Raw genomic sequence first — 72089 nt, 5'->3', positions numbered from 1 at the left:
AATATATGTGGATGTACTCAAGAAAGACGCATGAGAGCAAAGCACCAACAAGCTGTCCAGATGTGTGGAGAACCGGGATGACTGGATGCAACGATGGAGGCCTCGTCAGAGACAGAAACGCCCTGGAACTGCAGGAATTGTTTAACTTAATATTTTCAGTTTAACACATTTTATCTCCAAACCAATGGCACGGCCATGAGGAAAAGGTCCCCCCCCCTCCTACGCAAATATTGATATGGCCCTGTGGGAAGACAGCCATAAATGTTTTTTAACTTATTATAGATTTTTGGATGACATGATCTTTGGTATTTGGGAACACACCAAAGATTATAGGCCAATGCCACTAATAGTTTGATAATATTTAGTTTCCTACATTTAGACATGGTTACAGCTCTGCTACTTATGTCTTGGGGCGAGCATTCTTATATTCGTGACAATGTGGAGAAAAAGATTTATTGGGTTGACCATGACGGTTCATCTGCCCAATGTAGCAGTCGCGTAACAAACAAAGTTATTTGCGAAAATGAAAAAAGGCCAGAAGAGGCCATTCCTAGGGGGAAATCATTCCACCAGAGCTGCAGGTACGTTATCTACAGTTCAACTTTGCCTGTCCTCTGTTGTCTGGAGGCCGAGCCGAGCCGCGTGTCTCTCTCCAAGGCTTTGTTACCGCTCAATTACCAGGAGGACGCAGTTTTAAAAAGTACACTTATAAATAGAGTCCAGCGTCTGAGGGACGAAGCAAGGACAGTTACTCCGACAGAGCAACACGCCGACAGACAGTCACACACAAAGCCAGCCAGGCTGCACGGGGACAGAAACAGAACAGAAGAAAACACAGACACACAAACAGCTCACACAGCACCCAACATGCACACAACGTAGACACACACACACTTTATGCAGCACGTGGCCCCTCAATGTGAACAGCAAATACACAGAGATACATGCAACCAATCAACAAGATCCGAGTGTCGGATGCTATATTTAGAGGATGTGAACTGCGACAAGGCCACTTCTCCTCAGCAGCTCCGCAATGATAATCAGTGGTGGAAAAAGTACTACATTTTTTTAAGTAAAAGCAGCGATACTGCAATATAGAAATACTCAAACGCAATACGCAAGAGTCCGGAATTAAACATTAATTTGCTTGAGTAAAAGGTATACAAAAGTATTGGTATAAAAATGTACTTAAAAGTACCAAAAGTAGAAAGTATTCATTATGCAGAACGCCCGGTTTCACAAGTTTTCAAATGTGTAAAATGTCTTCAAATTATATTTTGAAAATAGCAGACTACGAGGCATTGTGAGCTTGTAGATTGGCTATTTTCAAATGGCCAAATAGGGCTGAAGTGGTTACGTTTCGAAATTAAAACTGCAAAAGTAACTAGTAAATAGTGTTTTCAAATAAACCTAATTGAAGTGGAGTAAAAGTACAATATTTGTACAAGTACAATATTTGCCTCTGAGATGTAGTGGACTGGAACTATGGTATTGGCAATTGGAAACACTCAAGTAAAGTGCAAGTGCAAGTGCAAATACCTCACCTACCTAAAATTGTACTTAAGTACAGTACTGAAGCAAATGTAATTTACACCATTGGTTGGATGCTACAACGCCACTTCTCCCAGTATCTTGGAATCAGCGGCTCCACAACGTAACGTTCTGAAGTATCTGTATCTCTGTTTTGCAGAGAATGTAACTCTCTGTCTGCGTGTTCTCTTTCTCTCCCTCCTTCCTAACGGCGTCGTGAATGATATTCGTCAGGCTGTTAATCCGCCCTGGATATTAATTACACTCTCCATTAACATTTAATAAATACTTCCCAGGTGGGCCTGCTGCTGAGCGAACTGAGAGCCTTATCAAATATTAGGCCTTTAATTGGCCTTTCACTCCAACGAATGGCTTTTTAATTAGCGCACAGTTATCATCCCCCCCCCCCCACACACACACACCAACCACTGGGCTAGAGCCTGATCAGCACACGCTGATGTGCCAGCCTTGCTGACAGAGGCTGCCTTAATGACCCGAGGTACAGGCCATTGGCTGCATAGCGCTCCATGCTCGCGGGCGTGGGGGGAGCAGAACTAAGCAGGGCAGTCTGTGGACAGCAGCATAGACGGATAGCTATATACAGTACAAACTGATTGTCTGCCTAACAAACATCCACACACAACCAACATCTGGTCAGCAGGGTTAGAGAGGACGTACTGTGTTTCAATCAGACAGAGATGTGTGTTGTTGGCTCTCTTGTGTACAGTGCACACAATGCAGGATGAACACACAGTAGGCAAAACAACACATAAGAAGATACACAGACATACAGTATAGCCTAGGCATACTAGCCTATAGAGCGGCGCAGTCCCTCCCCCTTTCAGAACAACGAACGGCCCAGGAAATGAAATGCAATGCATTCTGACCATAGGATTTTTTTTTGTATTTATTTAAAGACGGTTACGCCGCGGACAAAGCCAACTCGGATCGTGACAAATCATGACAATGAACACAATATTTTCTGCCGATCAAATCATTAGAAAGAAGAAAATAAAGGCAGGAGACAACACTATTTGTTTTGTTTTTCTTCTTATAAATTATTTGATCGGCCCAAAACATTGTGTTCATTGTCATGATTTGTCACGATCCGAGTTGGCTTTGTCCGCGGCGTAACCGTCTTTAAATAAATACTTAAAGAAAATCCTATGGTCAGAATGCATTGCATTTCATTTCCTGGGCCGTTCGTTGTTCTGAAAGGGGGAGGGACTGCGTCGCTCTATAGGCCTGCGGCTGACCAGTGGTGGGTTTTTCGGAGGTTATACCATAATTATTCCCTCCCGTGCACATGTCATGTGCACAACATGCACACGTACAGACTACAGCATAGGGGCACGCGTCACCGAATTAAATAACTGCGTGGTCACCGAATTAAATAACTGTGTGGTCACCGAATGAAATTACATACTTTGAAACTCCCATGGCCAGCGGCCATTATCACCTCAGCCACACATAAGCCTTCACCTCGGACACCACATTATCACAAAGCTATTGAAGTCCACATGACTCCAGCCCTTCGACGCGTTGTGCGCTTGTATAACTAACTATACTTTTGAACATGTTAAAAACGTCTTTGGGGGAAACAACCACATTTGGAGGGTCACTAGCCCCACCTATGCCCAGCTTTGTGTGTTTGTGTGTACCCCATATTGATGGTTTGATTGGCTGAGCACAGAGGCCCCTTTTCCACCGGTTGGTTCCCAATGGGAACCGGTTCAGTTCTTTTTGGTTTTTAGTCCATGAGCCAGAGCTACAAAATTGAAACATTAATTATGAATTGAGTAGGCAAAACCATACCTATATTAGATTGTTATCACCTTGAAACTTCCCCAATTGAGTACTTACATGAAGACAATGATCTATTGTATTCAAAATTTTACATTTTTAAATATGCAAATGAGGCATTATGTAGGAAAATATGCAAAATAATCGAAAATATGAAAAAGCTACTTCTGTGGAAGGGTTATCATGTATTAATTTACTTGTATTGATCCTATAAACAATTTAATATAGGGTATACATGTCAAACTCAAGGCCCGGGGGCCAAATCAGGCCCGTGAATGAATTATCTTTGGCCCGCAGGATGATATTTAATTAGTATTAGAACCTGCCCTTTGGTATATTGCACGGACCACCATAATACTACAAGTCCCACAATGCACTGCGAGTGCATTGTCACGTATCGAGGGCCCGCAAGCGCAAGCATGCGTCTTCTCTTCACTATTGATCAGCAGTGAAAGTATATCACTTGTGGTCAACTTTCAGCTACCCCTCTACACAAAAATGGCCCGTGAAACACAGTCCGGCCCTCGACTTGTACCAATTTCTTTATTTTGGCCCACTGTGTATTTGAGTTTGACATCCCTGATATAGGGTATAGTTTGCCCACCAATTTTGGAGCTCTGGCTCATGGACTAAAAACCAAAAAGAACTGAACCAGTTCCCATTGGGAACCAACTGGTGGAAAAGGGGTCAGAGTGTGCAGTGTGCACCACGGAATTGAGGATAAAAAGTGAGGACAGAAAAGTGAGGACACCTCATCTACCATTGGGGTAGATGAGGACCTTGCCCTATACAGCAGTACGCCATCAGCAAGCTGAGTCATCGCCGAACAGTTGCAGCAACAACTGATCTCTACAAGATGCACACTCCCAGAAGAGAAGCACTACTACCTCAAGCTCACACCTCAGGTCGAATCACCTGGAGGGTACTACCAAGCCACGCCCTGGAAACCCCCAGGTCAAACACCAAATGCCTTGATAGGAGCTTTCTCCACTCTGCTATAAGGACATGGAACAGCCTTCCCCCTGCGGTTGTTGGAGACATTACATCTAGCAGTGTTCACGCCTTCAAGAAGAAGAACAAACACCTCCTCAGTATGTGACTGTAATCCCACAAAGCTCAAGGACTGTCATTCATCCAACATTCAGTTTAGACATACTGTATTTTTCCAGTTTTTCCATGTGTCTATGAGGTGACAGTATTTGATTAGATACCCTGGAGTCGTTTTTATGTGCAATGGTGTATTAACTTTGTATTTAGGGTTTCTTCCTGGAGGCTGAACCCTTGACAGTCAAACATGAAATAAACAGCAATATAGTGACATCACACTATCAGTCCCTCCCCTAACCCCTCCCCCTTTATCATACAACTACAGCTGTGGCTTCAGTTCAGGTGGATCAACACCCTTCACCACCCACCAGGCAAACCAGGCATACTTAATGAACTGGTGGGCGTGTCCACATAAAAGCATGATTTTAACAAATACTGTACACTTTTTGGAAAAAGTTCTTCCTCTATATAATATAATAATACCTGATGATCATGTTTTAGGGTGGAAAAAAATCGTGGCACTCCATCTTTAATAAAAATAACAAAAAATAAAAATTGTGATTGGCCTGAATGTGATGATGTATGATGATGTATGACAATAAGAGTGCCCCTCACTTCACACGAGGGTGATTTTTATTTGTTTGATTAACTGCTGCACCCCTAAATGCATTATACGTAAGCAGAAACTACATTGTAGATATTCAGGGACAATCAGTATAGACACAAACACAATAAGCCACCCATGAGGACAGGGGAGAACTTGTACGCATCCATGAACAGAGTGGTCCAACATTTAAGAATCACACTCTATGGTTCTGCTTATGCAGGAATGCCTACTGAGTGCCAAAAAATTACTTGCATTAAACGACGTTAAACAACATTAAACTCGATTTGCCACTCGATTTGCCATTCACTTTACGCATGTGCATACCTTCTATATTAAAGATAATCAGTATATGTCAAACCCACAGATGTTATAGTTCATTTCCAAAGTGATACAATTATTTTGTGCAATTAAATGGTCAGCAAGATAATGATAAAAAGGTGAGTAATGATTTGTGCATGCATTAGGAACAGTGTTATCTTTTTAATGAGTAAAATGTAATAAGTGACATATTTATTCTCTTGATATAGCATTCCTATTTCAACTAGTGTAAACTCTAAACTGTCACGATCGGCAGGAGATAGAACCCAAGCGCAGAGCCACAAGCAGAGAGTTCAGATTAACTTATTTATTAAATCCAAAACAAGGGTAAAGCTTACACAAAAAATACAAAAAGCAGCAAGCAGAAAACTCAAGGACGCAAAAGCTAAACTTGTTTAAACTCAAAACAGGTCTGCAAAACAGTTCAAAAAGCAAACCTTACATGAAGCCCAAGTTGTAATGTCCAAAATACCAAAATCTCTGAGACACACAAGGAAGACAGGACTGCACGGAACATCTCAGGAACAGAATGTATGTACTGGCAATGTTTGTGTGGAATGAGTCCAGTCTTATGGGGAGCAGGATGATTGGAGAAGTGTCCTCAGGTGTGAAAGGGGCATGGCACTGTGGGGATAATGAGGGAGTGTGAGCAGGTGTGTGGCAAGGACTGAGAGTTGGAATGTAATGTGGGAGTGGTTGACATGGAGACATGGTCTGTAGGGCGCCAGACCATGACAGTACCTCCCTCTTAAGGGACGGCTTCCAGACGTCCCACCACGCTGGCCTGGAGCACAGAGCAGGGCGGGTGGAGGGGGCCTGGAGGAGGGGAACCGAAGCTGAGCAGGTGACGTCAGGTGGACGGCCAGGACACTGATGACAGGCGTTAGGCGGGCGGCCTGGGGGCTGAGACAAAGCATCAGGCGGACGGCCTGAGGGCTGAGACGAAACCGAGATGTCATCTGGTGGGCGGCCTGGTGGCCGGGACGAGACCCTGATGTCATCTGGTGGGCGGCCTGGTGGCCGGGACGAGACCCTGATGTCATCTGGTGGGCGGGACGAGGCAGAGGACACACGGTCTGGAGGACGGTCGGGGAGCTGGGACCATGCGTAGGACCTTGGAGGAGACGCCGGGGATGCCTCAGACAGAGGCGAGGCCAGGGATGCTGCAGACGGAGACGAGGCCAGGGATGCTGCAGACGGAGACGAGGCCAGGGATGCTGCAGACGGAGACAAGGCCAGGGATGCTGCAGACGGAGACGCAGGCGGTGCTGCAGACGGAGCTGCAGACGGTGCTGCAGGCGGTGCTGCAGGCGGAGCTGCAAGCGGTGCTGCAGGCGGAGCTGCAGCGGTGCTGCAGGCGGAGCTGCACATCGAGGAGCTGGGGCTGCAGACGGGGCTGCAGGTCGAGGAGCCGGGGCTGCAGACGGGGCTGCAGGTCGAAGAGCTGGGGCTGTAGACGGGGCTGCAGGCCGAGGAGTGCTGGGCAGCTGGGACTCCTGGACGCTGGCCAGGCTGGGCAGCGGAAGGCCAGGCAGGCTGGGCGGCAGAGAGCCGGGCAGCGGAGAGCCAGGCAGGCTGGGCGGCGGAGAGCCGGGCAGCGGAGAGCCAGGCAGGCTGGGCGGCGGAGAGCCGGGCAGCGGAGAGCCAGGCAGGCTGGGCGCCGGAGAGCAGGGCAAGAGTTGGTGTTGTTGGAAGCCATGGCGTTGACGCCCCCTCGACCTGTTCGCACTGAAGATTGCCAAGCGAGACCAAAAATACGGGTCTAGGGCTGAAGCTCTGTCAGCGTAGGCTGGCTCAGGGAACAAACGTGAGGTCAACATAGCAGGGTGTTGGACCGACAGGCTGGAGGCCAACAAACCCAAGCCTGATTGACTGGAGATCAGGCTTGTGAGCAGGCTGGAAAACAGGCTGGAAAGCAGGCTGGGTGCAAGTGGGTTGACGAGGAGCAGACTTAGGAGGGCGGCCAACGTTATATTCCCATCTTGTCTTTGCCACCAGTCTGGCAAACTCAGGGTCCTTCTTCCAATAAATGGCTAGGGAATTAAGAAACACTGGGTCCTCGTAAAAATCTTCACTAGTGACTCCAAAATCCTCCCAAGAAAAAGGAAAGCAGGTATAATGTGCCATGGCTGGCCTCTCCAGTTTGCTTCAAACTCTCTCTCTCTCTCTCTAATGCAATTAAAATAAATGTTTAAGTTGTTTTAGAAGTAAAACGTATGTCACTCAAATGTATGTCACTCATTGGACTAAACAGGACCTATAACAAGGAACATTACTAACAGGGTACTTGGGTGATAGGAAAGGTCCCTGCTAATTAAACACAGTCTAGCGTTGTTTTCTCATCCCTTTTTTACTACCACCCTCTCTTCAATTGAATGTGTAAAGAAAAGGCTTCCTCCCAGTGGGAATGTGAGGAGCGTGATGGCACACACATAGCAGCAATCACACACACCAGAAGTGAGTGATTGCTGTCACAAACCCTTAACATCAACAGAGGTTGTTCACCAACACTGTGCAGCTTTGTTTGCCTGCACGCACGCGCACACACACACACACACACACACACACACACACACACACACACACACACACACACACACACACACACACACACACACACACACACACACACACACACACACACACACACACACACACACACACACACACACACACACACACACACACACACACACACACACACACACACACACACACACACACACACACACACACACACACTTTTGCCAACTCTAGGCATCATAATTAGCATTGTTTGCGGTGCAGAACAGAACAGAAGAATACGGTATGTCATAAAGCAGCAGACTCTATCTGACGGGCTTCTCTCATGCAGCTTATTGTTTGGCCAGCAGCACTGACGGGCAGTGGTGGGAAAGGTATACCAATATAAATAACGGTAATGGGTCACACACACCAAGACTGCATTTCAATAATATTGAAATGCAGTCTTGGTGTGTGCGACCCATTACCGTTATTTATATGATATGATTTGAACGGGTAACGCACCTTGCTAAAGTCTAAGGACGTCTGTGGATGTACAGTATATTTCTTTCTTTATGATCATGGCAGTGGAATCAACAGAGACAGACATGATTTTCTGTTTTATTTTTCTCCAGCGACCAGGGCTGTTTGGTATTGCATCGATCGGATCGATAAAGTTGATGGGCTTGTGGCAGACAGTTTGGGTGAACAACACACAGGTTATTTTAGGGCATCATTAAAATCAACGGCCTTGACTCGATGAAACAAGGAGGGGGAAATATGGCCGAACGCATTGTTAACGACTGGTTCCGTGATAATTCCCTTATATGCACTCTGTCTCCATCGCCACAAAGCCAAGGCCACTTTATGGGGATCTAAAAATGGGATACAGTGTATACACAGCGTAAATAGAGGCAGCGCTGCCTACAATTTCACCCGCTAAGACTTTCAGATAACATCCAAACTTTTTCATTAGTGCCCGAAATAACAAATCAACAAAATCCAAATCAACTGAATGTGGCATTCATTGTGTGTGTGTGTGTGTGTGTGTGTGTGTGTGTGTGTGTGTGACTGTGTGTGTGTGTGTGTGTGTGTGTGTGTGTGTGTGTGTGTGTGTGTGTGTGTGTGTGACTGTGTGACTGTGTGAGTGTGTGAGTGTGTGTGTGTGTGTGTGTGTGTGTGTGTGTGTGTGTGTGTGTGTGTGTGTGTGTGTGTGTGTGTGTGTGTGTGTGTGTGTGTGTGTAACAAAAGGGTGTTTGTGTGTTTGTATGCACACATGTACACGTTTGTGCATACACACACACACACGTATGTGTGTGTATATATCTTACATGTGTATGATGTGTGTGTGTACACACTAATGTACACCCTAATGTACCCTAATGTGTGCATGCGTGTGTGCGTCTCTGTGCGTATGTGTGAGCGTGTTTTTGGGAAGGGAGTTAGAATTAAGTTAGTCTTCAGTCTCTGCAGTCGTATTATCATTATTCATATGGCAAAACAAATAAGCACAGTATGCACACTATACTGTAAGTTTAAGGAACATCTGAGGATATGTTACATATAGGTATATAGGCTATAGCACGACCGTGTAGATTGGATTTGTAACTGGATAACTCACCCCTTTTCCAACGTTGATCAAAATAACAATTCTTATACATTCTCTAATTGTGTAGACTTCTTGCAAATGAACTTAAGTAATGCAGATGTTTAACAATAGGCCTAATTTAACTCTTGCGAGTGGAAAATGAAACCAAATGGACCCTTATTTTACACTCTCAAGAGTTAAAGATCTATTAAGGGTCCATTTGGTTACCAACTCTCCATTATTTAGAAGGGGGCCCACCTGGAACCCCCTCAACGACCACCTGGAACCCCCTCAAGGACAACTGCTGATCCCTGGACCACTGGTTGAGAACCACTACCTTAAACAGATCATATACTGCCATCAACATGGCAGTATAAATACATTATACATGGTACAGTGGTGAGTTATCCAGTATTCGATTGGATTGTGTAATGCAGTGGAGCCGGGCTGAACTTACACCAGACTTATGAATGAGAACAGCTCCCCCTTGAGGTCAACTCGCAGTACAGTACATAGAGCACTTGCACTCCATTCACCTGCACTGTAGCAGCTTGCTGCTTTGCCCCTCAGTTCACAAACAATCAAAATGTAAATTAAATCTATAGCCCGCCCTAAAGAAATATGTAATTTTTGTTTTCTAAAGAGCTGGAGAGACAGGGAGATCCCACTCTGACAATAACAAACTTTTTGGGCTCTATTTTCGTCCATGCTAAACCCCTTATCCCTAAACTCTTTGCAGTTTTTCACTATTTTGAAATAACATTTTTGAATAGTTGATCTACATCGACACATTGTGAGCTTGTAGATTGGCTATTAAAAAATGTTTTTCAAAATAGTAAAAAATGGCAAAGAAGTTTAGGGATAAGGGGTTTAGCATTGACTAAAATACAGCCCAAAGTATGTAACCCAAAAAATAACTCTTATGTTGCGTTCACGCAGACACAAAGACGCAGTCTAGCATTCATTGTCAGTGGAATAAAGCTATATGAAGCCAATCCGGCGCTACAACAACAAATACACTGTGTATAGGCAGCTTTGCATCTTTTACATCTACCAGTGTTACAGCACCATGGCTCTCTGACTCTCTTCTTTCAAACACAAAAAACAGTCAAAGAAAAATCTAAAATAGCTTAAAGGACAACTTTAGTTTTTTTCAACCAAGGTTCATGTTTTAGGTTGTTATTAGAGAAAGTAAAAGATAAGTGTTAATTATTTTTTTCATTTGCTGCTTTCTTTCGTTTTAGGGATTTTAGCTTTCAAAATTCAAACATGGGGCTAAATATGTATTTTTTGACAAAATGTTATAACAATTTCTTTTTTTATTATTTACTATAGTCCTACTAGACCCCAATAAAATACATCTGGCAACAAAAGATGACAGGATCTACTGAATGGATCAAACTGGCATATTGAGCCTATGGCACAGTGTGGCTATACCCATAGGCTACCTTCACATTCAGTAGATCCTGTGATCTTTTGTGGCCAGATGTCATTTCTTGGGGTCTAGTATAGGACTATAGTAAAAAATATAAAAAATTAATCGCTATAAAATTGTCCAAAAATACATATTTAGCACCATGTTCGAATGCCCCCGCCCCCTGTCAAAAACAGCTAAAATCCCTAAAACGAAAGAAAGCAGAAAATGAAAGAAAATGTACACTCATCCTTTACTTTCTCTAATAACAACCTTAAACATGAACCTTGGTTGAAAAAAACAAAAGTTGTCCAAGTAGACAAACTGCGACATGTTGTGAGCTTGTAGATCGGCTATTTCCAGTATTTGTCAAACGATGTCTATCCCGCGGCTTAAAGGTGGCATCGATCGATCGGTGAGTCGGTGACTTCATCAAGTCAGATGAAGTCACCACGCGACCCGCTGACACCATCAGCTGACACTCAGCCTTGTCCCGGGTGGGTCCGGTGACTTCAACGAGGACAAGCAGCGAGGGTCTGGTGATGTAACACGTTTAAGAGCACCATTTTGTACTGCCCCTCTGCGCCTTGTGACCTCCTGAACCCCCTGTTCATGACAGACGGAGCCCAGATAGGGGGGGAATCTCTGGGCTCTGTCTGTCATCCCACTAAAACAACACCCCAGCCCCGACCTTCACGCCCCTCCCCTCCCCCATCTCCTCCACTCATCTCCTTGTCTCCCTCACCCATGTCTCCACTATGTCTGTCAGAGTCTCTGTCTGTCTGTCCACGGGTCATGTCTGTGAATGCATTTGTCACTTTTCAGTTTATTCTCTGGGCAGGTGAACTGAGGATTGCATGCGCGCGCACACACGCACACACACACACACACACACACACACACACACACACACACACAATTTGTATTTAGGTCCACATAAACAGAAGTACAGAATGCCTTTCAGGACAAACGGTGCCAGTGCAGTCAGACAATATAGGAAAACAGTGGGTTACAAAGTGCCTATAAGGCAGTACATTACATTACATACAATACAGTTAAAGGCAGTACATTACATTACATACAATACAGTTACATATTGGTCAGACACAGCAGACATCGATCATGGATAAAGGGAACAACGCCTCCTCCAAATTCCAAATCGACCTTGATTTTGGACTTTGTAGCTGATCTACAAGATCTAAAAGATCTACAAGCTCACAATGAGACGCATTGTGGCTTAGATTGGCTATTTATAAATGGCCAATAGAGGGTATGTGCGTGACATCATCATCATACCCGGATGTTATGCGGGAACGCCTATTGAGTGGCACAAAACTATACTTTTCTGGCCTTGAAAGCCCATACATCCAAACAGAAAAGTCCTATCTGATTGCATTAAACAACATTAAACTCAAAAGAGTAGTGTCTAGTATATACAATGCCTTGGTTTCAGCTAGGGCCAACTCCACAGAGTACATTAAAACTAATTGGGGAGAGTTGGAAATTACCATCACATCGTAAATATGTGCAAAACACAAATGACGTCCACCAACTCAAGAATGTGGAGAGAATTCTGTTGGAAGAACCTAATGAGAGTTTTTATTACACCCAAAATGAAGTCAAGACAATTGAAAACAGAACAGCCATGCTGGAGACAGTGTGGCGGTGTGACAAGGGGGCGGGCCACGCTCATGTATTCTGGACAGAAATACTGGCAGGATATCCATTCCACCTTGGAGACCATTCTGTGTTTTAAGATACCTCTGACTTGTTCATTTCTATTGCTGGGAAATATCCCTGAAGAGTTTCTAATACATGATCAATATTTAATCAAGATCCTCTTAGCAACAAGTAAAAAAGCGATCACACGACGCTGGTACCAACAGCACCCACCAACGAAAGAACAATGGATGGAAAAACTAACATTCATACTTAGACTACAAGAGGATAAATTCTATAAAAAGTGGGAAAAGTGGGATCTCTTCTCTCAGCCTAGCGATAATGCAATAGGATTTCAATGAATGTATTTTGTAATATGAAAAAATGAAGCCTTGTCTTTTGCTTTTTGTTTTTGTCTTCTTTTCTTTTCGTATAGTCTTTTTTTGTTTGTCTTGTCTCTGTTTTTTCTTCAATAAAAATTAAGTGAAAAAAAACAAAAGAAAACATTAAACTCACTTTGTCAAGTGACTTTGCCACTCGATTTTCCATTCCCTTTATGCATTGTGCTTACCCTCTATATGAAGTGGTTACTGTACGTTTAGTAACAATAATACAAATCGGCAAAGTAACTAGTAACTAAAGTTTTCAAGAGTAAAGTAAATCTCTGCATCTCTGCAGCCTTACCTGCATGTGCTCTGTATACTCCGGCTAACCTTCACTGGAACAGTGTTGGTCAAAGGCCTTTTATGATGTTTGTTATTAGACAGCCTGAAGCTTTCTGTTAGTACAGTATATGTTCAGTCTACTGTGAATGGGTCCACTTTGTCCATGGCCGCACACGCGCATGCACACACGCACGCACACGCACACACGCACACACACACACACACACACACGTGAATTAGTATACCGGTAGATAGATTCATGGTTCCTATATTGCCCAGCACAGCTGCAGTCAGCTAAACTATGCTCATCCACAGCCAAACAAAACCTGCATAATAGTTAAAGAAGACTTCAGTTACAAGCATTTTTTATCTGTATCTTTTAAAATCGTGTTTATAAGATTTGTGACAGCTTGTCACACAAGGAGCCTTCTGGGAGGAACAAAGACGCCCGATTAAAGGTTTTATTACATCTTCAAAAATGTGTGCTGTTAAGGTGTGTGCGTGAGTGTGTGTGTGTGTGTGTGTGTGTGTGTGTGTGTGTGTGTGTGTGTGTGTGTGTGTGTGTGTGTGTGTGTGTGTGTGTGTGTGTGTGTGTGTGTGTGTTTGTTTGTGTGTGTGCATGTGTGTCTGTGAGAGAGAGAGAGGATAGGTGGTAAGAATAGTTGCATGGATGGTCTTTATATTATATATCTAATCATGAGATATTTAGATTTGTACATTAGATTCTAATCTAACCATGTTGCGTAGGCTACAGTATTCAACAAGCACGCTAACCTCCGTTACTGCACGGAAGGGATAATCTGTCGCTTGCTCTTTAACTGCATAAACAGGAACACACAGGAACAAAACACGGTTGATTCCATTTACACCAGCAGAAATACACATTCGTCCAATCGTCCATGCACACTCGTGACACGCACTCCTTATCAGCAATATCCCAATTTTCCATCTGCAGAGGTCTGTAAAACAGAGTCAGAGCCACTCAAAAGGAAACAGCAGTGTTTTCCATCAGAACTGTCAAGAGTCTGTGCTATTACACCATTTACCTCAAGCACACATGCATGCACACACAAATAGATCCCACCACTCAACGAGAGAGGTAAGGGGCTGGAACGTACAAGGCTAAGAGAGAGAGAGAGAGAGAGAGAGAGCATGGTTGTTCAGCCGTGAAGTAAGCGAGCCCTTTAATGTTCATTCATATCCATAGTTCCATACCAAGTATAATCTGCTTGCGTTGACAGTGACGTGCACACAATTTAAACATGATGTCAGCAAGAGCACGCAGCCACAACGGGGCACCAAATAAAATGAAGAAAAAAAACCCTCACCCGTGCGAACTACAGTATACTTTGTTGCCTTTGGAGTCGATCATAGTTGTTGACTTAAGCACGATGGTTGTAATAATGGCCCCTCCTTCCTGGCCTGTGTGTGTGTGTGTGTGTGTGTGTGTGTGTGTGTGTGTGTGTGTGTGTGTGTGTGTGTGTGTGTGTGTGTGTGTGTGTGGGGGGGGGGGGGGGGGGTCATGCTCAGCTGCAGGGGTCAATAGGTCATACTCGGACATCACAATAGACCCAGCCACATTGATTGACCATATGCAATAGAATCACAAACTCATAAATGACATTAGTGACCATCTCCCTGTTTTTGGGTTGTTCCAACAGCTTCTTAAAAAGGAAAATAATACCCAAACACACAGCCATAAGCTCAAAAGATATAGAACACCTGAATCCGTTGCTGCCCTAAAGGTTGACCTGAGCATGCAGACCTGGGATGAGGTATATGCTACTGATGACCCTGACCAGGCCTACGAGACCTTTCTGTCTACTGTGCTTAATCTGTATGACAAACATTTTCCATTAAGGAAATACAAATTTAAGTACAAAGCCAAACAAGATAAACCATGGATGACCAAGGGCCTTGGAAATGCATGTAAAAAGAAAAACATATTATATAAATTATACATGAAACATAGAACTAAAGAGACTGAAAGTAAAAATAAGCTAATGAGTATTCTAAGACTAAAAAAGAGTTAGGAGTAACATCCAAGGGACATGGAAGATATTAAATAGTATAATTTAAAAAGGCCAGGTAAGTAACAATTATCCAAATCATTGTATTAAAGATAACATAATTATAAACAAAACAAAGGAAATTGCTAATGAAATTAATAACTTCTTTGTAAATGTTGGGCCCACTTATAGAATAATCAGACAGAATCCAAATTAAATATTCATCAGGAATGTTCACGAAAATCAACAGACTGCACTGATAGGACACTATAAAGATATCATAGATTGTATATTCACACCATTCTCATACATCTGTAACCAATCATTTTTTCCCAAAATAGTATGAAGATTGCAAAAGTTGTTCCTATTTTAAGTGGAGATAAATATAACCTCTCTACTCTCACAATTCTCAAAAATCCTAGAAAAACTGTCTTGATAATTTCATAGAACAACATAATCTACTAAGCAGCCATCAGTATGGTTTCAGATCAAACAGGTCCACCTCTATGGCAGTCATGGAACTGGTAGAACATACTGTATATCTATGGCAATTGATAACAATGAATATTGACTTGAGCAAGGCATTTGACGCCATACATCATGGTCAACTCTTACAGAAAATGGAAAGGTACGGTATTAGAGCAGCAAACTCATGGAACAATATGTACATGTGAACAGTGCTGATTCTGACAAAACATCACGTATGGGATCCCACAAGGCTCTGTACTTGGGCCCAAATTATTTATAATTTACATTAATGACATATGTGACATATTAAATTATCTAAGTTGTGTCCTATTTGCAATGACACACGACTGTATTGCCCAGGGGGAGCCTCGACCGGCTCCTTGATACAGTAGAGAAGGAGCTTAGAATACTTAAAAAATGGTTTGATATTAATAAACTGTCTCTAAACTTAAGCAAAACTAAATTCATAATTTTTGGAGAATAGACAAACGGATCAAAATCAAGTTTGCCGATGTTGAAAGTGCTGAACACTACATTTCTAGGTGTTATAATTGACAATAAACTCAATTGAAACAAAAAAGGGATGAATCAGAGGGGTGAATCTGTGGAACGGCCTGGACAATGTACTAAAAAAGTGCATTAAGATATAGTAATGCAACAACTGTAGAATAACCTTTATTTTCATGTGCACTTGTGATTGCATTCAATGTTCATTCCATGACCAAAAATAAACTGAACTGAACTGATACACAAACTCAGAGAGCACATCTTTTGGGCAAAGAGGACAAATCCCAACAAGTTTCTCTTTGGTACAATTAGGTGTAAATGGCAAACAAAGGGAAAAGACCAAGGTATCCCTACTAAGATAAGAAAAGGAAATTGCACCTAGTGTGGCACAGCCTTCATCAAGGTGCTAATTCACATACAGTATGACTCAGAGTGTACACACTGTGTGGCTTTTCCTCCCACAAGTGCAAACATTCATCCAGGAATTAGAGATTGAGCTCCAATATTCCCACACCTGAAGCTGAGTAAACAACTGCGGAAATATCTACCAGCTCACAGGCACATTGTGAGCTTAGATCTGCTATTTTCGGTGCACAACACCAAAGCACAACCAAGTACAATCAGTAAAATGGTCAACTCATGTTACACATGTGCACTCAGTTAAATTAATACTCTGGATTTTACAGTCTATATGGATATTCAGATACAGCGGTTTGTTTATGTGCTCAAACTAAACGATCAATGATTCACTCCTGTGTTTACAGTCCTCTGCTTCCTGAAGCCTTAATTCCTCCACCATAAACCATAGCCCATTGCAGAGAGTCTGCATTTATGTTTGAACTTCTTGTTTTGAGGTTAAAGAGCCCTCTAGTAGTGACAGTTAGATAGAACTTAATCCTGTGTTTGCCTCCCTGCTGGCTCTCACAGTGAAACAGTCGATTGTGATGTTTGGAAAGAACTAAAAGAAACACGGCGTGACTGAAGTTATTTTCAGTTCTCAAAGTTTTACACTGGCTCAGTTAAAGAATTGATTTCAAAATACTACAGTTGGTTTATAAAGCATTGAATGGTTCAGGGCCAAAGTGCATTTCTCATCTTATAGGGGATTCACACTATGGTCCCGGGTGCGCACTCGGGACCACTTGGCAGATGTTGTGGTAGTGTGAATGATGCATACCGTTCCCGGGAGCGGATCGCCCAACCGTCCCCGGGACCGCATGGGGGGAGGGTCTCTGGACCGTTGAAGTGTATTCAGATACGGATCGTTCCAATGTGAATGCATGCAGTCGACGAGCCAAGCGTCAACAAAAAAAAACACAGCCTCTGCACAATGCGTAACACCAGCGCATTTCTCAACGCCGCCCTTCTCCTGTTGAATCTGCTTATACGCGCAGCACCGCGCTGATCTTATTCTGCGGACTACACGTGGCTCTTGGGCTTTGCTTGGCACAGTTTCCAAAGTAAAACAAAATAATAATAATGCTAAAGTAGAATCCATAGCAAACTAATACACTGGAGCACAGAACTGACTGACACACACAGTGAATAGCAGGCAGGCTGACAGTGAAGTAGTATAACGGCAAAAAGCCAAAGAGGCAATGCAATTCAGTGTGTCTGGATTTATTTGAGACAATGTCGCACAGTTGATGGTCAGTGTCCGTGCGCGCCAGCCATCAAGCACACCGTCATCAGGAGGATTAAAGTGTGTTATGCAAGTGTACCCGGGTGCGCTGTTGAATCTCGGGCAATGTGAATCATGGCCATCGGGGACCAGGCAACCGTATTCGGAAACGGTTCCAATGAAACGGATTCAGTCCGTCTCAGTGTGAATCCCCTATTATACTACCAGACCTCTCAGTTCGTCTGGGGCAGGTCTGCTTTCTAAACCCAGAATCAGAACTAAATGTGGAGACACAGCATTCAGTTTCTATGCACCACATATATTTTTATAATGTCTTCTGCACTGTAATTTTATTTTACTTATTTTGTTTTTTTATTGCAATCATAATGCTCTCTGTGTAATCCCACCTGTCACATTTGTGACCACTTTTTTGGTTTAGTTAAATTCAAAAGTAATAACACAGAGCCATCTAGACTAGATGAGACATAATAATGTCCATGACTTTACATGTAATATAATGTATGCAATAGGTTTTGCCACTAAGCTAGTCATGAATACCAATACAGCCATCACTCATAACCTTCAAGAACAGCCACAACAGATGCACTGTAGATGTAGATCCACATCATCATCATCTTCAATTCCATGTTAACGTGTTACAAGTCACTACCTTCAATGGCAGATACAACTCAACATGCACACAATAGATTCACATGCAGCCTTCAAGCCAGAAACAGTTACTGAACATCAGCCACCCAGTTCATTGGGTCCCAAAATAACAGCAATAGTACACCTTGAATCACATCAGTATACACACAGCTTACAACAAGCAGCAGCCGCAAAGAAAGAAAATAATTATATAAATCAAGGTTCCTACTTTGAGCCGTGTTCTACTTCATGTCATCAGTTGTGTAAGTGATGGCCAGCTGGGTCAAAGGTTGGAACCCATGGATAGAGAGAGAGCCCCCCTCTCTCTGGTTCATCCACGGACGAGCCCTCCAGCGGCATCTCCAGTTATCTCCATCGTCCATACATCTGGCAGATACTGTATCCTGTCAAAACATGCACACACAGTGTACACACACTTCACCTTGGGAGAATAAGGAGCTTCTTTAAAAATCTTAAAGACAATTTGATAAGGTAATTGACTGCCCCTCGTCCGTTACCTGAATAGAAGCACCTAATGTGACAAATCATGAGAACACACACACAATATTTTGGACCAAACAAATAATTACAAAGAAGAAAAACAACAAAAAATGTGTTGTAACCTGCTGTTTTTTTCTACTTTCTAATTCTTTGTTTGGCCCGAAATGTTTTGTTTGTTGTCATGATTTGTCACGACAAGAGTTGGCTTTGTCCGTGGTGTAAACGTCTTTAAATAAATACTTTCTGAAAAGTCTATGAGGAAAATGAACGGGGATTTCTTTTCCGGGTTTCTCAAGGGGGCGGGACTGCGACGCTCTATGGTGTAGGATGTGGAGGTCATGGTATTGAAACCTCCTCGCTATGGTGTAGGATGTGGAGGTCATGGTGTTAAAACCTCCTCACTATGGTGTAGGATGTGGAGGTCATGGTGTTAAAACCTCCTCACTATGGTGTAGGATGTGGAGGTCATGGTGTTAAAACCTCCTCACTATGGTGTAGGATGTGGAGGTCATGGTGTTAAAACCTCCTCACTATGGTGTAGGATGTGGAGGTCATGGTGTTAAAACCTCCTCACTATGGTGTAGGATGTGGAGGTCATGGTGTTAAAACCTCCTCACTATGGTGTAGGATGTGGAGGTCATGGTGTTAAAACCTCCTCACTATGGTGTAGGATGTGGAGGCCATGGTGTTAAAACCTCCTCACTATGGTGTAGGATGTGGAGGTCATGGTGTTAAAACCTCCTCACTATGGTGTAGGATGTGGAGGTCATGGTATTGAAACCTCCTCACTATGGTGTAGGATGTGGAGGTCATGGTGTTAAAACCTCCTCACTATGGTGTAGGATGTGGAGGTCATGTCTGTTAAAACCTCCTCACTATGGTGTAGGATGTGGAGGTCATGGTATTGAAACCTCCTCACTATGGTGTAGGATGTGGAGGTCATGGTGTTAAAACCTCCTCACTATGGTCTAGGATGTGGAGGTCATGGTGTTAAAACCTCCTCACTATGGTGTAGGATGTGGAGGTCATGGTATTGAAACCTCCTCACTATGGTGTAGGATGTGGAGGTCATGGTGTTAAAACCTCCTCACTATGGTGTAGGATGTGGAGGTCATGTCTGTTAAAACCTCCTCACTATGGTGTAGGATGTGGAGGTCATGGTGTTGAAAACTCCTCACTATGGTGTAGGATGTGGAGGTCATGTCTGGTAAAACCCCCTCACTATGGTGTAGGATGTGGAGGTCATGTCTGTTAAAACCCCCTCACTATGGTGTAGGATGTGGAGGTCATGGTGTTAAAACGCCCTCAGGTCACGTCTTCGCTTGCTTTCAAGAATAGAAGACGATTTTCCATTTTTAAAGCACTAGGAAATACAACTGCAACAGACACCTCTCTATGGCGTCACGCCTGCTCTCGCCAAGATCCCGCCCATAGCTGCCGCTGATTGGTTCGTCCCGGGCCGGGGCGATTCAACAGCCAATCCCTGTGCGATCCCAGAAGGAGGCTCGCTGTACCATGAACTTTTGAGTTAAATACCGCCCCCATCTGGTGGAGTCACGTTATAGGGCTAATGTGATTGGCCACAAAACTGGGTGTTTGTCTATGTCCCTCAATATGCCCAAATATGGAGATGACCGATGTCATAGTACTGATGTCAGAATTACTAGGGGAAAAATCAAAAGCTAACACATTTCAGCATAGTAGTTTTTGATTAAAGGGAGGTATAAAAGGAAAAGAAACATATACAGTGAGGGGAAAACGGGGTGGGCAGTGGTGGAGATTCAGATTTTACGGAGTCCAGTTTCGAATTGCAGCCGTCCGTAGGTACCCTTTGAGAGCGGTTTTGAAGGAGTCAAGGGATTCGCATGTTTTAATGACTGTTGGTAGGGCGCTCCACATTTAGGTGGCATAGGAGCGAAGATAATGTAGTCCCTTGTTTGTGCCGAATCTGGGTTGTACATGGTTCATTGCACTCCCTCTGGTGTTGTGGGTGTGGACTTCGTTAACATTAAGGAAGTATTTAGACAGGTACATGGGTATCTTGGTGGTGTATCGAATCGTGTGGACCAGACCCATTGCAAGATGCTGTACTCTGTCGTCGACCCTAAGCCATTCCAGCCTGTCAAAGTGGGCAGGGCCAAGTAGGAGCCTGACCTGTTTGTTTTGGGTCTGGAGTCTGGAGCCTAGTTTTAAGGGCCTTTGAGGTGCTGTGGTACCAGGAGGTGCATGGCAGCATAGTCAAAGAAACCTTGTACGAGGGCTCCTGTTAAGGTCTTCAAGGTGTTTTTGTTGACCAGTGAGGAGATCCTGTAAAGGAATCTTGTTGTGGTAAAGGCAGGGCCTTTTTCACCCAATGACTTAAAGCAGAAATATTTAATACATTTCCATACTTTTATAAATGAAATAGCATAGACCCAATGACTGTCCTACTTTCAACGTGTCTTGTGCACAGAATAGTCTGGTGGTTAAATTATCATTTCACCCTGTAAAGTCATGGAAAACGAGTCGCAATTCACAGAGAATTCCAATAGATGTCACTATAATGCCATGTTTTAGAAGCTGAAGTTAAGAGTCTGAGCCGGTGCAATTGAATCCGCCCCCCGATGGATGGCAGTATGCGTTGGAAAACAACAAGAGACCTAAACAACAGCGTCGTTGAAAAGAGAAAGAGAAAGTAACTTTCAAGGAAAAAAAAGGCGCCGCTAACAGCAAGGTTTGTAATAATATATGTATTGCTATACATGTGTCGTGATGAGCCATAATTTATAGTATTACATGAGTGACTTGCGTTCACTTACAAGCGAATTTCTATGCATAAATAGGGCAACATAAGGGGCTGAGAGAGAGAAACAAAGACTGCCGAAGCAGACACGTTGAGACAAACGGTAAAGTATAGCTCCAACCTCCAGGCTCAAAGATACTCAATTGAAAGAATGATTGATTTAAATATGTATTAACAGTTTGTTTGCAGAATTACAGTACATTTCAAGCACAACTCAATACAAAGACTGTTAACTGTGAGTGGACGACCATTACACTTGTTTACAAGAGGGTCCACCTTGTTCAATTCATCAAAACATTTAAAGACGTACAAATAGACACTTCTATAGCCAAAGAACAGAACAGGAATCATAAAGGAGGTAAAAAGTGAAAAGAAACATACAGTGAGGAGGAAAGGGGGTGGGTGGGGACATACTTGCTGAATAGTGTAATGTAATTGCCGTGTAGTAAAGGCATGTTATAAGTGCACTGCACACTTATAACATGCCTTTACTACACTGTGCAGTGGCAAATAATGTCTAGTAATTTAAACGAGTTGAAATGACTATTTAACGAGAATAATAATAATCCTACTACGACCAAGTGTAATGTTGTGTTTATTGTGTAAAACAAAACATAATAAACAGCCTTTATTAGAATTGGTAGGGTGAATACAAATTATAGCCTTATAGATACCGTAGATACGATACCTATATTAAATTAAATAATATGGATAAGCCCTGGAGATCTATGCATACTCCTTTATACATATTAATTTGTAAAATAGTTATCAGAAAACAAATTAGTCTCAGGGGTGCAGATGGTAATGCATTATGTAGAAGTACATGTATAATTGTGTGCTTATAGTTACTTTGTAATTTATTATTATTATTATTTAAAAGAATACACTACACTACACACTTCGGCCCAATATACATGTCTTACATTTGATAACTGATCTACAAGCTCAGAATGCATTGCATCGCAAAACACATTGTGAGCTTGTAGATCTGCCATTTTCAAAAGATGTTTCTGCACTACTTTATACTTTTGGTACTTTAATAACTGCATTTTGATACCAATACTTTTCTTTACTTTTATTCAAGTAGCCTACATTTGTAATACCAGACTTTTTAAATAGTTGTAGTTTATTTAAGCTTTTATTTAAGTAAGACATGCAAGTACTTTTTCCACCACTGGGTGCTTGCAGAAAGAACCCACAGGATATGAATATACTGTAGGCCTATTGCTGATGTCGCTGCCATCTATGACACCTGAATTTCCCTCAGGGGATCAATAAAGGTTTATTTGATCTTATCACCGTTCCGTTCTTCCAAGGAACACAAGAGCTCATCAAAGTGCTCGTGTTGCCTCAAAGCCTTGAAGGTGTCTTGAACAGCAAAAAAGCAAGTGTAATTGCAAGAAGCAGTGACAGTTTTATTGAGAGAGCATCACACATTAGCGGCTAAAAAGAGGCTCATAATGTGAAGCAAACACACATTGAAACCTTTATGGCACCTATTAAATTTGAACGTGTCGAGGGGATGCTGTCTTCGGTAAACATTTTTACACAGAGGCGCTTTAGTGAAGTTGAACATGATGTACACTTGAAAATGTATAATACTTAGTCCTATCTCCAGTATTATATCAGTAATTGGATAGTAAATTCAACTATGTGTACCAGAGATTAAGTTTAGAACGTTTTAAATGGTTCTAGAGTAGAGTAGCATTTCATTTTTCAGCATTAATTCTGTAGATACTCTTTGCATCAGTAAATTGTTTGCATTGATGTAATTAATGTGTATTCAGGGGCCCTCAAAGATGCCACACTGTAGACATTGTTTTGTAAATATTGTTTAAAGAGGATCTTCACACAAATTCATAGTGCAGTCTCCCCCCAAACAAATCACTGCATAATATATATATTATTATTTCAGATTCTGGTGTGATTGACATTTAGCCATGGCCCAGCAACCAGGAGAAGCTACGCAGCTACTGAAGGAGCTCAAGGCCACCCTGATAGACATCCTTTCTTTCGAACCCGACCATGTACGGCAATGGGCACACTCTCGCTCACTGCTGTCTGATATTTCCTACAATGCTGTGGGAGATCAGAAAACACGCAGAGAACAGGTGACACATCTACTGGACAATGTCATGGAAGCGGGAGATGAAAAAGCAAAGGGTCTACTGGAACTGCTGAAGGAAGATGACATGCAGACTACCTACCCCCGGCTGGCTTTTCTCAAAGAACAGCCACAGACATCTACAGGTATGCTATAGTATGAATGTCAGCCTATAATAATAAGAACAACAACACAGTAATTCCAGTGCCAACATGCTGACACTAAAATAACAAACAAAATAAATAAATCCCAATACCACATACTGTATTACATGACTATATATTTGGTTCTCGTCCACTCTTCTCACATCTGTCAATAACATACAGTATATTGAATAGAAATGTTTGTTTTTCTTTACACCGGGAAAAGGATCATCAAGAAACAATGCTCCCGGGGCAAAAGAGATTGTCCCACATAAAAGGAAGGCTGGTGAGTTCTTACACTATGAATGATTCCTAATTTCCGATCACAAGTAAAATCCTCAGCGTTAAAGGGTTAGTTCCGTTTTTTGGACTTAAAGCTGTAGGAAATGCGTGCCAAAATATAGTGGTTGATTGCCTGAGTCCTGTGGCGGGAGTTCTGGTCTTGTTTTAGTGAAAATTATAGTTCCGGTCAGTTGATGGGGGTCTGGGGGCCAAGCATTAACTCTTTGAGGGTTTAAAGTCAAATCCCATGTCAAATCCCCTTTTCTCAATGGGAGAAATGCGTTTTTGAATGATTTATTGAAAATTCTCTGTTGTGACTCTGCGACAATAAAAGACCTTCAGAGAAAGCTTGACAAGTTTGCTTCCAGGAAAAAAATGAATTGAGTTGATACAATGTTTAGTTTTTGTGTTGGAAGCCATTTAAAAAAGAATGCGCTTACACAATGTAGTGTTTTTAGCACATGAAAAAAAGATACAGGCGTTTTAAGGTTTATTTTGGTAACAACTTTTTTTCTACAGGGAGCACATACCTATGACATATCTCATTTTAAAGGGTGAGTTGTCTAGTTCAATAATAAAAAAATAAAAAGTTTCCCACATCTACCACTGTAGATATTTTGCCATCTATAAATAGCAAGGTCAGTCATGAGCAAACTGACCAACCCAGCTAAAACTGCCTACTGCCCCCTACTGGAACAAGATAGAAACTAAATGTTATTCTTTCCTGAAACTTGACATTTTAACGAAGATTTCGATATATAATATGTTTACATAGTCTTACCAGTACCCTAGTCTATTCATTCATGTATCTCAAAAACCTGTGAGATGAAGAAACACAGTTTTGATAAAAAACACATCCAATGACATAGTTTTCCGGACTTGGTGCCTATGATATGTATAGAAATGTAGACTTGAATGTACTGTATTATATTAAAAAAAAATTGGGTTCTTACCATCTACCGTTACAGAGTAAATCACAGTTGAAACTCGCTTAGTCAGAACATAAACCTCAGAATAGTGTAAAAATAGACATGAGATGTATCTCGGATTTGAAAAGTGCAAGTTTTATTTCTTTTTCTTACAAACATAATTATAATGCAATAGGACACCCACTGCCCCCCCTCCTCCCCCCCTGAACCACCGGAGATCTGCTCCAGTACATCTGTGATGAGACTAACCGCTATGCAGCGCAGTCCATCGCAAACGTGTGTATTGTGTATATTCCACACGGATGTGTCTGTGATCGAGCTGAAAAACTTCTTCGGCCTCTATTTCCTTACTGGCATCGTGAAGAAGCCAACCCTCGTGTCCTACTGGTCTAGGTGTAAGGCTAATGAGACACCGCAGTTCAGGAGAACCATGAAACTGGCCCGGTTTCTGCTGCTCAAGCGGTTTCTTCATTTCAGTAACCAGGAGACTCCAGGTGTACTTTGCTACTGTCTTTGGGAACCCATGTATGTGGGACCATGAGGAAGAACAGGGAGATGAAGCGGCTTAGCAAACCAAATGACATGAAGCCGGGCGAGACTCTCATGCGCCACAACATGACGGGGTGATGCTGTTGGCTTGGCGGGACAAGAAGGTGGCGAAGATGTGCACCACCATCCACCCACACACGATGGTCAAAGTCACTGAGAGCCAAGGCCTGACGCAAACTGACGCCAGGCCAGCCAGTCAGGGAGGACAAAATGAAGCCACATTGTGTTGACCAGTACACCACAAGTATATGAATGGTGTGGACAAACTAGATCAACACATCTCGTATTACCCGTTTGCCCGTAAGTCATACAAGTGGCCTGTAAAGTTCTACCTGTTTCAGATGGCAATGTACAATGCGTTCAATTGTCCGTTCAATTGTACAATGTACAATGCGTTCTTGTTGCACAAGCAGGACAAAAAATCTCCTGGACTATCTAATGTTGGTGGTGGAGAAGTCGACATCACTGCGGGCAGAGGAGGAGGAGGAGGAGACATCCGTCCATTTCTTCACTCTGGAGTGGGTCATGGATCTAGATAGATAGATAGACAGACAAGTTAGATTTATTTGCAGAAATTACAAGTGTTGATCCATTTCAGAGCCAACACATTGTAGCCAACACACATCAGTGTTGATCATCCATTTAATTATCACAACGAAATGTACGTCATTGTTCTTTACTTTGCCGCTGGTACTGTAATGCAGGCGGCTAAGCTAATTTATTATACTACTACATATATATAGTATTGCGCTTGCATGATGATCAAATGAACGTATTGTACCGTGGTTTATATGCTATATATTATGAGAAATGTTCCATTACTTCCCCTCCTCCCATATATATTCAGATCGCTATTTATGATCGCTGTTTTGTTTTTTTTAATTTGCCGAGGAGTTGCTAGCAGCTAGCATTACAGGCTGCGGCCTGTGCTCGAGGCTCGGCAAAAAAAAACAAAAAACTGCAATCATCATAGCGATCTGAATATATGGAAGGGGGGGAAGTAATGGAACATTTCTCATAATATATAGCATATAAACCACGGTACAATACGTTCATTTGATCATGTAAGCTCAATACAGATCTATTTGAAAGCCCCAGTGGTTGCTAGCAGCTATAGTAGCATGGATGGATGGAAGAATATCCATCCATTTATTATACATTAGCTCAGCGGCGCGGCAAACAGCGATCAGAAAGTTAAACTAATACACACTGAATAGATATAGCATATAATGTTTCAGACAATAAGATTCTTACCATAGAAAAATCTGGTCACCCGTCCAGATCGGAGTACGATGACATCGCTCGAGCCAGGCGGTCGGAAAGCCCGCAACAGCTGGCTTGCTCAGCATAAAGAGGTTACGCGGCCGGTCCTTCAGGACGAAGATCGTACAGAGGTGTTCCTCCATTGTCATCTGACGCACCAGACAGACAACAGACTACTAACTAATACATCTAAACTAAATATAATCGCTAAATATACTCAATCACTTTCGACACGCCACCAACTGAATCCCCATGCAGAACCGCAGGGGGCGGACACGTTTTTATAGCCAACGATGTGCGCACGTGTTACGTGACACGGGATTTCTGGGTATTGTAGTTGGAATTTCAACAAAGGGACTTCACACAGCGATGCGGAGGTTATTAATCTACCGATATTCATTAAAAAAAAAAAAAACGAAGAAATTCGTTTTTCCCCACACTCAGAACGTTATTGAATAACGCATTTATTAGTTATTGCCCTTCTAAGGGTTTTAAAAATAAATGAATCCACAAAACTAGCGTCATTTGAATTGTTGACCCATTTCTATATACCGCAACTTTCGTTCAACTTTGACCCCTCTGTCACATTTTTTGTGTCCAGTATCACTATGCCAGCAGCAGCACAAACCATTGTTCCGTGTGACAGGGGTTGAAGTTGAACCAAAGTTGCGCTATATGGTAGAAATAGGTTAATACAAATGACGCTAGTTAAATTCCTACAGCTTTAAGTAAAAAAATCTTAACAAAAACTTTTGTCCATTTTAGGTCCATTGTAGAAATGCGTTACCATAATTCCCTAACTTTCCCTCACACTTCCACAGACTCGAATATCATCACTGAGAAGCAGCTGATGGAGGTGGCTAAAAGAATTGGAAAACCGTGGAGGAAGATTGGCATATCACTGGGTATCACTGAGGTTAAACTGCAGCAGATTGAGGCAGAGAATCCACTGGACTTCGTGGACAGAAGTTATCAAATGCTGTACTCATGGAGAAAATGCCAGAGGAAAAATGCCACAGCTGCTTACTTATACTCCAAGCTTACAGAGTTAGACGAAGACCTGGTACCCGATGATATAGACTTCCTACTGAAAGAAGACTGAAGCCCTCATTGGATACCAGCTCATCGTGGATTTATATCACGGCTTTGTCGAATATGGCCGCAAAAGGGAAAGCGCAAGCGCTGAAATTATGTCAGTTCAGTGACATTTTAAACAAAACCTTTAGACATTCTATATAGCACAAAAACATGCATTCCGGAAAGACTTCCCGTCAGGGTGGAAACATATTTTTCTACCAGTGTTACTGTTTCCCTACAATGGGTGACCCATTTTAGTTCACGGACCATTTTAGGTTGCAAGTAATTATCCAGTTTTTAATTTTATTTTATGTCCTTTTTTATTTCTTTACTTTTTATTTTGTCCCAAAAATGATAATCCCATCTACAAACTCACATGGATTAAAGTTCTCTCAGTCACTACGACTGATTTCAGTCACTTCTTCTATGGAAGCATGTTATGCAGCCTGTAATGTGGAACAGCCTGCCAGTTAACCTGCGGCTCTCTGAATCCACGGACATTTTTAAAAGAAACCTTAAGACATACCTTTTTAACATTGCTTTTAATTAGCTCATATCATTATCCTTGTTTAGGTTTATCTATAATGTTTTTCTTTTTATATTTTCTTTATTTTTCCTTCTTTGTTTTCCATCTCCTTTGATGTTTTTTTTATATTTGTAAATAATTGTGAAGCACATTGAGTTGCACTTGCTGTATGAAATGTGCTATACAAATAAAGTTTAGATTGATTGATTGATTGATTGATTGATTGATTGATTGATTGATTGAAAATAGACGATCTACAAGCTCTCGATGCGTCAAGGCGTCATTTTCAAGGACAAGATGATCATCCAACTGTCCTACTTATGAGGGGGAAAAGTCTTTAACCAGAAATTCGTATGTTGTTTTTTTCACCTCACAAAATTGAACCTTGTGTGTATTAGGTTTTTCATAGGAATTCTGTTGCATCAATACATAGGGAAAAAAGCTTCTAGTTACACAGTCTAGTCCACTATGCAAACTTTATTGCCATCAGCTGTAACAAAAGTTGAGACCAAAATAAACAAACAAGCAAACTTGTCATGTACTGAAGAAAACGAAAAGAAATGCAAGTCAAAAGTCCAGGAAGCCGACTTTTGTAAAACAATGTTTTTGATATTACTCCTCCAGATGATGTCCAAAAATCCCGCAAATCGTTACACAGTAATGACAGTATCTCTATAGTCATGTGCTCAAGATGGATCTGTCCCATATTTCATATTCCATCCTAATTGGCTAACATTGGCTTTCAAAGTTTGTAGGATTGGCCCGTTTTGAGGCTGAGGAATGAATGACCTGACGAAGATGTGACTGCTACATCGAAACGTTGTCATTCTTTTACCTGCACCCTGTGAATTAACCCATTTTGGGCGGGAACCCCTTTTGGTGTAAGCATTATGTTATGCTTTAGTTATTGAAAAATAGCAGACCTACAATCTCGTAGTCAAAGAACGACGGACATAGAAACAGCTTTTTCAGAAAACTGTCAGGATGTAGAAGACATTTTTAGAATCTGATCTCAGGTCAAAATGGATTAAAAAGGGCTTGAACGGTCTGTGATGCTCCAGTGTCTTCCTTCCGAATATATGCCAGTGCCACCCTTTTCACATTGGCCTTTTACAACAGGTGGATTTTAGCAAAACACATTTTTGGAACAAAATGTCTCAAATCATCCACTTGCCATCAAAGGTGTAAGAAGAAATGGCACCCTTTTCACATTGGCCTATTATAGCACCACCAGGAGTCCACAACCTGACCTGGCCTGGTCCCCCGTTCTCAACACTGAGCCAAGTATACTTTTTCAACATGGAGACATGATTAGAATGCGTCCTAAATGGAAGTTATTTGCTACTGAACCCAACCCCTCCATTCAGCAGCAGGCCAAGTAGTGAGCCATCCTGTAACAAGTGAGGCGTAATTCTCACCAGTGCAGTGAGTCAGCCGTGATGCATCCAGGGTTCCTACACATTTGGAAATACAGAATTCCATACCTTTTCCAGAAAATAGCAGCCAGGAGAATTAGACTAGCAGGACACTGCCAAAGACATCAAGTACTGCCAGCCAGCAAACTGGTGCTCTGGGAACCAACACACAGGCATCGATCACGAGGACGTCCCAATTTAAAATGCTCCCCAGATCCTTAGCCCTAGTAAAAAAAAAAAAAAGAGTTCCGTTAGAGCTGAGCTGTATGAATCATCTTTCCCCGAACCCTGATATCATTGTATTGTATGGCTTGTACTGTTTATATGCATGTTTTGTGTTACTTGTGCTGAACTATTTACCTGAATTGTCTGTACCATGTTTCTTAAAAAATAAAACGGGTAGTGTTCAGTGTTACCATATGTCTGCTTATTGTAAGCTACTTTTGTCTTGTTTTTTCTGTAAAGTTGCTTGTAAATATTGGTAGTTGGGAATTTTTGGGGGGCTTGTTTCCATAAGTGTACTTGCTTGTTTGGGCTCGTTTCCTAATGATGTTTAAACCAGTGATTCTCACATGTTCATGTGGAGTACCTAGCCCTCCAAGCAGAACCCAATGCTACTGAAGTTTCTGACATTTGTTAGACCCAGTGCATTGGGTCCTGTTGCATCAGTATCCTGCCACCTGGTACGCGGACATTCATAAAACATAAACAACATGGATAACGCCTGTCTGCGCTCTTTGACGACATTTTTTCGTGTGAGGGTTTCTGAATCTGTGAAGTATAAGTACCCATACATGCCGCTGCGAATATCTCCTGTGGCACGGAAGCCGTTAAGTATTTTTAATCTTTGTTTGACCGATTTGGTCGCTTTGATTCTTCTCTTCCTTCCTTGTTTATTGACACCTCATTGTACCGCCTATCTGGCTAGCTAGTGGCGCTATAGCTATGACAGAGCAGATCAGAGGCAGGGACGTAGCCGCACAAGCCAACCGCACACCGGGAGGCGGTACAATAAACGGTAAACAAACAAGAAGAAATAAAGCGACCAAATCGGTCAAACAAAGGCTTAACGGCTTCCGCGCCACAGGAGATATTCGCAGCGGGATGTATAGGTACTTAAAGTTCCCGAATTCAGAATAACTCAAGCAAAAAAAGGCTGTCACACACCGCAGATAGGATCTTAGAGAGCATGTTTACTTCCGCGTTCCGGAATTCCCATACGAAAATATAGTCATGACCAGGGACCCAACATAAAACTCATCAAAATGTCAGAAAAGCTTTATGTAGGGTTCCGAGAGGGGCTACGTAGGCCCTACTGTGAATAAAAATGTCAATCAATCAATTCATGTCATGTATTTGTAAGGACCCTACATCTAAAAATAAATCTGCCAGTGTTATATATTTGGTCTTTGCTGCTTACCGTAGTGTGAAGTACAATGCATGAACTTATATACAAAAATGCCGTTCTTCTGACTGCTAAAAAGTTATTAAGTCGAAGGCACGCGCTGAAGGCGAGGGTAATGTGATTCAGCAGAGTGTGCTCAGTCCATTTGGTACGCCAAATTAGTTTTAAACTTAATTGAAATAATAGCAGCGACTGGCAGTCACAGCGCACACCCTCTAGCCTCTACTCAAAGTAAACGCGCTGATATGAAGATCCCATGCTCCCCTGCTGCATGCATTGCATGAGCGTCATCATTGCACTGGAATTGCACAGGGAAGACGTGAGTCACGTGACTGGACGCACCCCCGGCGTCCAGTCACGTGACTCACGTCTTCCCCGAGCCGTTGCTGCATCAAGAATGGTGCTTTTCAACCTTACGTCTCCGAGGTATCATTTATTGTAGACTTTGCAGTTTGCTCCCACGTGAGAACTGTACAGCTGGACAGGGCCGGGTGCAACAGGCTGCAACTTGGTGAATGGTGAGAAAGGTTGGGTGGTAGTACTAGTTGGCACTTGTTATGATACTGCCAGCCTGTTCCTTTTGTTAGATTGTGGTTGGATGGATTACTTTAAAGAAGTGAATATGGACAGTCAAGACAAAGAATCATGTGAGTGTTGCATAATTCGTAATATCTGCTGTGAAGCATAAAGTATTTAATTAAATGTTGATGTTCAGAAGCTTTTGTACGGGAGTGTAAGTGATAGACTATAGGCCTATTTTTGTTTAAATCGATGTTAATAGCTCTATATTCAGAATGTTCAGTAAAAATGTTCGCCTCTCCAGCTCTAAATACATTTTGAGGTTGTAAATGGGATACTAGTATCCAATCAAGAGGAAAATGGAAAGAATCAAAATAATTGAGCAGACAAACTGGATTCCAGTGCGTTCGGAAATGCGCACCGGGAGCGCACTCGCCTATTAGTTTGCATTGCACAGTGCGCTCAGTGCGCTATTTCCGAACGCGCCAACAATAACATTTCAAAAAACGAAACTGTGGAATACTTCCAAGCTAGTCTCTCTCAACAACAGTCAACAAACGACTGTGGTGATTAGACAATCAGCTAAATATGGTGAGCTAGCTTTGAAAGACATGTTAAATCACATGCAGGGGCCGAAACAGCGGTAAAATAGGAGTAGGCCTATGAATCGGCCCTAACGGTTGGGGCAAGTGGAGATTGCTTTCAGGTTTCAGTGCATTTTGTCTTCATTTACGGTCATATTGGCTATGAAGAACAATCAATGCTACCTTTTTAAATAGCCACTCTGCACTTATTGATTAGATTTAACATGAATGAGTTCTACAAGTGCAAATATTAGCTATCATTTTATAATGGCATTTTCAATTTTTCCCCAAAACAAAGAGTAGTTTGAGTTACAATTAATTAAAATGTAGACTATTTTAAAGTTTAACTAATAAAGCAATAATTAACTAAACAAAAATCACTCATCTTTAACCTTTCATAGCAGCAACAGGTGGACAGAACAGACCAGTTAATGTGGGAGAACATGACCTGAGCAAGCCTCTCATTGACCATTCAGAGGGCCAGCTCTTCTTGACGGAAGCTTTTAAAATCATTGTGGAGGAGTTGCTCTGCAAGGGCACGGACATCAAAGAAAAGGTCCCCCATCCAATCTAATAAGTCACACTAAAGCTTGCTATGACCTACAGTATACAAAATGTTGTTTCTGTACACAACTGGAATCCTTATTATCTTATATATATTATCCTATTGCAGGTGTGTGAGTGGCGGGAGCCAGAGGAGCTTGCTGCTCTCCTTGACCTGGAGCTGAGAGATGCAGGGGAACCCGAGGACAGGCTACTGCAGAGAGTACGAGATGTGGCCAAGTACAGTGTCAAGACAAGTAAGACTGGTGGTGAACTGAGGTCATGAAACTATAAGATACACACTTTGATTATTTCAAGTCACTGATTGGCCATTATCTGATAATAAATGTTTCCTGTTTATTTCAGGTCACCCACGCTTTGCAAATCAGCAATATGGTGGTGTGGACTACCATTCTTTGGCAGGTCGATTCCTTACTGAGACTCTCAATACCAACCTGTAAGGGACAATGGTAACGGTAGACAATCAAATTTTTAGAGCATCTACAACGTTGTATAACATAAAGCTGTTGTGTAGCAGGGCTGTGTTTTATTTTTATTTGTTCATTTATTCTGTATGTGCCAAATTCAGCTTCACCTATGAGGTAGCCCCTGCCCTCGTGCTGATGGAGAATGAGGTCCTGAGAATGATGCGTCTGCTGGTTGGCTGGACAGAGGGAGATGGTATTTTCTGCCCTGGTGGATCTCTCTCTAACATCTATGCCATGAACCTGGCACGATACCAAGCCTTTCCAGAGGTCAAATGCCAGGGGCTGAGAGGTGTCCCTCAGCTAGTTGTCTTCACATCTCAAGAGGTAGGGAAGACAGCAAAAATGGCAACTAAAAAAGACAGTAAATGGTGCATTTACAGTATATAGCGCCATTATCCAAGGCGCTTTACATAAATTGTGCATTACATTCACCCATTTATGCACACATTCATACACCGATGGCGGCGGAAACCATGCAGGGCACCAACCAGCACAACACAGGAGCAATTAGGGGTCCAATGCCATGCTCAAGGACACTGTGACACTGGCTCTGGAGAGGCCGGGTTCGAGCTGGCAAGCTTGCGGTTACCATCCGGCCACTCTATCCCTGAGCCACCACCGCCCCACGGTGAAGCAGCTTTCTGCTTCTACGGGCCGACCGCGTAGAACAAACTCCCACTAAACCTTCGACAGGCAGCCTCTGCTCTGTAGACATTTTTTAAAGCACAGCTCAAGACATACTTTTAAAATCCTTAGTTATTCATGTCCTCACTGTATTGCATTATTGCTATTATTTTAATGTTTTATGCCTTTGCTTTTCTTTTTTTCCCTCTATTGCTCTTTAAAGCACTTTGAGCTGCATGTCATGTCATGAAAGGTGCTATACAATTAAAGTTGTATTATTTATTATTACAAGACAATCATGGCTTTTAAAGGAGCATTTCTCATCTTTCTCCAGAGTCATTACTCTGTGAAAAAAGGGGCAGCATTTCTGGGAATTGGGATGGACAATGTCATCGTGGTTAAAGTGGACAACAGGTATTGCACTTTTTCCTTGGGTGTACACTATTCAAATTATCATTTTCCCTTTGTCTGCATCTTTCACCATCTATTCTACTGTCTTACAGAGGACGGATGATTCCAGAGGACCTGGATGAAAAGATTCAGCTGGCAAAATCTGAAGCAAGTTCACTGTTGTATAAGAAACATTCAAACATAATAAGGCACTATGGTTTTGGAATCTCTCATTTGATTACTTTATTTTAGCAATGCAATAATACACATTTATCTTCAAGGTTTATGCATTTTAACTTTCCAGCAACTCTGTGTTTCTCCCAGGGGAGTGTGCCACTTCTGGTCAACTGCATGGCTGGGACCACTGTACAGGGTGCATTTGACCCACTCGACCGCATTGCCGATGTCTGTGAAAAACACAAGATCTGGATGCACATAGATGTGTGTATCCTTTATGGTTTTACATCATTTTATAAACTTATGCACATACAGATTTTAACTTGTGTTTTTTGCATAGGCTTGCTGGGGAGGGAGTGTGCTATTCTCCAAACAACATAGACATCTCATGAAAGGGGTTGACAGGTACAATTAACTATTGTATTATTACGTAGGTAAGGATCTTAAATTATTCTAACTGCAGAAGGATGAAATGTAGATAGTCAAGGAAATACAGTATATTGTGTGTGTGTGTGTGTGTGTGTGTGTGTGTGTGTGTGTGTGTGTGTGTGTGTGTGTGTGTGTGTGTGTGTGTGTGTGTGTGTGTGTGTGTGTGTGTGTGTGTGTGTGTGTGTGTGTGTGTGTGTGTGTGTGTGTGTGTGTGTGTGTGTGTGTGTGTGTGTGTGCGTGCGTGCGTGCGTGCGTGTAATTAGAGCAAATTCAGTGGCTTGGAATCCACACAAGATGTTGGTGGCTGGGTTGCAGTGTTCTGCCTTTCTACTTAAGGATACCACAGTAAGACGTCCATTTTGGTGACTAGTACATAAAATATATATGCAAATTGTGACGTTAAGACATTATGCTGAGCTGATGATCACTTGTACTGTACCTCCACTTGTCCCCAGAACTTGATGAAGCACTGTCACAGTGCAGGTGCAACATATCTCTTCCAGCAAGACAAATTCTACGACATGAATCTGGACATAGGGGACAAGACACTGCAGTGCAGCCGCCATGTTGACTGTCTGAAGTTATGGCTGATGTGGAAAGCTGTGGGCTCTGATGGATTGGCAAAGCGTGTTGACAAAGCTTTCGTCCATGCAAGGTAAACAAGTCTGCTGATTTATAGCCAAGCATATGCATCCTATTCCTATACTGGGTATGTCATTATAGGTGAACATTCTGTGAAAAACAGCAGATCTACAAGCTTGCAACACGTTGCGAGCTTGCAGATTGGCTACAGAGTTCAGAACAGCTTGTTGTGAGCTTGTATATTAACATTTTGTAAAATATTGCCTACAATGACAGGCCCAAAACAGGGACACCATGTTGAAAGTGGTTCAAGACACGCAATATAATTATATAATCTTGAGTGGGAACAATTTGTGTGCGTCACTACTGCAGCTACTTTCATTTGTCTATACAATGTAAAGTTGTTTAACATTTTCCCTGCAGGTATGTGATGGAACAGTTGAAGAAAAGAGAAGGGTTCCGAATTGTGGAAGAGGCATGTTAACATATTTTTGTATCTCTCTCTCTCTATATATATATACTGTATATCCTGCTACCCTAATAGACAGGGGGTACATAAGCACATGGCCATTTATCCCTTCTCTTTCTCCGACCGAACCACACTTTTACCACACATCTCTCTATGCAAAATAATTTCTGTACGCTCCCAGAATACATATAGGCTACATTGCATTCACTCAAATGTCTTATTTACTTTACAAATATTACTTTTGTGAAACACGCTGTTGTTGCGCAAGCTCAACAGCCTACGTCAAAATCGTCATGTTGGGGCCAGACTGGCCAGTCCTTCACAGTGACACGCGTTACATGAACCACGTGACCGGGATGGTTTCTTACCCCTCAATGTCGTGAACGCGCCCTTCTAAGACAGCCTGCGCCACGCCTACTCTACACTGCTCCATAGCAGCACTAGCAGCACAGAGCCCAGCCATCCGAACGAAACCGTCGCGCAAACGAAACCGAAACAGATGCTTCTGACAACATTTGCCTGTGCGTGCTTCTTGCGTGCGCATTTCCCAACTCAGTGATTTATCCACAGTCCACACATCGCCCTGTGTGTGTGTGTGTGTGTGTGTGTGTGTGTGTGTGTGTGTGTGTGTGTGTGTGTGTGTGTGTGTGTGTGTGTGTGTGTGTGTGTGTGTGTGTCGCGTCGCGTCGCCCTCCAGCCGCAATTGCGAGTGTGCGCTGAACCCAGACTCACACACTATCCATTCCATGCACATATTAGTCCTATATTTACTACAGTACGCCTGACAGACAGTGTCGTCGTTAAGCAGCTCAACCCTAGCTGACAGGAGTGACTGTGCTGTGCTGTGAGTAAACTGACAACGCTTGGCTTTCTGACATCCCTTTCTCACAATCTACAACAATAGATTTGTTACTAACATTAGGTTGTGGCGAAGTAGAAACCTGGAGAGCAGATAGTGTGTTTTGGACAAACAGGCTAGCATTGGTGTTGATTTGGGTCAAATGGAGTCTATATGGCTAAAGATAAATGAACACATGACGTCGGTGGGAGGAGTTATTGTGTGTTTTGGACAAACAGCGTGGTGTTGTTTTGTGTCAGCTGAAGCTTCATGTGTTTGTGTTGGAGCGCCTCAGTGTGTGCAACCATGTGCAACCTCTTCCAGAGAGAGATGGAGACACTAAATCTCAGCTGGAGAAACATGTTTGCATGCATGCATCGCTGCCTTGCATGCTGTCTGCTACTGTTGAGTCTGTCACTCACTTTGACTGATTTATGGCATTGTCTTTCTGTTCAAATACAACTATGTTAATTTAAGAACTCTGGACATCTTAGGTCATTGTTTATTAACTGTGCACACGTGTAGCCTATTGTATGTCAGACTGTATGTCTGTCACCCCACAGTCACAATCCTTTAGTAATTAGGCTGTGGAAATATTCACACTACTTTTACAATGCATTGTCAACACGTGCTGAGTTGACAAAGATTGACAGATTTCGGAGAAGACTGATAGTTTATCCTTTAGTAATTAGGCTGTGGAAATATTCACACTACTTTTGGATTTGCAGGCCTGGCACCACGGGGGGCAAAGGGGGTATATAGTTACAGACAAAACAATGGTACATTTCCAGGCATTCAATTAAATTCCATTAATTGAAAGGAAGGAAGTAAGGATGCATCTTAATACAGGATGCAGCAGCATCTTAATGATCTCCCATCTAGAACTGGAAAAACAACATTCCTCACCTATAGGCCATCCTTGGGGTGGGGAGGGGTGCTAATGTCATTGTTGCAGTGGTCAGGGTGCTTAAGTGGGCAGCTTAGCTACTGTAACTAGCCTATTTATTTGTTTGTAAAAATGTCAATAATAAAATATATATATTTTTATATTTAGCAATTTTGGAATCCATGTAATAACAATCACAATAACAATACTACTAATAATAATCATAATAATAAAAATAAGCTTCTTTGTAAACTCACTCATTTACAAACAAGCTCACATCAGAACAATAATCCATGTAATAATAACAATAACAACAACAATAACAACAACACTAATTACAGTACAGAGGACAACATTACAGTACAGTGCAATACTAAGGAGTGCAGTACAGTACAATACTAAGGAGTGCAGTACAGTACATAGGGGTACAGTACAGCACTCACATCGCCCTCCCGCTATTGCCTTCTTCCCATTTGCCATGCATCGAGGATGCGCTAGGATGAGCGGGCCGCAGGCCCGCGAAATTCTAGTATATATATATATATATATGACATACCACAAACAAAGAAGACAAAAAACGAATACAGTCCCCAAACTTCACCAAGGGCCTAAACAATTTAGACGACACATGCATCCATAAATATGTATACATATTACATACACAAAACAAGTACTTTTAAAAAGATGTTCAAAGATGTGAACCAGTCATGTTTCAACTTTTACTTATGGAGACTGTATGTGTCCCATTGAACAGCCGGAGTTTGTCAATGTATGCTTCTGGTTCATTCCACCCAGCCTCAGGGGAAAAGAAGGAAATGCAGATTACCAGGACAGACTGGCAGCAGTAAGTTTATTATATTTTTCAGTGAGCCAGGAACAACTTTGACATAATCTGGTGTGCCCTAACCCTTTGCCTGTCTAAATGCAACATGCACCTGGGATTGCTAGCCTGGGTTCGGGCCTGCTTCGCTGCATTCCGTGAATCCAATTGTCACTCGCTACTCAACTATTCAGATTCACGGAACGCAGCGAAGCAGGCTATAGCATTGCTGCCTTTTAAAGGTAAAATGTTTGACTAACCACATGGAACCATTGCTTCATCTTGAAAAGTAATCATGACTTGAGAGAGCAACAAGTATCAAGTTGAGACGAACAGTCTTTTAAAATCCACACTAATTATCCATAATTATTAGGCTAGGCCTTTTCGGGGAGGGGTCAGAATAAATTATGGACTTAGACTGTTATTTGTCTCAACTGCCTCAGCATTACTCATTTTAGGCTTTGTGTACACTCCAATGTATATATATACACCAGTGCACAACGTGTGGCTAGTTTAGATCATTCTTTTTTGCAACGACACTATCATGATGCAGTATAAATTATGACTTACTCCTCAGTATACTGTACTTTTGATTCAAAGGTTGCCCCACTCATCAAGGAGAGAATGATGAAGCAAGGAACCATGATGATTGCTTATCAGCCTCTGGGAAACCGAGTCAACTTCTTCCGTCTAGTGGTGTTCTCGCCTGTACTTTCCCAAAAAGACATGGACTTCTTTCTTGATGAAATTGAAAGACTAGGAAAGGATTTGTGAGCAATATTACACATTACCAGGCCTTCATCCTGTTAATCTATCTCATTATTTACTGTTAGTGCACCCTGTATATCACATCTTTACAGTCTGCTTTCTATCTATAAAGGTATTCATTAGTGATTGTTTTGTGAATTAGAGAATTAGCAAATTGTTGTACTGTGATGATTGCATTTGAACATGACCATAGCACTTTCAGCATTATAATATGTAGTACCTTGTTGACTAGACTGAGCACAGTGTTCATTATGTTTTTATTCAGATTGACATAAAAATGCTATCATTTACTTGACCACAAATTCTAAGAATGTTATGTAGATGCTAGATTTGATGTTTATCTGGTATTCTAGTTGTAGCACTATTAACAGTTTTTCTTTGCACTCTACTTCCGTGACCATTACCTTTATTTACCGTGTAGTTATTGACTGACTAGGGTTCCTGCTATTACTCTGACCTTGCACTAAGTCGCTCTGGATAAGAACAGATCAGTTAATAGATAAATTGTATTTTCAGTCAAATCTACCTGTAAATGCACTATCAAAATAAAACTGATAATATGCAGTATATGAAACGTTTCTGTTGACACTGGCTGACATTCAGTCTGAATTCTCATTGTGCGTTTCACTATTCTGAATCAACAGAACATTTATTTTTTTGTGTGGCTAGCGATTCAGGGCTGGAGCCAGGTTAAGTTGTAGGATGTTCTGGAGACTTATAGATACATATACAGTCACTGGAGATTGTCTCTTTTTTTTCTCCAGGGGCAGAGTATATATTTCCTATCTTATCTACTCCTTTGCTTTACATTATTGGTTAAAGATGGGAATTGTGGACCACCTGGAGTCCTGGTGGTGTGTGTGTGGCAGCAGAATGATATATTATGCTGTTTTCACAAATTGAAGGGGTATGCCTACTTGGGGAAAAATGAAGAAAACAAACATTTGACTTTTTTTTAATAAAATATTCTCTTGTGGAGGTACCTCAGACCAAATGGCTCCCTCAGCTAAATAAATACAATTGGGGGGGTCCCTTGACTTAAATGTTTCCACTCGCTTCTCATGATGAGAAGCAAGTGGTTCTGAAATAGAAGCAAGTGGTTCTGAAACATTTATGTCAAGGGTCAAGAATGTCATCTGATTCTCTCATGATGCACTCCCATTTCCAACTCTCGAGTCTCAGCCATAGACTCTGTAAAGCAGCGGTTCTCCACATTCCACACCCCCGCAGCACCCCCCACCAACATTTAAAAAAATCCCTCACCAACATGGCGGAAAACGTGCGCCAGGGCCCTCGCATCACACCACTGACCAATCACGCTCTCCCCGGGGAGCACTTCCGGTAGCGTTTCCTGTCAGTGTTTGTAAACTGAGAGAAAAAAAATTGGAACTGCGACAAGAAATATTAATCTTCTGAACTCACGCGATCCAAAGGTAAACGGGCATTTTTTTTTCAGGGCAATCACTTGCGACGCTTTTCGGGGCGACGCGGCATTGTGAACCAGAACTGTTTGTTTTAGACTTTTAACCGCAACGTTGGTGTTTTTGTCGTCGGCGCTCAAACCCGCACGCCCTGCATGGCTGTTGTTGTGTTGTCTGGGCGGGGGGAGGTGGGGGTTCAGGACACTCAGGAGACTTTACCCCAAGCTCCACTAGCTTAGCTAGTAGCCCCGTTAGCTTTTTATCTTCAAAGTGCTCGTGACTTCTTGAATCACAACAAGAAGACCGATCCACCGAGAAGCCAAATCGCAACATCTCGCATAGCGCCGTAAACACAGCCGCTATGGTCGCTGTGCTCATAATGGCTCCGTTTTAGTCAATAAAGCCAACTCTTGCTCTGCTCAGAGATGCTAAGCTGTGCCAACAGGGCACAACCATTCAGCCACGTTTGTCATCTGTTGTAGTAGCTATAACGGTTAGGATGCAAATAATTATAAATTTCCAATGCTGGAACTTTGCTGATCGGATCAGTTTTTATTGTTTTCCTAAAAACATACATAACACTACGCAACTATATGCTTTGGTTTGCACGCGTTGTGCTGAATTCAGTTGTAAACACACGAACCGGTTCTCACATTCACAATACCCGCAGTGGTATTTTTGTAACAAGAGTATCAAATTGATACAATCTAGCGTAAAACATGCTTTTTATGCTATATGTTCCTATTTTCTACACAGTGTAGTCTTTGATTGATTGAATACTTTTTTAACAATTTGCAAAAACAAAAAAAGCACATGAAAGTACAGTTGAATACAAGGTCTGCTAAGAGGATTTAAAACCCAAGAAAGCCTATTGGCTTGTTTCCATTGGGGTCCTTTATAGTACTAATTTCATCGAAACAATGAATGACATACGAAAACAGTAGTACTATGCTAGGCCTGCTTTGACCATACATTTTAAGTGTTGTTTTCCTCGATTCCACTACCAAGAATCTTCCAGATCATCACCATACAGCTTTGAATATATTTTATTTAATTATAATACCTTTATTTATTTCTCCCAAGCCAATCAAAACGTGTTTTTCAAGTTCTCACTGTCATGGAACAACAACACAAATGGTCTCTTTGTTTATTATAAAGTTAGTTTGGTCTCTTGTTTAACCACCAAATGTTGTGCCCACGGTCACAGATGCCAGGGTTCTTGTGTTTAAGGGGGTGAGACTTGTATGTACACTCATCTAGACTGAGCTGCCCTGTCCTGAATCATAGGAACGACATGAGCATGTTTGTGTGTTTCTGGTTTGTAAAACCTAATAGATCACAACTAGGGTTGGGAATGGGATCCATCATCCAACAAGGAATCGGTTCCAGGTTTTTAGCACACTGCCAGAGCTGGTGACTTCTCATTTGCTATACAATTACAATACCAGTGGTTGTCAAACTTTAAGGACCACCATAACTCTGAGAGTGTATGGGTCCATTTGGTTCCATTTGTGGATTTTACAATCTCAGAGTTACAGACTTGTAAAGGTCCAATTGGAACCCCCTAAAGCCAGGAATCGTTAATGGAAACCGTTTAGGAATCGAATCGTTAAGGAACCGTTATTGCTAAAGGATCCCAACACTAATCACAAAGTGCATTTTTGTTTATGGTCCATATCCTCTCCATCTTCTTTATTTTGACAATTGTTAGCTTCTGTCAAACTATGGGAACAGTTGGCATTCACCAAACCATTGGGGCTCTGTACACGCCTGATAAACTGTAGTACAATCCCTAAATTTACCATTCTATTAAAATAATACAATTGATGACTGATTAGACCTAAACTAAATGGTCTGGCATCCCAGTAAGTGATGCCAACATGTAGAAATGATAGTCTCACATTGTCATACCTCTACTTTCAGGCTTTGGCCCCTGATGATTTGGTTGGGTGTCGTGACGTCTCTTGTGTCACTCCCTGATCCTGAGTGAAGCCCCCCCCCTGTTCCCCCAAACACACACGCATTCAAACCACGGCGATGACCCACCATTCCAACAGCAATGTTCGAGACCATATGAAATGGGTCAGTGGAACTATCTTCATCTCTAGATTAGAATCACCTTCATGTTTTTAGTTTTTGTGGTTTCAGTCCTGATCCAGATTTCCCTGACTCCCGTTTCACTGAGAGGAACCCCAAGGACAATCCCCATGCCCTATCCCGGGCCTGACCATGTCTGTGTTTCTGTGCTGTTAGGCTGGGTTGCTGGGCTGTGAAGCAGTGCTGTCCAGCATGGCACTGATGCAGGCCAACAGCATACCGGGCCAGAAGAAGATGATGTCATCTTTAGGCCAGGGGCAGAGGGACAGCCCTCAGAGCCACCAGTCTCACCCTCAACACAGCCACGGTCACCAGGGTCACCACAGCCATCAGCCCCATCACAGCCACATGAGCCACCCCCCAGCAGGGAGCTGTCCACCATTGGTGAGAGAGGCACACCACCTAGAGCACCATACTCTCATTCATGCCACAAGACTATGTTTATTCTGCATGTGGGAGATTTGGTCGTCTCCATCAATAACATGACATTTGATTTCACCTTCCTTTGTATTCATTAACACAAGTACAGACATAGTTGGCAAATTAAGGAAGCCTAACTTAAATTAAACAAAATTATTGCATAACTGAATAATGGGCTTACAAGCTTGTTTTTGCTTTGAAATTAATTGTGAAACAGACACATTGATATAAACACTAATGACTAAAATAGCCAACGTACATGCTTCACTAATCACAATGTGTTGCTTGTAAATCTGCTATTTGTGACACAAGTTGCCAGCGCACAACTAAAAGTATAGCTCAGACTGTCTGATACTGCTGAACTACTCTTTCACCTAACAGTTAATCCGAAAGGATGGCGATTACCACTCCTCAAGGCTGATGGATCAAAAGGACATGCAGGCCAACCAGAATATGCAACCCAAGAAAAAGCACAAGAAATCAGGGATCCCTATTAACAAGGTCAAAGAGAAGGTGGAGGTAAGAGCATTCGTAAATGCTAGGAAAAGGAAAACGTACATTTATTCACACAACAGTCTCACTGAAAATAACATTTTCAGCAGGCAACACAAGTTTAAACACCTGATTGATCTCCTGCATTCCTATAATGTGGAAAACTAAGCAAATGGCAAGTCCTTGTATAGGCCCCTGGGGAAGTCAGGACAATTAATTATATCGTTCAAGTGGTTAAATCAGGCTTCATTTTCTGCGGTTCTATGTTACCTCCTTCTACTAGCCACCCTACAACTTCTAACACTACGAATGCTTTTTAGCCAATGATTCCACACCCACAGATGGACATGGATGATGACAACTCGCTGAAAGTGCAGAAGAATTTCATCTGCGATCACTGCTACGTTGCCTTCCGGAGCAGCTATCACCTCAAGCGACATATACTCACCCATACAGGTGTATATTATTTTACTTTACCACCCTCTAGGCCTCTACTTAAAGTAGCTGCAATCCGTAAGATTTATGGCCTTCCCAGAATTTGACATTTCTACCACTACGAGCTTCAGGCTCATACCACTTGTCAACCAGTAGTGTTCCACTGTTCCTACCTGGACTTGAATACAGGGTCGAAATGTCTCAATAGAAGACCAGTGTTACAATTACAATTTAGGCATTTAGCAGAAGCTCTTAATACAGAGCAATTTATAGTAAGCAAGGAAAATAACAGATTTTCTAGCATAATCTAGGACCACATGTTAACCAAGCACACCTGTGTGAACCAAGTGGTGCAATTCCTCTCTCTCTCTCTCTCTCTCTCTTCTCTCTCCCCCCCCCCCCCCCCCCCCCCCCCCCACTGGTATTAATAAATGCACGCACGCAGCATTACCCCACACCATTGCTGGCCATTGCTGGTTTCACGCATGTGCACACCACTCGTGCTCATGACGGATACATGATACACACACCCGGACATTCCTGGTTGTAGGAGTGGTTGCACCACTCAAAAATCACATGTGAACCGAGAGGCGCAGTGATGGAAGTATTTATCATGTCTTACGTTGTCATAAATCCATAGACATTAAAAGTCCATAGATTTGACTGTCCTATTTAAAAAAGCCAAGCATTGGAGGCTAGTCCCTCAAATCAATAATCTTTACATTAAAACTATACACACTATAGGATGCCAGGTCTACAAATGACCTGGCATCTGTCTACATAACATGCTATCTAAATTACATTTTAGCCTTTGCTCAAACGGAGAGGTGTTCAGTTTTGTTTATTTGACAAGTATTAACATGCAGTTAAAAACCTAACGAGGATAACACTGAAAGAGCCCTTTCCCAGTAAACCTTTACATTTGAAGAGGCGCTTAACATTAGCAATACTAGCGCTTCTGTACTAGGGTTGGGTGACGATACGAATACATCGTCAATCGCGAGTATACGAATCCAATCGCCGAATATTTTTATTAGGCGATTTCTTGGGACGATTTAGCCCAATTAACATGTAAAGTGTGAGCAACATGTGAATCAATTTGGCCCAGCAAAGTAGTAACAGCGGCCGGGTGGAAATCACCTCCTCCCGTTTTAATGTATGCTCCCACAGTCCCCGCACTCAGCAGCATCGGGCACCGGGGCACGGCACTTACGGCAGCCGCCAGCCAGAGTAAAGGCTGGGAGCTGGGAGGATGTAGCCTACATGTTGTTTAAGCTCCGGAGTCCAGACCCATGCAGTTTAATAATATACAGTCACAACAGAATGCACACTGCTGTCTCGTGTCTCATCACAATCCCAATGCCTCACCCGTGAAGCAAAAACAGGCAGGACGCGATGCCTTGAGAGCTTGTAGATCAGCAGCAGCCAGGCCGCAGCAGCTTGTGGGCTCCGCTGCTCCGCTCCGAGCCTGGGCGGTTGAAATTATGTGTTCCTTACCTGTGTGATTTTAGTTTTTAAGCTAGGGACCTAAAAATAGCATTTTATTCACAAAAATAAATTATGTATTGCAGCTTTATTATTAGTGTGTTCTTTCTGTGACCTTTCTGAACATCAGGTATGTAAAGAAAATCCAGCTGACTTCCTTTTTTAACAATCCATTTTATTGTGATTGCCCCCAGGGGAGAAACCATTCGCTTGTGATGCGTGTGACATGCGGTTTATTCAGCGCTACCACCTGGACAGGCACAAGAGGGTTCACAGCGGAGAGAAGCCCTACCAGTGTGATCGCTGTCATCAAGTTAGTCACCTATTCTGCCTAGGCTATCTTACTAATGTACCTCATACTTTTAACTCAAAACCGGGGAGCTTTTTAGATTTTATACTTTGGCTATTCAAATAGCAGATCTACAAGCTCATGGCGTGTCACTTCGTGCCACGATACAAGCTTGTAGATCTGATATTATTGAAAACATGACAATTTGTGCAAAAGTTTGAATATTTATTTTATATCCTTTTAAAGCTACCGTTTGAACTAAAATCTTTGCTTCTGGGGGTCCCTGAAACAACATATTTTGAGATGGGGAGCGTCGGCGGGCCAAATACAAAATCATCTTGGAGGTTCTTGACATGAAAAAGTTTAGAGCACAACTGATTTTTTTTCAGCATGTTTTAAGATTAGAAGACACTTTTAGAGTCGTTGTCAGGTTTCAATAGGTTATAGATACAGAATTTCATAATTGTACAGTTACCAAAACAACAGGCTTCCTATCTAATCGGACTGTTCGTTATTCCCCTTCTATTTTCCAGAACTTCTCGCGGACCGACAGGCTGCTGAGGCACCGTCGGCTTTGCACGGTAGGCATGACCAAGGAGGAGAATCAGAACCAGCAGTCGTGCTGTGACAGTCGAGCGTCGGGGTACTCTCAGGACCCCCCAGCCCACACAGCCTCCTGGAGCCCCCTACAGCCTGCCAACAACCGCCTGACTGTCTGACCTTCCGTGCCCTGCCCTGCCCTGCCCTCTGCAGGGAAACCCCATAGACAGCCCACGGCGCAATAATGCCACATACTGGAGTTCAACAGTACTGCAGTGTCAGTGGAGCCCCGGCTCGAGACAAAACCAAACAAATTAGTTTGCTGTTCCTCTTTTTTTTTAATATATATATATATATACATATATATATATTTGTTTTTTTTTCTCGTTACATTCATTGTACAGGCAAGAAGTGGAGGGACCAATACAGGGTGGGTGGGACTTGGGGACAACGGATTGTGTTACTAACTATGGCAATAATTGCAACGACGATGCACACATCTAGTTTTCCGGACAAGTTGCAGGGAAGTAATTTTTACTACGGCTGTGGACATATCGCACAGCCAGTGTGTGTTTCCTTTTCACAATGCATACCATTGAATTTCTTTTGCCATTTCAAGCATTCTGAGGCAGATCACCACGTGGCGGCAGTACCCACGAGGCAAGCTGCACTCCCAACATCTCATGGAAAAGAACCCATCTGAAGGATATTGTTGAATGCACAGACCCAATATGGCCTTCCAGTGTTCAAGTCCTGCTCATTACGGTTTCCTCAACCCACTAATAGTGTGTACAAGCTAGTGCTGTTTAGTTAGTGAATGGCTGGGACGGACACGGTTTTGGGCCTATACTGCCTTGAGGGTAGCAGTCAACTCTTATATAGTAAGTCGTTTGTGCTTAATATATCTAAGATTATTATTTTTTAATATACTTTTAGATAACACTGGTGTAAACATGTTAGTGGGGACTATTACAGAATAAACTTTCCAGTCCGAAAGGAATCGCATTTTGCTATTATCGAGGCAAATCTAAAATCAAGTTATTATTATTTGTTTAATCTTAAATCTATTATTCTGCCTCACCTTAAATCACCAAGTGATCATCCTACATTAATATCTGTGGTGTTAGAATAGAATGAATACCCCGAGAAATATTGGTTCGTTTTTATGTTGTCCAAAATGTGACATTTTAGATTAGACATCCATTTAGTCAGTCAGTTTTTGAAGAGATTTTACACTACAAGAAGGTTGCTTCTGTAATAACTCCTTAATTATACGTTTGTTCTTGTTTTATCTTATTTGTTTAAGTCTCAGTATTTGTAGGTTCCCCTATTTAGTATGTCCACCTGTCAACTGTGTCTCCAGTGTGGAAAAGACAAATTAGCTCTCAGCCATGTTTCCACAGTAAGACCTGGTTAAAAATGTCAACAAGGCATATGAATTATTTTTTACCCGTGACTGGACGAATTTGCTTTTAGACTCTAGCCCAACCTGCAGATTATTTTTAGGCCTTTTCCACGCACATGGATCAAGTGTTTTACAGTTGCCACTTGTACTCTAGTGTCCCTATTCTGGGACGGACAGCGCGTTGTGAGCTTGTACGTAGATGGACTTATTTTTGGTGCTGAGATTTGGTGTAGAGAGAGGTACTAGTGGACCTAGCCCTGGGGCACCCCGGTTAACCAAGTACTGTATATAGGGCTTAAAGGGGTGGTTCACTCAAAAAAAAGAAAAACCTAGGGTAATTTTAAAGAGGTTAAAACTCATTTTAATCTGAGACGGGCTTTTATCCACATGGTGAAGTCCTCATGTAATGGGAATGACGTTTAATGGACTATCTGAAGAGGATGAGAACGGACTGCTGACTCGACCACGTTTCAATTCAGACCCGTTTTAACTGGTACACTTATTGTGTATTTTTATTTCTAGATTTCTCATTGAACGTCTAGCCACTTCAGTGAAGATGACTTGTACTCGTGGACATGAGGAATAGGAGGTCTATATTGAGTCTTCTCACTCTATATTGAGGCCCTGACAGCGCCATTGGTAAATAGACGCGTAAACACTGGATTTAAGAAGCTAGTTCCAAGCGTAGAAGAGATGTGTCAGTTTTAACAATTGTTACATGCTTAGAGTTTTATTGTAGAGCAGTACATAATTGATATCGGACTGTTGAGGGCAGTGGTTCTCAACCTGTGGGTCGGGTGAGTTTGGGGGGGATCCCCTACATGACCGGTAATTTAAGGACTTTTAGTTTTAAGACCTTTTTTTAATACCTGAAAGAAAAAAGACCATTACTGTATAATCAACAAACTATACTGCAAAAACTGGTCTAACATTGGCCAAATATTAAGAAAGAGGCAGAAATTGTGAAAATAGCTGATCTACAATCGTCTAATCGTCTATTTTGACCATTTCTGTGCCTCAACTCCTACAATACCAATTGCTTGTCAAATATTTCGGGGGGGGGGGGGGGTCACGGCCTGAAAAGGTTGAGAACCACTGCCCATTCTACTGCTTACGAAGTTAATATATACATTTGAAATTGTATTGGGGATAGCTGCCACAATTAGTCAATGTATTCTTTACTTTTTCTTTATTTTGCATGCATTTGTGATCATAATTGGGGGATGTATACATTGTTTTTTTTTAAGAACGTAATGTTTTTCAAAAATCAGTTCCAGTTTTTTGTAAAAGCAACATTATTGTCAGTGTCATTTCACAGGTTAACTGAAGTCCGTTTTGACCCAGTAAGTCACAATGTAGTGATTGGAGAGTTAGGGCCTCGAGCTTGAATAAAGATGTTTCTCTTTTTAAAAGTGTTTTTTTCTTTTTTTAAGGTTGTTACAGAAACAAATGAATTACTTTAACACTTAAAGATCTTCTGTTGGATTCAGAGTCGTTTTCTTTGAATTGCAGCTATTATAAATTTACAGCTTAATTATCTCTAGTAACGAGCATTTCTCAATACTGAGAGAATCTTACAGTAGATTGCATGACAAATTCCAAAGTAGTTAATACATTTGTGTTCCTGGTTTTTCTCACATACTGTAGTGTACATGTTGATAGTTGAAATGTACATTGTCACTTTCTTTTAAACAACTTGCAATCATTCCAAACACGTCTGCTTTTATATAGGTGGTAATGCATTTGAAAACAAGATGCTGTATGTCCAACGGATGTTCATTCACAATGTTTCTATACAGTACACAGAAACTTGCACGGCTTTGCCGGGGTCATTGCACTAACAATGTGTCGCTTTGTGACTATAGGGTTGGGACCCAGAACCGGTTCCGAGATTGAATAACTAATCGGTTCCATCTTCCATTTGTACTCTGAGTTAGTCCTGTAAGGGTCCATTTGGAACCCCTATAGGAATCGTTAAAGGGAACTGTTAAGGAATCGTTCCACCTCTGACAACAACAGGAGGCACTGCTCTGTGCCTGGGCTCATGGGTCAACTCAACGGAACACGATCTTAAAGTGAGGAAGGCACTTGCATGGAGGGCCAGCGTATGGAACTCCAACCTCCCCCAGCCCGCCAAACCAAACTCAGCTTCTTCTATGTAAAGTTAGAGTCTGTTCTCCTCTACAGCAGTGAATGCTGGACCCTGAAGCAAACCCTGCAGAAGTCTCTAGTTGGGTGCTACACCAGAAAGCTACATGTCATCTTTCGACAGCGGTCGAGATCATGGATTTCACAATGTCACGCCAGACTTTCCGGTCCTTCATTGCCATCCCCAGTTCCTGCTTACTGATACATGTGTCCCTAGCGATGACATCAGGGTACGACAGTTTTCTACCTCTGGTCTGCTTTGAGGCAGGACTCCAGAGAAGAAGGGAAGATATAACCTCATTGTCAGCTCTGTAGCAGTGGCCGGCAAACTGTTCTTCTGGATCGGTTCTTCTGGAGTGAAGAAACACGGGGTAGGTTGCCGACTGCCGTATATTAGATTAGTCGATGGGTGGCTCTTCCAAGACAGATTTTGAAGACATTAGAAGGCGGGAAAGCTACATGTAGTACTTAACATCAGCAAGAGTACACCCGTTACCAACGAGAACCTGTATGATGGAATGCCAAGGGTGAACCAGAAAATAGCAGCCAGTTGAATGAGACTAGCAGGACACGGCCAAAGACACCAAGAGCTGCCAGCCAGCAAAGTAATGCTGTGGGAACCAACACAGGACCCGGTCACGAGGACGTTCCACATTAACAAATGTGAATGTGCACAAGAAAGACACAGGAGCGCGAAGCACAAACGAGCTGGCCAGATGTATGGAGAACTGGCATGACGTCGCAACGCGACGCGTTGTGAGCTTGTAGATCAGCTATTTTCAGCATGCAACCAAGTGTAAGATGACTTATACTGGATCTCTTGTCCACTAGTTCCTTCCTAACATTTTAGTCTAGTTTTTAATTGTCGACGAAATTGTCAGTATATTTAGTCTTAGTTTTAGTCACCGTAGCTTAGTTTTCATTTAGTTTCCATTTGTTTTTGTCAGTGAAAATAGGTAGTCGACGAACATTTTTCGTCTTAGTTTTAGTCGACGAAAACAACACTGGTTGCAGTCTGAAGAGATGGACGATGTAGATTTGTTTTAAAAATTGTAATGCACTGATTGGATCAGCAGATGGCAGTCATGACCATGTGTGTTGGTTGCATAGTGTTATTTCAGTCTAAAATGTGTTTTGCAGAATACAGTTATCACCAGTGGTGGAAAGTAACTAAGTACATTAACTTAAGTACTAGTTTGAGGTATTTGTACTTTACTTGAGTATTTACAATACTTTTACGTCTACTCCACTACATCTCAGATCCACTTTTACTCCAATACATTTATTTGAAAACTTTAGTTACTAGCTACTTTGTAGATTTTGATTATTATTATTACAAAACATACATTAACCACTCCCTGGAAATAAAAACGTCTGGATTTCCGAGGCCTATATTTTGGCCATTTGAAAATAGAATATCTACAAGCTTAGGTACATTTTTATACCAATACTTAAGTTATTTTACTAAAGTATATTTTGAATAGCATACTTGTATTTGTAACAGAGTAACTGTACATTGCAGCATTGATACTTTCACAAATGCCTGTGAAATGAGTATTCTTCCACCACTGGTTATCACAGAATACAGGTCTCTTGTTAATTACCTAACACACATGATAATGTGAGCTTGTGTGTTACTGTTAACTCCCTCATCAGCTACACCAGTGGTTTTCAACCCTTTTCATATCAAGGCCCATTATTTATTCAGCATACGAGCCACGGACCACCAATTGATGACATTTAGCCTCGCTGACTCAGACCCAAAACTTAGAATAGTTTGTTGTCGTTGGATAAGATGTTGTCCACAATGCTGTATTGATGTTGTCACCATTAGGAGAGATGAACAGGCAAATGTTGACCAAAGTAACAATTATTCTACATTCTCTAATTGTGTAGACTAACTATTGCAGATGTTTAACAATAATGTAACTCTTGAGAGGGTAAAATGAAATTAGTCTGCATGAGTGTACTTGATAGCTGAGAAAGATTTTTAAAGAAAAGAAAAAAACATTTTTCCATGAAGCAGCAGTCATTGATTTGAGACTACTTGATATGAGTTATGGAAATGTGGACTTTAGCCCTATATGACCTGGCTCACATTATATTGAACCCCAATGACGATAAGATCTTGGTTATAAGGCTGAAAATGATTATTACTTGCGCAAGCAGAGCGTGCAAGTACTGTAATCGGCTGCGTATGTCGGTGTTGTCCACCGTATGTCGGTGTTGTCCACGTTTTGTCTCGTTTTGTTTTTCTCTTCCCTCTGTTTTTATTTTGTATTGTTTTTCATTATCCTGTACATTGGACATGAAGATCGATTAATCTCAACAACAGTAGAAATGGAATTCCGATGTATAACTATCACAAACTCTGTCACTGGGAGCGAACAGACTAAGAAGGACTGAAACTATTCAAATAGGGGACTCTCCTGGGACTGTATGACCCGTAACACAATGAATGTTAATACTATAAATGTAACTAATGACTTGTAACAATTACGAAATGTACTGTGATGCCCAACATGACCCACCTGTTTACCGAAAAATCTAAATAAAAACAAAGTAAAAAAAAAGGTTGGTATGAGGTCAATAACTGGTCTAAAGGATGTAGGACAGCAGTTGTAATAGACATTAGTTAGTAGCAGTACTTGCGCGCTCTGCTTGCGCACAAGGTGTGCAAGGCACCTCGACAAAGTGCATTTCTAGTTTATTTAATAATAAAAACACCACCCGTGTGAAGTGAGGGGCGCTCTTATCATCATACATCACCATGCATCATCTCATACTGGCTAACACAAACCCTGGCGTCCCTCTTTTGAACATTTCATTATAGGAAGAAATGTCTAAACATTCTTTCAAAAATGGCCAAAGCTAAGATGAGCTTGTAGATCACCTATTACTGTTGTTTTTGTGCATCACATTGAGCATCGCATTCCAAAATGACATCATGTGGCAGCCAAGTCTATGGGCTTTAATCTTTGTTTAAGGCAGTTATGATGTAATTTGTTTGCCAGCCAAGTCTATGAACTTTAATGTTTAATGTAAATGACAATGTGCAGCGTCATCTGGCTGATATAAATACATCTTGTAGGTGGGTGCCCCACAAGTGTAATTTTCTCCTACAGTATGTACACCTTTTGTGCCCACAGTCACGTCTCAATAATTAGGTCAAAAATTCAGCTAAATATGACGTAAATTAAACATCAAAACATTAAACGCCATTGACAATGAAGGAAACCACAGCCAGAGGCTCACCTTCCCACCCAAAATTGCAGCGACCAACCTGCGTCCAGACCTGGTCCTCTGGTCCAAGTCCTGTCGGCGTGTCTTCATCGTTGAGCTAACAGTCCCATGGGAGGATGCCATCGATGACGAATTCGAGCGGAAGAAGCTGCAGTAGGCCAACTTAGCAGCTGAAGCAGAGGGGCGGGGCTGGAACGTGAAAGTGTGAGCAGTGGTAGCCAGTTCCACCACAAGGTTCCTGAAGGAAGTAGGGATCAGAGGTCAGGCCCAACAGAAGGCAATCAAATAACTTTCCACTGCGGCAGAACGGAGCGGTCACTGGCTGTTGCTGAAACGTAGGGACGCATCATGGGCTTCCAGATGACCACGTGGTGCTACCATGCGACACACACCCAGGTCTGATCAGTCTGTGGTGGGCCAAGATAAGTGGCCGAAACATCCAATGAGGTCGTACTGGTGGCACCACAGGATAATTGACAATTCCACCCCACCCATGAGGACATTTCCAATCCATTCAATTGTTGTGCTGAATATTTAGGGAAGGGAACTTGAACAACCAGTTCTATTAAGAATCCTTATCAACATATTAAACAAATTCCAAGCCAATTCCGGAGCCAAACATATGATGAATTAAAAGGTTCCAACTTCCAACCGCTCCACCACCACGCAGCAACCGTTTGTGCGCGCCTCCCCGAGCCATGTGTTACATTATAGCTGACATGATTAGACTGAGCCTCACTGAAAAATAAAAAGCAATACAATATTTTTTCTAATGGATTATATTAGCATCTTTTTCTTTTTTTATGTTTTTTGCGGCTTTCGCCTTTATTTTATATTTTTTATAGAGGGACAGACAGTAGGCTGTCAGGAAAAGGGGGAGAGAGAGATGGGGGAGTTACATGCAGTAAAAGCCGTCGGGATCGGGAGTCGGCACACTGCCAGACTCGGACTCGGACAAGGACAAGGACGGACACATGCACACCTACTGGTGAGACGTAGGAGGACACTAGGCAGGAGGCAAACCATAGTCCTAGAGATTAGAAATGGATTATATTCGCATCTTTGATGTATTTACAAACCTTTTAATATATTTTTTAATTTACCGTGGTAATGAACCCGACACCCGTTCACAACTGTCTAAAGTAAAGTATTGATAACCTGCTCATAAGAACATGACTGTCTAAACTAAAGTATTGATAACCTGCTCATAAGAACATGACTGTCTAAACTAAAGTATTGATAACCTGCTCATAAGAACATGGGTGCCACATGAAAATGAACTAAAGTGGTTTTATAGGGTACACGAGAAAAGTCTAGTGCCAGTTCCCACCTGATGTTATGTGGAAGTTCCGACTGCTGCAGATCATACTGAATAAGTCCAAGATGCACAGGACATTGGGCATGGGCGAGTTGTCACCTCCAAAAAGGAAAGCACGATCTCCCACCATGCAACAGCACTTGTTATACATCCTATTGGGTACATTCCCATTGAGTTCAACCTTCTTCCAGGAGAAGGTCTCTGGATTTAATTTCCACAGATCATTGAAGAACTCTATGTACAGTAGAGTTCTCATCGGGCCCGAAAATTAAGGCCCGGCCCTAACTGGGCCCTATAACTGATCAGGCCCTAGGCACGGCGACTAATTAGCATAGATTTTAGGCCCGACCCGGCCCTAAAACGTTGGGTTGGGTCGGGCCCAGAATTTGAGAACTCTACACAGAGTAAAAGTGAAACGCCAGTCAGCACCATCTTCATAATAGATAAATACACAAACAGACAGAACAGAACTATTATTTTTATTATTCTAAACAAATTCAATATATATATTTTTTTTTCATGGAGCCCCAGGCCCGGCCCGGCCCTACTGATTAGCATACATTTTAGGCCCGGCCCGGCCCTAAAATGTCGGGTCTGGCCTGGTCGGGTTCGGGCAGAGTTTGAGAACTCTAATGTACAGCTCTCCATTGTAGACAAAGGCTGAGTGATACCAGCGATCTTCTGGATGAGGCTGTGCAGAAGGCATGGTCAGCCAACAGTTAGTCTCCGTGTCAAACATTCTGGGTTTTCTGTAGCCGTCTCCGTTCTTGCAGCCAAACACAAACATCTTTGTCCCGATGATGGTTGCAGAGTGATTATAAGAAGCATGTGGATGAGTGCCTTTGGTGTTGAACCCATTCTGGGCGGGAACCCCTATTTGTATCTTACCCCTTCAGGCCGGGCACCCATATTTGGGTTCTGTACAGTATGTACAGTATTCAAAAATGTAAAAAAAAATATTCTGCTATATCAATATTTGAAGTTTTTCAGAATCCTTAGGTCAGGATTTAGAGACGTTTTTAGAATCGGCCTTAGGCCTGAATGGGTTAAGGACCAGACCATTGTGGAGGTGCCCAACTTGCAGATGTCATTAGTAGACTGGTCGTTGTATCCTCCATGGATAAACATAACCTTCCCCAAGTCACAGGCTGAGTGGAAGATCCTCGTCTCTGGTACAGTTCCAGAAACCTTAGGCTTGAACCATCGGGACCGTACCTATGTTCCCTCAGCTCTATGTTCCCTCAGCCTACGACAACCTACCTCCTCCCTCACCCTAACCCTAACCTCCCCCGGGGCAGACACCTAAACCTAACCGCAACCCTCTCCCGACCCGCAGCGCACCCCCGGGGCAGACACCTAAACCTAACCGCAACCCTCTCCCGACCCGCAGCGCACCTCGGGGCTGAGGGAACATAGGGCTGAGGGAACATAGGTATGACCCCGAACCATCTGTGGGTGTCCACATCAAATGCATACAGCACGTTCCACGGCTTGTGTCAGAACATATTCCCAAGATGTAGACGATATCTTCTATCAGCACAGGTGTGTACCCAACAAGACTGATGTTGACCTCAAATGGGCGCCCTCTTTTTCCAGTTGTTACTAACTTCACCCAGCGTAAAGACAATGTGTTGAAAACATTCACATCAGTACGTCTCCTGTCACCGACACAGAATGGTCCAAAGATGTACAGCTTGTGCTCCACTAGCCTGGAACTCACCTATGCTTTCTATGGCATAGGCAGCTCCCGGCAGGATCCGCCGGGAGAAACTGTGCGCAGCTGCTGGACATGAGACTAATTAATTAGAGCGACAGAGAGAGGAGTGTGTGTGTGTGTGTGTGTGTGTGTGTGTGTGTGTACGGGTGTGCGTTAATTTAACAAAGGTGCAGACGATCAGAAATCAGCAGAGTGATCGACGTTTGCGCTACTCTATGCCAAATTGAAGTGGACTCGGACCCAGACTTTTTTTTCCTCCCTGGAAATAAAAACGTCTGGGTTTCCGAGGCTAGTGCTCCACTGACACAGCAGCATATTTTATTGTTTTTGGTGCATGCAGATGTTCCGTCCAGCAGAACATTTCTCGCAGTGTAGATCAAGTTGGATTTGTAAAGTCTTGCTCTGTGAGAGTCCTAATGTTTGCACTATAACCTTTTGGTTCAGATTCAAATCCACACAGCCCATGGGTTGGGTTGGCCAGTCAAGGAACTGATTGATGTTGCCCCTTCAAAATATGCGATTGAATACCCCAAAAGACCCATTGGTAAAAGTTGCTGAATGCTGTTTTTATGTAGTTGATGAATCATTATAAAGGATATGGTTGTGATGTCGTTGAGTGATGATGTCATTACATAGAACAACCAACCACATTACATCATGTGGCAGCCAAGTCTATGGGCTTTAATCTTTGTTTAAGGCAGTTATGATGTAATTTGTTTGCCAGCCAAGTCTATGAACTTTAATGTTTAATGTAAATGACAACGTGCAGCGTCATCTGGCTGATATAAATACATCTTGTAGGTGGGTGCCCCACAAGTGTCATTGACAATGAACAGAGAAATTAGGTCAAAATTCCGCTAAATATGACATTAAACGCCATTGACAATGAAGGAAAAATGTACGTCATATGTAGACGAGCAAATCAGATAACCAATCACAGGCAACAGGCATTCTCATTGGCCAGTATGAGATGATGCATGATGATGTACGATAAGAGCTTCCCTCTTTTTTTATATAATAGGGCTTAGTGGTTAATGTGAGGAGCAGAGCTGTAACCATGTCTAAAGGTAGGAAACTAAAGATTAAACTATTAGTGGCAGTGGCCTATAATCTTTGGTGTGTTTTCGGCAATTCTGCCTTTATTGATAGATACAAGTGAAGTTTGACAGGAAAGAGGGAGAGAGAGACCGGGGGAGACATGCAGCAAAGGTCGTCATGAACGTAGTCTCGCGTTACCAGACTGTTGACTCCGCTCTTCCGGTCAACGGAAGAGCTGTCATGAGTAAACTATAAAACTTCCACTTCCGTTTCGTGTTTACAGTCGCGCACATTTATTCTAATATAAATAGAAAACATCTAAGCATATATAGTTTGTTGCTTAGCAGAAAAGGAAATAAAAAATAAGCTCTAAAGATATTTTAAAATATATTTTCGTGAACGGAAATGGCAGCTTCCGTTACTCAGCTCATGGGGGTTATAGGTCCACTCTATATAGCATTCGGAGATTGTGGAATAGTTGTCTGGCTACGCTAGACTATCATGAACGGGACTCGGAACAGGCGACGGCGCTGTCAGGCCAGAGCATGTGCCTGGACCACAAGGCCAGCGAGCGCCCTAAGATAAGTTTACATTTTTAGGGCTAAAAACCTTTTCCTCATGGCTGTGCCTTTGGTTAAACTCTTTCAGCACCACCTGGTGGTCACCAGTTTAGGCTTTGAGTGCCAATTATCCCATTATAAAAAAGAAAGAAAATGTAATTATATTATGCATGTAATGTGCATGTCATCACCTGTACACTGATTAGAGGAATTTTCAAAATATGGATAAAAAAAGCACGCCTTGTCGCCCGTGGCATCCAGTCCATAATTGGCAATAAAACATCTTGTCGTTTATGGCTCTTAAACTGTTTAGTCTATTTATTTCCTTGATTTGTTTTTGCACTGATTTCCGACATTAATTTACGTCATATTTGTCAGACATTTGACCTAAATTCTCCTTTCATTGTCAATGGCAAATATGAGATGTGTAGGGACAAGATTTACATCATATTTGGCGGACATATGACCTAATTTCTCCTTTCATTGTCAATGGCTAGCGCCCCTCAAAAATAAACAAACTGTTTCTGTAATATTGTCGGGAGGTATTGTTTACGACTGTCAGTCACTCATATTTGATAGTCTGTTTCTTTTTTTTTGGCTTTCGCCTTTATTTTTTATATGTTTTATGGAGGGGTCTGTCCCTCCATAAAACATAGGCTGTCAGTAGGCTGAAAGGAAATGGGGAGAGAGATGGGGGGAAGACATGCAGTAAAGGCCGTCGAGATCGGGAGTCGAACCCGCGGCACACTACCAGACTGGATTACCAGCCAAGGTGCCTGGTGCCTGGCCTTGATAGTCTGTTTCTAGCGAAAATGCAACTAATCGTGTTCTCGCAGTCAGTTGATTCTTCATATCCATATGAGTGAAACCGCCAGGATGATTTGTTTATTTCTTATTTGCACAGTTCTTATATGAGGCGATCTAAGATCCCCCTAAGGGGATTATAATACAAATTTAAAAAATACACGAACCCTGGGAACAGCACCTTCTTCCTATAGACGTCATCCTTTGGTGCGATATAGGCGCCACAATGCCAATTTGTATGTGTTGGTGTGAAACTAGAAAGATGCGATCCTTCGGAATTGCGAGTCTGGTTGCCTATCTATATATACTATATATATTGTTCAAGTAGAAGAGTTGAGTTGGGTATGTCACCGTATGTCCAATCAGTTGAGGGCAAAGCGCACAGAGTTCCGAATTGCTGGCCAATCAGAGGGGAGAATAGTTATTGCTACGGAGCTACCCAAAACATACTTGAGGGAAGTTAAGAACGCACTTCCCCAAGTACACTGCACCATCATTCCACACCCGCAAGTGTACTGGCATCAGTGTGTACACGTACAGTAGGAAGAGCAGATCAAAGCCCCTTCTTCTATTGACCAGTCCTTTAATTAAAGCTCCAGGATGGTTCAGGATGAGATCAGCCCGAAGGCTGCTGGGAGTGTGCGCTTTGCCCCAGGGGAGACATCCCCTCCCTCTCCAGTCTGATTTACAGCGCCCACAGGCCCCCAGCACTTAACACTGGGCCGCCTTAAGTGAGGGAGATGGGGAGGAGAGCAGAGAGGGGGAGATGCCACTCCATCATCATACAGCGAGTGCTGAAATCATCTAAGGTCTGAAATCATTTCGGCCAAGACAGACCGGTTACAGAGTGGACCCAGAAGGAGAGAGAGCGTAGGAGTTGTGTCTGAACCACTGTCTGTCTGTAGGACTCTGTCAGGGAGCATATCTCTCTCACTCTCTCTGCAGACCGACAGAGCTTAACATATTTGGGACTGAGGTCGATTCTACAAATGTCTTCTAAAATCACAGTTTTCTGAAAAACCTATACGTTTCTATATCAGTGATTTTCAAACTATTTCCTGTCAAGGACCTCCAGAATAATATGTAATTGGCCGCCAACCCCCATCTGAAAATGTGTTGTTCCAGGGACTCCCCAGAGGCAAAGTCAAAAACGTTCACTGTGAATATACATTTGAAGATTTGCGCCACATTTTCACAAAAATAGCAGATCTACAAGCTCATATCGCACTCGGTGCCGCGTTGTGAACCTGTAGATCTGTTATTTTTCAACGGCTAATGTCTAAAATAATGGCTAAAGTGGTTAAACGCTAAAGCGACACAGATGCGTTCCCGTCCTAAATGGGTTAACTCTCTCCATAGACACGTCTTCCGTCAGAGACACACACAGAGAAAACGAAAAATAAGTGACTGACACTGAGATTTCCCTGGACAATGTGTTCATCTCCGCCGACTACACACGGCACAGCCCCGTGCAGTCATCTTATGAGTGCTTTCAGAGGTTTACAAAAACTATAGCTCTCGGCAGCAGATGCCCCTCTCTGTCACTGGCCCCCCATGTTTGGATGCCCTCTTGATCAAATGCCTCCCAGACTCACATTGAATGATTGAAGGCCTAGTCCCAACACTATGGCCTTCCTTCTATCTCGCTCTCCCCGAGGTGTGGGAGCGCCTTTTCATCTCAGCCTTTTGATTAATAAAGGAGTCATCGGCTGGGTGGAAGCAGCGATCTGCTCCCCGAGCATCCATCATCAGCGTGACAGCCCACCTCTCTGTGTTAATTAGCGGTGATATTTAAGCCGTCCAAAGCGTTCTGTGGCCATCAGTGTGACAATGCTGCTCATCATTAAAATTTCAATTCCGCTGTCTCGGCTACTCCCATCTCCGTGGACAACCCTGGTGTACACACAGTCACACACACACACACACACACACACAGTCAGTCACACACACAGTCAGTCAGTCAGTCAGTCAGTCAGTCACACGCACACACACAAACAGTCAGTCACACACACAAACAGTCAGTCACACACACACACACACACACACACACACACACACACACACAGTATTCCTTTACAGTGGTTATCAAGTCAGTAAGTCACAAGGACAATATGAACAACACAACAGTTGTCTTTCTCTAAAGGGAAAACAGAACTCTTAGTATCCACCGGATGAAAGAACTTTCAAAAGCTTGTGGCTAGCACTCACACTCTGGGTTTCCTCTGTAAATCTTCCTCACGCAAAAGGAATGATCTTTGCACGACAAGCAAGTATTTGTCAAGTTCTCGTCAAACCCTGAGCAGCAGTGTAAGAGCATTACTCATTAATGATTGCAAAATACCTTAATACGTTCTAATATTGGAGGCTGTTACTCTGAAATGAATTATATATTATAAATTATACTAACTGAAGCCTGATCTGCATATAACCAAGAGGCAAAATACACCACTATGAGAACTTTAGGACTAAGCTATCAGGAGATATCAGTGAGCTTAAACTGCTCTCCTGGGACAGCACAGGGGCCTTTTTTTTAAAGGCAGCCATTTTACGCACAACCCAGAGAGGACAGATAAAATTAAATAACCTGGTATAAGTTATTAGGGGCACCAGCCCCTGCAATACATGGCTATTGAAGATTACGTCATATGGCAGCCAAGTCTATGGGATGTGTTACATGTGTTAGAGCACTTGTAACGTAAATCGTTTGCCAACAAAGTCTATGGACTTTAATGTTTGTTTAGGGCACTTATGACATAAATTGTTTGACAGCCATAGAATTCACAGAAGTCATAGCAGCCAAGTCTATGGACGCCCCTGTGTAAAAAATAAAACTCACTTCACACAAGTGTGATTTCTATTTCACTGAAACGCCATTTGTTTTCCAATGATCTAAACCTGTGTTCCGTCTCTGCTGCTGTACTACCAAGGGGCCGTCTGCCAAGCACTAGTCTTATAAAATGTCACTGATGAGGGATGTTCTCTGGTGTCAGGCTTCAATATGTCCCGTATTTAGAGGTCTGCCAGTAGTTTTCTAATTAGCAGAACTCGAGAAGATTAATTAGCCTCTGCATATCATTCCCAATACTCAAAGCATCATATTATGTCCTCGTGACTGAAGTAAAGGGTATGACAGCTACAGAATATCTGAATGGAAACTAGGGAAAGGGATGTTTTACTTCAGCCTACTTACATGGTTGTTAATTATTACATTGAAATCAGTAATATTTAAGTGTCAACCAACACACTCCAGTTAAAAACAGACGACACAGCTGTGCAACTTCAGTGTAAAAATGAAAAGGGTATTATTGTTGTTTTGTTACAAAAACATGGCGATGCGCAGCATCTTGAGTGAGAGAGCAAAGACGGGAGAGAGACTCAAGGGTCGGGTGCAAAAATGAAAGCAATGCCAAGAGCATGACTGAAACACTGTACCAAGCCCTGTCAGAGCACACTGATATTGGATGGCCATTTCTGAGTATTTGGACAAAGAATTATTCACTTAAATTTAATTTTACACCAATAAAAGTAAATGTACGTACTGAGAAAAGACTTAAGATCCTAATGCTTTCAGCACTGGGTGTGAGGACTCCTCAGCCTGCCATTCACACCTCAACTCAAAAGTAAGCAACATGGAGACGTATATTATTGTGCACAGATCTAGCTCCATTGGGCAGCACCTCATTGTTGAGATTTATCTGGCCCAAGAGTCGTCCACATTCCCCTTGACAGGATGGACACCCCGGCGCCCTGTAGACTGTGTAAAAATCACTTTCCAACAGAGGCGCGTTTAGCCTCGACAGATACATTAACATGCCGTGGCCTTATGCCACCCCATTAATCTAGCGCTTGTAGGGACATGCTGGGCCTAGAGCTGCCTCTCCTGGGAACAGCCAAGCAACCAACACCATGGTCCCTCGGCGAGTGCCACCCCAGATTTCAACTCTGCAAGCCTGTTTATCTACATGCCTCACTGAGAAACCTTGCAGGGTTCACAGAGATCCCACAATGTGCTCGGATCATCTCAGAGGTCACTAAGTGGGTCGAGGATATACTTGCCATTAATTTGATCAAACAACGTGTCCTCTGGAATAAATTGTTTGTCAAATCGCCTACGATATGTCTGTGGTCCTTGATTCTAAGCATGGATAATGTGCTGCAAAAACTAACTAATAAGCCTAGCAAATAGTTAGTTATGCTCTAAAATCCAAGGTTTAACCACATGAACCTAAGCATCCCTATTATGCCTATGGGCTTGTCATAATAGACCAAAATTTGTGAAAACTAAAATAGCCAGTCTACAAGCTCTCAATGTGTTGCAACGCAATGCGCTGTGAGATTGTAGATAGTCTATTTTTGGCGAAGCGATTTGTTGTAGAGGGGGGAAAACTGAAGGCCAAGTACAGGGTCCTGGGGGACCCCAGTCGATGAAGTATATAGGGTTTAAGTGGTTAATTCAACTGTGACCAATAGCAAAAAAGGAAATATTTTGGAAAGTATCCAGATTCGACTACCAAATGGACACTGGCACACGTCTGAACACTGTACAGCTCTATGTTAGCATAAACATGCATAGTGGGTGATTTATTTAGTATAGCATCGATTACAGCCCAATCGTAATCTTGTCTTGTTTTGAGATAATGCAATGCACTGTCTCAAAACAACCACTGGATATCATAGAGACTAATAATACACACATGGTTCAAATGTTCAAAATGTGGTCTAACAAAATACATTCACTATCTGTATCAGTATGTGTATCTAAATCTCCTCTGACATCCCACCCAAAGGACACATCATTCTTCCAAGTTCAGGGGGGGTCATGTTTTGTTTTTCATGAAAAAAACTGTTTACTCTCTTTTCTGTGTGGCACCGTGTCAGAGAGAGGGTGTTGGGTTTAACCCCAAGTTATCAAGTCCATGAGTTGGTCTCTTATGCAATAGCACTTGACAAGGGGAGTCTGGGGGCTTTCCCTCGTCTCTTCCCTTTTCCAGCAATTTTCCACTTGAGCAGACCGCCATAAGTGCAAAATGAAAGAATACGGGGAGAAAGATTTCATATCCAAGGGGAATGGAGCATGAATTCACCAGGGTTGATAGACGGGGCAGGGGCACATTTGCCATTTATCTGGAGAGGTTTCCATGGGGTCACGGCCGTTATGTGGGTGCATTCTTGCTCTTCTTGATCTCTAGGATAGACTGTCAGGCTGATGAAGAGATGGGATGCAGATAGATGAAGGTGCGTGCCGCACGAACAGCAGGCCGCGGCGAGCAGATACAGTAGACAGATATCAAAGTGACTTTGGCAGTCGGCTGCCGTTGATCAGCTCTGCGATGCAGTGATTTACTCTCTGTCACTTAAGGTCTTCAGAGCCATTATGAGTCATTGGAAAGCTCGCTGATCACAGGAGGCATGAAATGTGAACTGACAGGAGACAGTTCAGACACGGAGCATCCTTCAGGTCAATGGAATTTTCATGAAATGTGCTCTTTTTCCCCTACAGTGGCAGCAGACAGAACATTGTGGGTGTAGGAGGCCAGTCAAATGTGAGAGAGATGCATGTGGTGACGCAGTCTCTCTGGTACTCATTTTCAATCTCCCTGCAGGATCTTTAGGACAACCATGCAGTAAACACGCTCGCATACGATGAAGCTTTAAAGAGTCGTGTCCCCCACGAACCACATCATTAATAGAACATTGTGTCGACTAATCCCGACATGTTTAGAACAGCAATGGGCTTTCCTTTCCGTTTCTCTGTTCTTTTAGCTGCACTAATCCAGAAGGTCTCTCCTCCTCTCGTGACGTCAGCACTGTTATACACCAGCGCCACCTCCCTTCAGGGATAAGGTTTTACGATTGCAACCTGACACCATTTCTGTGTCCTATAAGCGACAGAGCTGTAACTCACTTCAAAGGCAGCAGGCATCAAATCACAGTGCGCCCATAAATTACCCTGTCACGGCTTGGCCAATGGGAGGCCGGCGTTAAATCTCGGCTGTCACGTTGGCGGCCAATGGAAAGACGATGGCGGTAAATCTGTCAGGCCTGCGTCTGTTAACGGCGTTGTGGTGGTGTGGTTGGGGAATCCACGGGGAGGGAGGGGAGAAAGTGAGAGAGGGAGAGAGAGAGAGAGAGAGAGAGAGATTGAGTATATGACAGAGAGAGGAGGGAATGAACTGAGGTTCAGAGGCATGCCACAGAATAAAATGCTGCTTTTCTCTTTCATTCTTTGGCCCCGATAAAAACCACATACACACATACTGTAGTAAAACGGAGGAGGGCAAGTGGAGGAATTTTCGGAGCAAAACAAGACTAAACACAGCCACAAAAGAGGAGAAACACATGTCCCCCTGAGGGATGCAATGGGAGTTGAATAACACCAGGAGAAACACTCATAAAGCTTTACTGCCAGCATGGCTGTGTCTGATGTTGACTGTCTACAGTGAAAATGACTGATGGCCATTCTTTAGCACTTCTCTTGCATCATCGCTAGGGCCCAAACTTAGTGTTGACTGTTTGATAACAGTAGTAACCCAGTAACCTCTGACTGTCATGAAACGGCACAATCAGTGCCGGTGGCGGGCGCCGGGGCTGCAGCCTGCCCTCGGGCCGACGATGAAGGGGATGGAGGAAGTGGGTCGGCTCGGCCCGGCCCAGGGCAGGCCAGCCCAGGCCAAGCACTGACCAGATGTGCCCCCGTTGTGCTCCTCGCGGTCGAGAAGCGCGTTGGTTGTCTGGGCCACCTCCAAGCCCATGGTTCAAGGCTGGAGGAGATTGTTCTGCCATTAGATCACGTAAGAAAGACGCCGTGACGCAAGACCCTCTTCCCTCTAAACACCAACAGCTCTACACTCGATTCACTCGAATCGGCACAGGATGTTCACATACCGTCCGTGAACATCACTATCACTCTCCTCGAGCACGTTTTCACCGCTGTGGAAATGGTCCAGGAGAACTGCAGGGGGAAACCGCAGAGGAAAAACACATCAGGTAGAATATTTCCTCCATTAACAATGCCCTTGGTGATGCAGCTTTCATTATCCTATCAAAGTGGAACATTTTCATGAAATAAATCTTACAGGTATCATAAAAATAACTGGATACTGCAACGGCAATGCTATTGCAATTGCAAAGAAAAAAAAGCTTTCCCTCAACAAAAGCCTCACAATTTTCTCACCAAATTGTTACGACACCCAATAAACCAGCCACATTCGCCGTGACATTTTTATCTTTCATCAACAAAAAAAATTAAACATTAGCATCAGAATTTACAGTCATCTTATGTCATTACTATGAATACCTTTTTTTTTCTCTCTCTCTCTCTCCCCAGAAACATAAATAGCATGTTGAGCTATGACAGAGGGCAGACAAAAGTGCTATGGTGGAGGTGTTGTTTTTGGCTGGCTTCTCTTCCAGCGGCCATGACTCTCTATTCTATGGGAATCCATAAACAGGCCCAGCGAGGCCAACCACAGCCATAAAGCATGTCAGGCAGCAGAGATGCTGTTGAAGCAAGGAGACCAAGCCTGGCGGGCCACACCGCCTTATATAGCCTCCCCTCCTCCACTCTGCCTGCACAGTGCACACCACACCACACACACACACAGAACAGCCTTAATCGAACCATTTCAACCATTCCATTTAGCATGCATTCTACACAGTAAAACCATCAATTCATCTGTGGCAGCAGGCAAAGTGTGCAAATGTAACCAAAGGGACCTTCGATTTGGGTTACACTCTCTCGGTTACAAATTGATAAACTAACACTGTGTGGAATGTTTCAGTTTAGTTTAGTATTGAGGATTTAGGATTATTCTTGGAAACACAAAGGAAGGTCCTTCAGGCCCGGGCGATGCAGAGTACTATTGCATCATCCAGCAGTTCCAGCCTTCATTGCAGCCAGTTGTATCTTGTCCAGGACTAGGTTTTAATCCGTGGCCGTAAACCCAGCTTCAACATCATGAACCCTAGCGTCACTACTCTGGGGGCGAACATTTGGCGAACATAACCTATTTTCAGCAGAGCTTTGGTGTAAACTTTGAGTAGACTGTAGAGGAGGGAGAGTATAGAGCCCTAGGGACTCCAGTCAACTATATATAGGGTTCAAGTAGTTAAAGCATCCGTAGTTATTTGTAGTGGCTGGTTCAAATAATATGTGATCCAACTATACTATTCTATATTGATACTGGATAGATATATTAATATTACATAGCATTTCATCCTACTCCATACTAGGCTCACAGCACTTTAGACCAGGGGTTCTCAACCCGTGGGTGGCAACCCCTTGGGGGAGGGTCACCAAATTAGTTTGGGAGGGTCCCCAAATTATTTTCAAACTAAATAAAATACAATCTTTTTTTTTTTTGCAACTGAATGGCTGGAAAATGGAAATTGAGAGTTTACATTGAGAACCCCTGCTTTAGACAATCGGTGTTGCATTGGACCCAAGACAATGTCATCGTTTTGCTTTGTGGTTTCTCTTTGCTAGGGTAGGCCATTGGATGGGTGCTCAGGCACATTGACAATGACATAAAGACTCTGTAAGCTTGCAGATGATGATAATTTATTGACTTTTACTCACACACTCCACACAGTGAGAGAGAAAGAGAGGCAGAGAGAGAGAGACAGACAGAGGCAAGCCGAGAGAAAGAGAGAGCAAAAGAACAAAGACAGAGAGGCAGAGGCAAGGGGAGAGAGAGGCAGAGAGAGAGAGACAGAGAGAGGGGGGTGGGAGAGAGGAGACTTTCACTGTATGCATCGATCAATTACAGGGCTTTAGCCCACACGTCTCTGACAACTTTACTGCATGTTATGTACAGCGTGTCAAGCCACCGCGTTCCAGACTATTATACTCATTCCTGTATAATTAATATAAATTACCTTTCTGCTTTTTTACGATGGTGCAACTGTAATTAGCGGATGAAAGCGAGTAGTCGAGTGGCCCAAGGTGCCGCCGGGCTATCTGGATGAAAAAGTGAGGGTCCTCTGGACAGGCACCTTGGGTGGGATGCATTTTAACCCCCTCCTCTCCACCACGCCCCTCGGTGGGATCCCATCTAATCACATTTGCTGCCGTCGTCTACTCCTGCTAAAACCTGTCCTATTTAACCTTCACGTCCCTTCCCAGTTCCCCCCAAAAAACACACACACCGAGACAGAAAGCCTTTCTCATTATACACCAGCAAACTGAGGCGATAACAGTAAACTGGTGCGATAATGGAGTCCATTTATAATGATTACCTTCCTCTACTCCCTTGCTCTTTCTGTGGTAAAACGGTTAGCAAGTACTGCCAACATAGCCTCCATTCATGGTATCTCTACAGCTATAAAGAGCCACTGATTCACGGGCTGAATCAAACTGGAGGAATGCCAACACAATGGGTCCATAGGTCACAGCCAATAACCGTTTCATTGACTTCACTCTTTCCTCTCTCTCTTTCATACAGAAACACACACACACCACAACAGCAACATATTGCAGCCAGAAGCACATTTACGCACAACATGTACGCACGGCACAACTCTCTCTCTCTCTCTCTCTCTCTCTCTCTCACACTCACACTCACACTCACACACACACACACACACACAAACACACACACGCTGTCTCTCAATACAGTAAACTGTGATTGATGCTTAACATAATACGCACTTGTAGGTCTGTGAGTACTAACTCTGCAAAATTACTTCATTTCAGAATTGACTAATGTTTATTCATGATTTGGGATTTGCGGATGATTGATATTCGTCAATCGACAACTTTTTGCAAACGCTAGTTGCAAACCAGTGGGCCATACACAAAGTCTTATCCCACAAGTCATCCTTAATCTCCATGTTTGTTTAATCTTGCACCTATATATTATATGCTTTATTTGACAGTATTGTGCCGTACCTGCGCTGGTATCGTACCCGGATATCCAACTCGCCAGGCCAGCATGCAACAGGCAACACTAGGAGAGTAGCTGCCCCAAGTTAACGCCAGTGTGGGGGTCGCCACAGTTTTTGCTACTGCATGCTGTTGATTATTGAAAATGCACACAGGCATTTCCAAGAAATTCATCACCGACGTTCAGCTTTCACATCTGCATCTCAATGCTGTTATACATATTCATATTCCTATTCGTTAACAGGTACGGTAGCCCCAATTCCATCTCGCCCCCGCCTTTTTTACGCCGACCTCACGCAGACCGCTCGGTGCGGCGGTTCTTGTATTCTTTATTTTGTTTTACTGAGAATAAGGTTAGAAATAAGTTTAGGGTTAGGTGTAGTTTTACTGGGGTTATGTTCAGGTACAGGGTTAGGTTTAGGCATAGTTTTACTGAGGTTAAGGTTAGGAATAAGGTTAGGTTTAACCGTTTAAGCATAATTTACTTAGGTTACTTTAGGAATACCAGGCAGCGCAGTTCCACCGGCTGTACGCCCGAGGCGAGTTGGTAAAGGGGCGAGTTGTCTGGTATTCGTACATACTGTACACCCGGTTCTTAACTTGCAACCTGCCTTCTCGGGCAAACATCTACCAGCTAGTAGTAGATTTTCTATTTTCAAATAAGTTATTTAATGTCGATGGAAAAAGGAGGGAGCCAACTATTATGCCCTGTGGTACTCCAGTCATCAAAGTATATATAGGGTTTAAGTGGTTAGAAATACATTCATTTTAATGCCGTTCAGGTGTAAGTGTAAATTATTTGTTCTGACATCACTACTAGGAGTGTGTGTGTGTGTGTGTGTGTGTGTGTGTGTGTGAGATCCCACTCCACTCTGCCCCAGGACATAAACGTCTCACCCTGCACAGCGCTCTTTATCTGCTCTCCCTTTGATATCCGAGCCAAGTTTTATTACAGTGGTTCCCAAAGTGGGGTCCGGGGACCCCTAGGGGTCCTTGAGGGAATTGGCGGGCGTCCGCAGCTAAATGATAGTTTGGAACCAAATTAACGCTTTTTGGGTCTGTAACTCTGAGTGTACAAATGTGTACACTCAGAGTTTGGTTTATTTTTGTTCCATTTGTACACTTTCAGAGTTCAATTAACATTGATTTTACAATATAAATCCCAGAGATAGAAATGCCATTAAATGGGGGCCCGTAGACTGATATGCATGTCAGGTCCTTGTAATTAAACGGGTTGAGAATCTCTGCTAGAGCCGTAAAAATCTTTTCTCATGGGGGTCCCTGGCATATCTTTTCAAATGGGGGTCCGCAGGCTAATTAGTGTCAATTTGGGGGTCCTTGACATGAAAAGGTTTGGGAACCACTGTTTTATAACACATATACAACAGCAAGACAAATCATGGAACAAAATGCACTGTAAGAGAAAACTGTCACTGGGCCGATTCTTAAAAAAACATTGCTTCTAAATCATTTTTTCTGAAAAAACCCAGAGAACCAGTGGTTCTCAAACTATTTCATGTCTATGACCACGAAAATTATATGTAATTGGCTGCCGAACCTTCCGAAAATATGTTGTTCCAGGGGACCCCCCCTTTATGCACTTATTAGTCCACTACAATTATCTTACCATTTGCAGATTGAGATCATTACAAACCATGTACAGTATTAGCTATGTATCGTTATAGCGGCACATAAAAGTAATTCAAATCAGCCCCACCTTTACCAGCTGCAAGATTATAATGAATACATTAATGCATTACTAATTACAATTGAATATTATTATTGTGAAATCGGCCATTCTGCATGAATATTTTCACATTTGGTATCTGAGTACTTCTTCCCCCACAGCGACCTGACAGCTCGTGCACTGATGGACAGTGGTAAAGAAAGTAACTAGAGTATATTTCCAATTTTCAATAATTTGACTTCTACAAATATTGTACTTTTCACTCCACTACAATTATTTGAAAACTTTAGTTACTAGTTACTTTGCCGTTTGTGATTATTAGAAAACAAATTAACCACTTCAGCCCCATTGAAACTTTGAAAATAGATCTACAAGCCCTTGTTTTTATACATTTTTATAGATATACCTTGTGAAAGAAGGGGCATGCTGCACAATGGGTACTTTTTACTGTTGGTACTTAAAAGTACATTTTGAAACAATAATTTTGTGCTTAGTAAGTAAACGTAGAATTGCGGGACTTTTAGTGTTTTAGAGTGTTTCTACATTGCAGTATTGATACGTTTACTCAAGTAAAAACTGTGAGTACTTCTTGCCACCACTGCTAATAGACATGGCGCTGCATGCAGAGGTTGACTTGGGGCTGTGATTGAGTGGGCCAATGAAACGACTCTCCAGAGGAGTCCGGAGCTCAACACTCTAGAGCGGTGCTTTTCAACCCTTTTCACATCAAGGGAGGCCCATCATTTATTGCCAATTGATGATATTTAGACTCTTCTACATTCTCTAATTGCATAGACTTCTTGTAAATTAAGTAATACAGATGTTTAACAATAATTGAACTCTTGAGAGCGTAAAATGAAACCAAATGGACCCTTAAGAGTTAAAGATCTATAAGGGGTCCATTTGGTTACTAACTACATAATTTATCTGGGGACCACGTGGAACCCCCTCCCTCAAGGACCACTGGTGGTCTCCAGACCACACGTTCTAGTGTTTTTCAACCCTCTTCATATCAGGTCCATTATTAATTCCACATTTGAGCCACGGACCACCATTTGATGACATTTAGCCTTGCAGACCCCAAACTAAAGAATATGTATATATACACATTTCCACGCTGTATTGATGTTGGTACTATAGCAGAGATAACAGGCAAACGATCAAAATAACAATTCTTCTACATTCTCTAATTGTGTAGACTTCTTGTAAATTAACTTAAGTAATGAAGATGTTTAACAGTAATGTAACTCTTGAGAGTGTAAAGTGAAACCAAATAAGGGTGCATTTGGTTTAATTTTACACTCTCAACAGTTAAAGATCTATAAGGGTCCATTTGGTTACCAACTCTATAATTTAGCTGGGGACCACCTGGAACCTCCTCAAGGACCACTGATTGAAAACCACTGCTCTAGAGGCCTGGATGCGGAGTTGCCATGTCTGCTTATTATGAGCGACGTTGGTCTTGTTTTTCCTGTAAAGTTCCTTGCAAATATTGGTAGTTGCGGTTTTTTGGGCTCGCTTCCTAATGTCGTTTAAACCAGTCGTCCTCAAACATTTTCATGGCAAGGAAATCCCCCGCATTAATATCCATCTAAAAATATTTGTGGGCCGTAGGAAATAATAGAAAA

General features: G+C 42.5%; 3 protein-coding genes across 8 annotated transcripts; all 3 read left to right on the top strand.

Annotated features, from left to right (window-relative positions):
* Positions 1-21556: 21556 nt before the first annotated feature.
* On the top strand, positions 21557-28420 carry LOC310861624 (FAS-associated death domain protein). The gene is made up of 4 exons (XM_083769153.1): positions 21557-21600; positions 23585-23919; positions 24143-24202; positions 27761-28420. Exons 2-4 carry the CDS (start codon positions 23610-23612, stop codon positions 28039-28041), a joined length of 651 nt encoding a protein of 216 aa, XP_083625279.1. The 5' UTR covers positions 21557-21600; positions 23585-23609; the 3' UTR covers positions 28042-28420.
* A 3316-nt stretch (positions 28421-31736) lies between these two features.
* csad (cysteine sulfinic acid decarboxylase) lies at positions 31737-40012 on the top strand. 4 transcript variants are annotated; one of them, XM_083769046.1, is made up of 14 exons: positions 31737-32009; positions 32870-33021; positions 33139-33265; positions 33375-33465; positions 33598-33820; positions 34455-34534; positions 34624-34678; positions 34835-34951; positions 35028-35092; positions 35380-35461; positions 35572-35771; positions 36122-36173; positions 38646-38735; positions 39312-40012. In XM_083769046.1, exons 1-14 carry the CDS (start codon positions 31961-31963, stop codon positions 39483-39485), a joined length of 1557 nt encoding a protein of 518 aa, XP_083625172.1. In that variant the 5' UTR covers positions 31737-31960; the 3' UTR covers positions 39486-40012. The 4 variants fall into 4 exon arrangements, with proteins under 4 accessions (XP_083625172.1, XP_083625171.1, XP_083625173.1 ...); XM_083769045.1 differs by having other exon boundaries at positions 32867-33021; XM_083769047.1 differs by having other exon boundaries at positions 32867-33021; positions 33375-33478.
* An 819-nt stretch (positions 40013-40831) lies between these two features.
* znf740b (zinc finger protein 740b) lies at positions 40832-48926 on the top strand. 3 transcript variants are annotated; one of them, XM_083769432.1, is made up of 7 exons: positions 40832-40912; positions 42824-42982; positions 43154-43381; positions 43799-43936; positions 44230-44365; positions 46024-46142; positions 46652-48926. In XM_083769432.1, the coding sequence occupies exons 2-7, from the start codon at positions 42938-42940 to the stop codon at positions 46835-46837; spliced, it is 852 nt and encodes a 283-aa protein (XP_083625558.1). In that variant the 5' UTR covers positions 40832-40912; positions 42824-42937; the 3' UTR covers positions 46838-48926. The 3 variants fall into 3 exon arrangements, with proteins under 3 accessions (XP_083625558.1, XP_083625560.1, XP_083625559.1); XM_083769434.1 differs by lacking the exon at positions 42824-42982; XM_083769433.1 differs by lacking the exon at positions 40832-40912 and having other exon boundaries at positions 41120-42982.
* Positions 48927-72089: the final 23163 nt, after the last annotated feature.

The sequence above is a fragment of the Protomyctophum parallelum genome (genome assembly GCF_964188405.1).
Source record: "Protomyctophum parallelum genome assembly, chromosome: 7".
NCBI lineage: Eukaryota > Metazoa > Chordata > Actinopteri > Myctophiformes > Myctophidae > Protomyctophum > Protomyctophum parallelum.
The sequence above is the reverse complement of the archived record's forward strand: the minus strand, read 5'-3'. Positions and strand labels throughout refer to the sequence as shown.

Bases quoted from the DNA above. Each gene is read 5' to 3' on its own strand.
- LOC310861624 (XM_083769153.1), top strand. From the start codon at position 23,610: ATGGCCCAGCAACCAGGAGAAGCTACGCAGCTACTGAAGGAGCTCAAG. The intron at 23,920-24,142 runs GTATGCTATAGT...CACCGGGAAAAG, and splicing joins ACAGCCACAGACATCTACAG to GATCATCAAGAAACAATGCT. The intron at 24,203-27,760 runs GTGAGTTCTTAC...ACACTTCCACAG, and splicing joins CCCACATAAAAGGAAGGCTG to ACTCGAATATCATCACTGAG.
- csad (XM_083769045.1), top strand. From the start codon at position 31,961: ATGGATTACTTTAAAGAAGTGAATATGGACAGTCAAGACAAAGAATCA. The intron at 34,679-34,834 runs GCAAGTTCACTG...TGTTTCTCCCAG, and splicing joins TTCAGCTGGCAAAATCTGAA to GGGAGTGTGCCACTTCTGGT. The intron at 36,174-38,645 runs GCATGTTAACAT...CCCATTGAACAG, and splicing joins GGTTCCGAATTGTGGAAGAG to CCGGAGTTTGTCAATGTATG.
- znf740b (XM_083769432.1), top strand. From the start codon at position 42,938: ATGACCCACCATTCCAACAGCAATGTTCGAGACCATATGAAATGG. The intron at 42,983-43,153 runs GTCAGTGGAACT...CTGTGCTGTTAG, and splicing joins TTCGAGACCATATGAAATGG to GCTGGGTTGCTGGGCTGTGA. The intron at 46,143-46,651 runs GTTAGTCACCTA...TCTATTTTCCAG, and splicing joins AGTGTGATCGCTGTCATCAA to AACTTCTCGCGGACCGACAG.